The following is a 70,137-nucleotide window of genomic DNA, read 5'->3' as shown; positions in this document are numbered from 1 at the left end:
GGCTGGGGAGTTAACACTAATTGTAGGAGAAGGAGCAGCTTGAGACTGAGTCATTTAAAATCCAAAGATCAACTTCTCCTTTATGCTAATCCCAAAAAAGGTCAAAAGGAACTAGAAAGTCATAGTATTTCTTAAAGTTGGGGAATTCAAATGAACTGGGGGATGTGCTTTTTTCCTAGAAATTCCCATGTCCATCTCTCCATTTTGGTTTTTATTCTTTAAGAAACTTAAAATGTCTTATCTAGTCTTCTGCCTTTTTTAGGAAGGAAATTCATCTAGCCCGGGATATCACAATAGAACAGAGGTCAAACTGGGATATCTCTTATGTCATCAAAACAACTGGGCTTTTGAGAATAGCTGACGTGAATCTAAACTTATCTACACCAATGGGAAGTGAATAGACCTGGGGTATGTCTCTTGCCAACTGTTATTCAGTGAATTGGGCCTCAATTATTTTATCTATAAAGTGGAACTTAACCTCCTCTGCTCTCTCTCCTCTCTCTCTGAACTACTTGATAAAATATGATAGCTTGGACGCTCTTGAAAGAGAGACCAGGGCGGTTCAAATCCTCGTGTTAAGTATTCTATTTTCACCTGAGTGATCTTTGTCATCAGGACATTTTTGATATAGTCTCACCTGGGACCAGGGAGGGTGACATCTGAAAAAGACAGAAGGGACAATAGACTGACATGGTATTGAGAAGGTCTGGGAGCAAAGGGTCATGGTGAGTCTCGAATGCCTCCATGATGCTGGGCGGGCAGGAGATTCTGAGATCAAGCATTGGCACAGCTAAGACGAGACTTGAGTACTTGTAGCTGGCACCAGTTTCAAGCCGTCACTCCTTCTCTTTCTAGAAAGCCCCATAGCATTGGAAGATGGAAACTGGGGGTGATGGGCGGGGAAGATTTTAATGATAGTGTTGGTGTCATGCTATAAGTTGCAAAACTCAGGGTTTGTCAACACCCTTTGGTTAACACAGGGGCTCAGCTCTTCAAATGTAGTTCAATTTCTCCATCAGTTGTGGGCACTTCTCAGATAATTGTTTGCTAGTTCATTGAGATTGTTCTTAAGAAATTATTTCTGTAGTTAGTGCGTGGCCAGGAGTTGGTATCGCCACAGGCCTCCTTGCAAGGACAGATATACCTGTGAACTGTGGGCTGACTGTTACTCTCCCATAGAGCAGAAGGTGCTGATGCTATTTTACAATAGCTCTGACCACGCAGATGTGATATAAATTATGATGCCACAAGCTGTCCTACCATAAATAGCCCTCACCTCTGCACTGTAAGGTCTATTTCTAGGATGGCTTCCTCAATCACATGTCTGGCACCTGGGCTGGGCTGGTTGATAGGGTTGGCTTGGACTGTCAACAGGAGCTGTCTACATGTGGCCCTTCCAGGCTGGCAGTCTCAGGGCTCTGAGATGACTGTTCCTGGTGAACTAGATGGAAGGTGTGTGGCCCTCCACAACCTAGCCACAGAAGTCACATTGCATCTTCTCCACTGTAATGGAAGAAGTCACAAGCCTGGCCAGATTCAAGGAGAGGGGAACTAGATCCCACCTCTCATGAGCGGAATGTCAGAGAAATTGTGGCTATGTTTTAAAACCTCTATGATATCATTTTATCTGTAAATATTTGTATTAGTTTCTTATTGCTGCTGTAACAAATTACCACAAACTCAGTCACTTGAAACAACACATTTATGTTTGTATCGTTCTGGAGGTCAGAAGTCCTGAAATGGGTCTCAAAGGGTTAAAACCAAGGTGTCTGCAGGGCTTCGTTCATTTTTGAGGGCTCAATGGGAGAATCCATTTTCTTGTCTTTTTGGCTTCTAGAAGCTGCCCACATTTCTTGGATGTAGCCACCAATGGCTGCTCAAGTCTTCCTCCCGTTGTGTCACTCTGACACTGACCTTCCCGCCTCCCATATTATAAGGATCCCTGGGATTACATTGGGCCCACTCAGATAATCCAGAGTAATCTCCCCAATTTAGAGTCAATGGATAGCACTCTTGATTCCTCCAGACTGTATAACATAACATGTTCATAGCTTCCAGGGATTAAGACATGGACAACTTTGTGGGAAGGGGAGGGTGACATTATTTTTACCTACCTGACTATTTCAGTCTGTATCTTTAAAAATAAGGATTAAAAAACCCACAGTCAACAATACCATTGTTTATTTGTGGTGTGTATATCCTCTTCATTGAAATATTCCTTCATACCTCTTGCCCATTTTCTGATTGGACTGTTGGTTTGTTTACTGTTGAGTTTTGAGAGTTCTTTACATATTCCAGATACAAGTCCTTTGCCAAATCTGTGGTTTGTGGATATTTTCTCTCATTCTGTAGTTTGTCTTTCACCTTGTTGACAGGGTCTTTGGAAGAGCAAAAAGTATAAAGTTTCAAGGGAGTCCAGTTTATCAAAATTTCCTTTTATGGGTTGTACTTTTGGTGTCCAATCTAAAAACTCTTTGCCTAGTCTTAGATCCTGAAAATTTCTATTTTTTTCCCTAAAAGCTTTATAGCTTTATGTTTTACATTTAGGTCCATGATCCATTTTGAGTTAATTTTTTGCATAAGGTGTTAGGTTGACGTCAATGTCATGTTTTTTGGTCTATGGATGTTCAGTTGCTGCTGCACCATTTGTTAAAAGGCTATACTTCCTCCATTATTTCTTCCATAAATGTTTGACGGAGCTTGCTTATAGAGCCAGCTACGTATGAAGGTTTTCTTTTCCCAAAGGATTTTAATTAATGATTTAATTCATTAATAGAAATAGGACCATTCATAGTTTCCATATCTTCTTGTTAAATAGTCTTCTTGTATCAGTCAATTATTATTTCTGAGAAGGGAGAATAGGGACTATATTCCAAAGGAACAGCAAAGTTTAGTAAGCATGTGCCAGCCTGAGCTGGGGAAGTGTCTTGGGTTTGGATTCTGAGGGTGCTTGATCAAGCAAACTGGAGCACAAGACTGGATAAGGGGGAGCTTATTGACTTGGGAGTACTCTTTCTAGGTATAGGTTATAACTACCTGACAAGGATCCCAGGGGTTGGTAAAAATTTGCTGCCAGGAAAGTTCCAGATGCCTGGAGAAAGCAATGGATCATGCTGAGTGAAGTTAAAATACCTGACTTGCCATGACAGATGGAGGAGAAAGGGATAAAGAGGTTCATGGAAGTGAGCATGCTGGAATGGATATATTGGGTGAGGCTGGAAGACCCACCAGATAATGTTCCATGGGAAATCCCGGAGAACGTACTATTTACCAAAGCCACCAGGATTCACCGGTGGAAGGGGCACCAGCATCTCTAAAAAGTTCACTGGTATCTCTCCTCTGTAGGCTCGGGCTGATGGTAAGAGTGGCTGGCATTAACTTTGTCCATTGATAGCAACAGGGATGATGTCTTCACTCTTGGAATCTTCAAAATCATACCTTTCAGCAGTTTTGTAAACATGTTAGCCATTTATCTCTCCAGATACATCCGCTGTCTTCTCTTTCTCTTCTCATTTTGGGTTCCAGTTAACCAGATGACAGATACCTTTTTATATTCCCTCTTTTGTATTTTCTATTCTTCTGTTTCTCCGTGCTTCATTTTGATTATGTTTTAACTTTACCAACATTTCTTTTTTTTTTTTTTTAAGATTTTATTTATTTATTTGACAGAGATAGAGACAGCCAGCGAGAGAGGGAACACAAGCAGGGGGAGTGGGAGAGGAAGAAGCAGGCTCATAGTGGAGGAGCCTGATGTGGGGCTCAATCCCGTAATGCCGGGATCACGCCCTGAGCCGAAGGCAGACGCTTAACCGCTGTGCCACCCAGGTGCCCCTACCAACATTTCTTCTGTTGTGTTTAATATGCTCTGAATTTTTTATTTCAGTTATTGCATTTTTCAGTTCTGGAATTTATTTTTCACTTTTACAAATCTGCAGTGATACTCATTACAGCTTTTAGTGCCTTGCCAAAAAGTTCAGGCTTTGTTTGTCAAGCATTTGTTGCATCAACAACTGAGATCATGTTTTTAAAAATTTCAGAGTTTGAGATTTTCTAGACCATGCCCCCTGTCTGTTCCGAGACTGGTTCACTTCTAATTTACTTTTACTTCTATGGCATCAACCCAAACATGGGATGGTTTCCTAAGGTCTCTTCCCTGGGACCCTCAGCCCTGGACTCTGTTTTCCTCCAGCCCATTCAGGCTGTGTAAGCTTCAGATTATGTCCCCACCAGCCTCTTCTGAATTGCAAACATCTTTAGTCTAGAAGAAGTCTCTAACACCAGGCTTACATCCATGGATTTCTGTCTTTTCTGGGATCTTAGACAAACAAGTCCTTACTCGTTGCTTGCCTAGTGTAGACTCTCTTGTATTAGGGATTCGTGCTTTTCTGGTGAATCTGTTTCTGATGGAACATGGGCACATTGAGAGACTGTTTCCTAGTGGTTTTTAGGAGTGTGGGACTTGCTCTGGTCTTCAGGTTTAACTCCAACATGCCTAGCTGTGTGACCTCGGGCGAGTTTCTTAACTGTACTGAGACTCTGTTTCCTCATATGTCAAAGGGAGATAAGCAGTATAGACAACACAATGATATTTTGAAGACTAGACAATGCATGTAAATTCCTTGGTACAGGCTGTGGCTATAGTAAATCCTCAAAAACTGTTAGCCTTTATTCTTAAAAAGCTGAACTCATGAAAATACATAAACATGCATGATAGAATGCCTTGTTTGTTGTTCATTTCAGTGGATTTCCCTGATGCATATAAATTTGCGTTTGTTTCGAATACTTTGCTTATTCTTCAGCCTATGAGGACTGTATCACCAGCATAAAGCCTGGTATCATTGGAATGACACTCATCCATTTTCTCTTGTCATCCCTTCCTACTCAGATGCTCCTAATCATTCTCTCTTATTCTTTCCAGCCAATGAAACTGCTTTGTCAGGGAAACCAAACCAAACCAAAGAATAGACAAAACTCCAAGATTCACTTAAGAGAACAAAAAGAGTCTTTATTATTCTGACATGCATCACAGAGTAAAGGTCTCATAAAAACTCAATATGCATCTGTTGATGGATTTGGCCCAATGTCTACCCAGAGATAGGAACACAGTAATTCACTAACACCTTCAATATGGCAACCACTGTATGATTGACTGGGAAGGGATTTAGGGATAAGAGGGTGTCATATGATTGTTCAGAAAAAATATCAAATAATAAAACAGTTTGTAATATTAAAATAGCTTAACTAAATTAGTTTCCAGAATGTGGTTAGGAGAAGAGAGAGGGAATTTCTGGAGTTATAGAGACAGTTCTCTGGTTCGGGTCCCTGCTGCTCAATCTACCCATACCTCTAATGGGTTCCTGCTGGACCGCTTGGATTCTCTCCAGGTCCCTGATGTATTCCTGGACCCAGGCACTGCTGGGATTGGCACAGAAATACTGGCCCTGTTTGGTGACAAAGCTGTGGAGAAGGCAGAAGTATTATATAGAGAATGAGTAATGATATTCTTGACCACTTCTGGCCCCTTCATCTTCATCCCTTTGGGCAGCTTAGCGCTGGACCACCTTATCAAGGCATCATTGCCCAAACCTCACGACTCCTAGTTCTTTCCTGAGTGATTTATGGAGATAACCTTAGGTCACCTCCTTTCTGCTGTCTCTTTCTTCCTTCTCTTCCCTTTACTTCTGGGTGCGTCCTCCCAGGCTCCCTGCGTGCGCATCCCATGTTGGGAAATAGCTCAGTGGTCTCTCTCTGTGTCCTGGATGCACAAAAGACCCCCAGAAGGCCAGGCCTTCTCAGGACAGCTCCTTATCCATCAGTTGGAGCACCCCTGCTCTGACTCCTGCAGACACTCCCAACCCCCATGTCCTGTGTTTCCCCAGGGTTGAGCAGGAAGAATGGCACCTGACACCATGTTTGGGCACTAGCTGCTGGTCTTAAAATAGGCAACCACAAGGTTGTGGGGGATCTGCAGGGACATGTAGGCGAAGCAGCAGGGGGATGTGGTGTAAACTTACTTGCGAGGGAACAAGAACAACAGAAGTTAGAGCACAGGTGAGCCCGAGAGGGTCTGGAAGAAGTAGAGAGAGAGATAGCATAGCTCAGAGTTGAGGCTTAGGAGGAAAGGAAGCTGGAAATAATTATGGCTTTTTTGTTTATTTGTTTGTTTCTCATTAATTTCCCTAGTCTTATCTCTGCTTTTGACTATTTTGGGTTCTGTCTTACTCCACAAGGAATCAGCCCATAGAGAGTCTACTCCCTTTTCCTAACTTCCTTTGGGGGAAATTTTTTTTCGAATCCATTAAATCATACAGATATTGAGTGAAAGTAGGAACAATTTTATAATTCTTTTAAAACTTATCGGCAGCAATAGGATCTAAATAGACCAAGATTCTACTGCATATTAATAACCCAATAAGCTAGGCTTTAGTGATCTCGTCTGAAAAGTAGGATCAAACCTCTCCTAACTCCCATTCTGCAGCCCAGATCAATAAGCTCCTTTTGAACCTTTTGAAGAAAACAACTGTGTCATTTTGAAAGCCCACTCGAGGCTCTCTAATTTCACATGGGGGTTCTCAGACCACAGCACTAGGAAGATGGGGACTGACTTCTGGCCCGTGTGGGGAGCAACTGTTGAAGGCAAATGGACAATAAGACTCACCTTGTGCATAAGAGCTGAGGGCCTGTGGTGCAGAGGAGGGTAAAGCCAGCAGCCACAAGGCCCCTCATAGCGCTGGACAGGTGGACAAGTGTGGGCAGAGCTGAGATAGGTCTTGGGAACTCACTAGTGCTGGACTCTGAGGATCTGAGCTATCTCTCTTCCTTTTTATAGGCAGCCTTATGGCTATGGGAACACAGAAATTAGAGGTGCCTAAGCAAGAAATTAAGTATGGCATCGTCATGTGAGTTGTACAACCCAGGGTTGCCCATAGTTATGAGAAATTTAGGGTGCACATCAGAAAGGTTCAATTGCTAATTTGACTGGGGTGCTTGAAAGGAAGTCATTTCCCCAGATGGGTGACAAGCCTCCTTCCATAAAACAGAGTGTTCTGATGGACTTCCACAGTAATTCTGACCGTATACCTGTGACAGGGGTAATAATGTCCTTCAGTCTCAAGCAGTAGAAGCCAAGTTTATTCTCCATGCATACATATACATATACACAACTACATCTTTTTTTTTTAAAGATTTTATTTATTTATTCAACAGAGATAGAGACAGCCAGCGAGAGAGGGAACACAAGCAGGGGGAGTGGGAGAGGAAGAAGCAGGCTCATAGCAGAAGAGCCTGATGTGGGGCTCAATCCCATAAAGCCGGGATCATGCCCTGAGCTGAAGGCGACGCTCAACCGCTGTGCCACCCAGGCGCCCCCACAACTACATCTTAAGGAAAGAACAGAATTGGAAAGCCTGGAGGCAAAAGAATGGTAAAAATAAGGATTAGCTTTCCAGGAATTGGTCTATTTATCAGATATTCATCATAGACCTACAGTGAGTCCAGATTTAATCCTGGATGAAGGTCAGCAGCCTTACAGATGTCCATACTCTTTCAACCAGAGGCAACTTCTCAGAATCTATCCTATGGAAATGAACTCACAAATGGGCAAAACTTTAGGGGCAATGTTATTTGGCGCAGCTTATCTGTAACCAAATAATTGACCCCAAACTACAGTCTACAGTGATGGAATTAATAAAGTTAATCCATGGATGGATCCTTAAACACATAGAATGACATGAAAATACTTGATTTTTACTATTAACTATTAAAAGGATAGATGCAAAATGTCAGAGTTTTATTTCAAAAATCCTGGGAAGAAAAAAAATTCAGAAAGAAAGAAAACCCTCTGCCTGTACCTATCTGCTCCTCAGCCCCATGTCCTGTGGGTCGTCTCTCCTCCACATGACCTGCTTCTCTCTGAGAGGGAGGAATGCTTCTGATGTCACACAAGGAGAGGGAGGCTGGCTGCCGGTGTCATCATGATTATCAACAAATCTGGGACAGATCTGGGGGGAAAGAAGAGAGACAGCAGGAGCAGTGTGGTGTCTACCCTCAGTGTGAAGGAGCAGCAAACAAGTGTCTGAAAAAAGCCAAGCCAACTTCTTCCATACTGTGAGGGGCCTGGGGGGAAGTTGACGGAGATGTTGTTGCCCAGAGCTGCAGAGTAAGGCACAAAAGGAACCAGGGGAGCCAACCATTGCTTGTTTATCTTGAATTTTTGTTTTGAATCTGTCTTATTCTCAGTCTCTAGCTCCCTCTTGAGGAAGTCTGGCTATCGGAACCGTGGGCCCTCCTACTTCTTTTGGGGAAACTTCGTCTGGCCTACAGAGATATTTCCGAGAAGACTTCATCTTCCAAGTCACCCAAAGGATGGAGCTCCTTGGGAGAACTGAGGGAAATTTGCCATTTGGCTCATCCTAGGAACCAAATAGACCTGGCATCTGCATCTTGTTAGAGACTGAGTTAGACCTCAATTTTTCCAGCAGTAAATGGGTCCTAGTCTTCCTCTGCCTCTCAAATTCTGAGACTAGGATAGATAAAACTCTTTGGGAAACAACCTAGAACATTTGAAACCTTCTGTGAAGTTCTTTGCTTGCATTTAGGGACTTTCTAGCTATAGGATGTAAGTGATATGGTTTAGGCATCTATCCAGAGCACTGGGACACAACCCTAACAGCAAGAAAGGATAAGGGTTGAGAGTCTTTGGTGTGGACAAGACCATGAGCTGAGGGCCATGTGAAGAGATGGTCAACAGGGCAGCTGTGGAGACCTTAACAATGTTGGGCGCGGAGGAGTGTGGGCAAAGCCAAGTCAGGACTGGGTACCTACTGCTGCCTATATCCTTCTGGGGTCCAAGCCATGTCCTTGTCCCTTTATAGGCAACTCTGGAGCATGGGGAGCCAGCGGCTGGGGATGGCCAGGGGAGAAGCTGTTACATGGTGTCATGCTATGAGACACATATGTTGGGGTACCTGGGGTCGCACATGGAGGTTCAGGTTATGCAAGAACAGTTCAGTTGCTTACTTGTTGGGACTGATAGTGTGAGAACATTTTGGACAGTGACGAGAGGTGAGATGATGTCTGTGTCCGAGCTCTAAGGGCATGGAGAGATCTGCAGATTGACGATTCCTCCCACAGAGCAGATCTATGCTCTGCTACAGCTCTTCTGACCACATAGGCTGACATCTGCGGTGACACTTCAGCATCCTGGGCACACGAGTCACACTTAAACCACACCCTAGGCGAAAAGGACCATGACATCATGTTGACTAGTGTTTCTAAGGAAATGATTAACCAGTGAGGGGGAAACCGGGAGTTGTCATCAGGGGACCAGGCTTAGTTGATTCCTTCTACCAAAGCAGATCTGTCTGTGAACCGCACCGTTCTCTTTCCCATCCACAAAGCAGGCACGTCTAATGTCCTTTGCTGGTGTTTCGGCTGCACAGATGTGATCTATATAATGATGCCACTGAGTCTTGAGTAGCCCAGGCTATGTTTGATCTGGACCCAGATGGACAGAATGGAATTGGGGAACCCCAGGCCCCAAGCACAACAAGAGCGACAAAATCAGCTTTTTTTTTTTTTTAAGATTTTATTTTATTTTATTCGACAGAGATAGAGACAGCCAGCGAGAGAGGGAACACAAGCTGGGGAGTGGGAGAGGAAGAAGCAGGCTCATAGCGGAGGAGCCTGATGTGGGGCTCGATCCCATAACGCCGGGATCACGCCCTGAGCCGAAGGCAGACGCCTAACCGCTGTGCCACCCAGGCGCCCCAGACAAAATCAGCTTTTTAATCGCTGTTTCATTCACCAAACATTCACAAGTCTCTATCATATGCCATCACCGAGTTTGACAGTAGGGAATAAAACACACATTGTATATGGGGTATCTATATAGGTCAGGAGCCTCAAGTGTCCCTCCTTTTTGGCCCTGAAAGTCAACCGCTAGGAAAATATCCAATAGAAATAACCTCACTTATGGAGAATGTTTTATGGATGTAGATGTTTAGTACAGTTTATTTATAATTAAAATACACTACAAATAAATAGACTACTATAAATAATACCCTATACTATAAATATAAATATACTATAAATAAAATACACTATAATTAAAAACTAAATACAAAACTAGAACCAGTTCAAATGTTCCAGAGTAATGATCTATAATCAATGATCTATAATCATTGAGCTGTAATAACACATGATCATATTGATGCACTAGGCTCATGGCTGAGTCAATCAGGCCGCTCTTAAAAATACTGGAATGATCTGGAAAAGTCTTACAATATTAAATATAAATAATAAAAATACAAAATTACATTCATATTATGATTATAATAATGCCCCTGACCCGCCCCCTCTCCGCCCCAGACATACAGTAAAAAGGAGGAGGAAAGCCAATAAGCAAACAGAACTATCATAAGCCTAGAAAAATAATGCACTTGAAAGAAATAAACCAAAATGTTAATAGTGGTTCGATTTGGGTTATAACATTTTTCCTACCTTCCAGGAAAGAAATTTTCCTCAAATTATGCCTCAGAAGTCATATGTGCCACAGTGAGATGGAAAGAGTGTAGAAGCAAACCACCCACACCCTTACTGGGACCTGCCCCACTGCTTACCTAGCTTTCAGAAATAAACTAAGTCTTAATCTTTTCTATTTTATATATTTTTTATTTTTTTATTTTTATTTTTTTTTAAAAGATTTTATTTATTTATTTATTTGACAGAGAGAGCCAGCGAGAGAGGGAACACAAGCAGGGGGAGTGGGAGAGGAAGAAGCAGGCTCCTAGCGGAGGAGCCTGATGTGGGGCTCGATCCCAGAACGCTGGGATCACGCCCTGAGCCAAAGGCAGACACTTAACGACTGTGCCACCCAGGTGCCCCAATTTTATATATTTTTTAAATTAGCTTTTGCTGGGGTGCCTGGCTGGCTCAGTCAGAAGACCATGCGTCTTTTGATTTCGGGGTCATGAGTTCAAACTCCATGTTGGGTGTAGAGATTACTTAAAAATAAAATCTTTAAAATAAAATTAGCTTTTGCTACTTTTGGAGGGTGATCTACAGTTCACATTACAAATGAAGTTTAAAAAAAAACCCAATTTGAGTTAAAAACACCAGTAATGTTGCTTTTTCTCTACTCTTATGAGACTCCCTTATAAGCCTGTGGAGAAGACTTTGTGAAGACCTGATGCCTGAGCAGCAGCAGCCATTTTGTAACCATGAAGCGACCACCCCTCCCCAAGAAAAGCCAACAAAATGTTGGGGGAAGGGGAAAGATTTTAAGAAAAGAGTCTCTGATGATGTCATTGAGCTGCCAGACAAACCCTGGAAATGCCACCTTATTGTAAAATAAGGACACAGGAAATGTTCTAGGGTTTTTGAGGAACAAGGACTTCCTTTGAACATTTCTTCACTTTCTCAGTTTTTAAGGGCTAATTATTATTATAAGAGGTGAATATACCATAATTGATTTAATTGTATTAATTTTAATTAATTTTGGCTTTTTGCTTTAAAAAACTACCTATTTCTTTTTGAAAAAAATTATTATTATTCGGGGCGCCTGGGTGGCACAGCGGTTAAGCGTCTGCCTTCGGCTCAGGGCGTGATCCCGGCATTATGGGATCGAGCCCCACGTCAGGCTCCTCCGCTATGAGCCTGCTTCTTCCTCTCCCGCTCCTCCTGCTTGTGTTCCCTCTCTCACTGGCTGTCTCTATCTCTGTCAAATAAATAAATAAAATCTTTTTAAAAAATATTATTTATTTATTTATTTATTTATTTATTTATTTATTTATTTATTTATTTTTTAAGTAGGCTCCATGCCCAGCGTGGAGCCCAACACAGGGCTAGAACTCATGGCCCTGAAATCATGACCTGACCTGAGATCAAGTCCAAAGCTTGACCGACTGAGCCTCCCAGACACCCTGTAGGTCCTTTTTGAATTGTTACAAACAAGCTGTGACAAACACCATTATGCATACAACTTTCTTCATCTCTCTTTCTATCCATAGGACAGATCCCTGGCAGAGTACTTTGCTGGTCAAATGATAACAACAGTTTAAGGCTCATCATTCACATTAGCCCCCTGCCCCATTAGCCCAATTAACCCAGGGACCAGCTGTTTTGTGGGGGTCTCAGCCCTTTGATAGTGATGCTATGAGCTTGAGATGCTGGGCTATGTAGCTAGTGCTGGTGTTGAGCCCCCCAGACATTTCCCCGGCTGGAGCCAATGTTGTGACCCATCAGCCGTTTGTGGTTCTTATTATGACTGTGAGGCTCGCACCTCAGCAGCAACCATCAGGGAAATTTTAAAACACAAGGTTTATTACTCACAGGGGTACTCGGCATGCCTGAGGGCTTCCCGGTGAAGTTACTGGTAAAGAGACAGGGAGAGCATAGACCTGGGGTTCTGCCTTTATTGGGGTTAAGGGTGGGGGGCCTGGGGCTTTGTGGATTCACCATTGGTAAATGTAAAACCTAAGATCAGGAATTAGAGCGCGGGAAGGGAAAAGCAGGGTCACTCAAGTGACCAGCTGTATGGGTTACTCGGACCTTTCTCAAAGGGGAAATGTATGGGCGGGGCAGCCTGGCTCTTTATCTAGCAGCCTCACTGGCAATATGTCTTTGAAACGGATGCTTCGGCAATCCGAAGCTGACATTACAATCAGAAGAGCTCCTTGCCAGGCCCTGACACTCCCCTGCGTACCACTGAGATTCGTGCCTGTTTGATGATGGAGCCGAAGTCTGAAAGGCCAGCCTTGATCTTGCCCCTTGAGGAGCGGAGGCTTCCCCTCGTTCTGCTGTCTCCATCCGGGGTGTGTTCTGGCTTGGGTGATCCCCTTCAGACTCCACGGCATTATCATCTGTGTCCCCTCGATGCCGTCTGAACAGCTGGGCACATAGCAGAAGGCTCTGTGGCAGAAATGCTTATCTCCGGATCTGGTCTTGTGAGAAGGCACTTGCTCCCCGGGTCACACCAGCATCTCACCTCCTCTCACTATAGAAACCATTTCCCCCTCGAGGAGGCAACCGAACCATGGTTGCAAATAGCCTGAACTTTTGTGGCGACCCAGAGCTCTCCCACCTTATGCAACTCACAGCACGACACCAACACCGATGATTTTAAATATCCCCCCTTGGTTTCCTCGACTTTCTATCTTCTAATACCCCGAGGCTGCCTATATAGAAAAGACATGGTTTAGACTCCAGAAGGAGGCAGCAGGTCTCGGGTCCCAGCTCCACTTGGCCACCGCTTGAGCTCACACCCTCTGCTGCCCAACGCCATGGAGGTCCCCGCGGCTGCCCTGGCCGTCCTGCTTCTCACCGCGGCACTCTGTTCCCAGACCTACTCTTCCTCTTGTGAGTCTGTCCTCCCTGCCTCCTTTTGCCCCTGTCCTCCCACTCTCTGGCCACGGCTTGGACCCCGGGGCCAAAGTCTTGTGCCTGGGCCCCTCTGGGTGGAGAACTTCAGAGAGATTTCCGAGACTGTTTCCTGAGGAGGAGTTTCTTTCCCATAATGTTTTAGCCATTCTGTTGTCCAGCTCTGGAAGGGGGTGGGAGGAAGTCCCATTCTAAGGATGGAAAAACGGATGCCCAACTGGGATTTTGACAAGAGGAAGAATCTGTGTCCAACTGGCTCTCGGGGATGTAGTCTTTGCTCTCCTCATGAATTCCAGATGGAACTGCCCAGGGAGAGACAGAAAGGGAGTAGTTTGTTTAGAAAGCTAAATTCCTGGTGGAGAGACACAGAGACCCCAAACCAAGACAGACAGAGAATGACAAACACGGAAAGAGAGACACAGAAATAAAAATGTCAAGGAAAAGAAGAAATGCCAGCTTCCTTCTGGATGTCTTTAAAGCCCCCACATCCCCACACCTGCGCAGGACTGCCTCCTTCCAGTTCTTCCTGACCCTCAGGGAATGGCTGACTCGCCCTATCTTCTGAATAGTGACTTAGGATCTTTCTGTCCTGTTTCTCTCAGTTGGTGCTGACACCCCGACTTCCTGCTGCTTCTTCTATATCTCCCGGCAGATTCCTCAGAAATTTGTGGTCGACTATTACGAGACCAGCAGCCAGTGTTCCAAGCCCGGTGTCATGTGAGGCCCAGTCTTCCTGGGGAAGGAGATGGGAGGGCTGGGATGAGGCCGCCCCTTGGAGGACTCAGCCTTCTGAGACCCATCGGAGCACAGGACACCAGGGGAGGCCACTGCCGTGTTTTCTGAGCTGGTCTGGGTTCCTGTGGGGAGTCCTGAAGGAACTGCCCCTGCTGTTGAGATGACAACAGGAAGTTGGCTTTCTGAGTGGACCCCCGTACGAGACCCAGAGGAGGTCAGGAACCCCAACATGAGGGTACATTAGATGAGCATGTGAACAGACCCTGAGAGGTCTGAGGCAGAGAAGGATGGAGGGGTCACAGTGGGCCCAGGATTCCCCTGCTAGATTCCTCAGCATGTAATCCTTCCATGCCTCTCCACAGCTTCCAAACCAAAAGAGGCCGGCAGATCTGTGCTGACCCCAGGGAGGCCTGGGTCCAGGAGTACATCAGCGACCTGGAGCTGAATGCCTGAGTGGCCTGGAAGCTACCAGGAAGGTGTCATGGCTGTGTGCAGACTGGGGAGCAGGCACCTGAGCTGGGGCAATGACCTTGGAACTCTGGAGGGCACCTCCTTTATGGGTCCCCCCCCCCACCCTCAGCCACGCTCTGCAGCCCTCTTTAACTTTGATTTTAGTTTATGTATCTTATTTAACTTTTGTGATTTATTTCCATTGTTGAATTGTGTGATGTAATAAATATTTTCTCTGACTTCTCACGACATGCTCTTCACCAGCCCCCCTTTCAGTTCTCCTCACATTCAGTGTGGGGATCCATCAGCAGTATTAGCTCTCTCTCTTGCAGTCGTATCGTATATGTCAGACAACAAATGCTCATGGGACGCTTTTGCCCAGCACTGCATTTCAAAATACGGAAGGCGCTTATATAAAAGGTAAACCAGACTTTTCCTTGCAATGACTCCATCGATTTTGTTTGCCCAACTGATCAGAACCACAGGCTGGGAGGGACACTGGGGGAAGAGCAGAGACGTGTGAGGAGGGGAAGAAACCGCCAGAAAGGGACGGAGTGTTAGCAGAGGGGTGCCAGACACTCACTGGGGATACTTTTCTAGAAAGTCAAAACTGGCGCATTGTTTATCACCCAGTCATAGCTGATACGATCTAGGACATTTTTCTACTTAAATGAGTCCCCAGATGATGCATACTGTGATGCATGTTTGCGTACCAAGTTCATTTTCATAAGTGAGGCTTTCCTCAGAATGATGGCTAACACTTGTTGAACCCTTAGCCAATGCTGGTGTTTGGGGGCTTCTGTTAGTGACGGTCTAGCGAACCTGCCTGCAGTCTCACAAGGACTCCCTGTCTGCCAGCTGGCTGAGAGCCCTGGTCCGCTTCTCAGGTGTTCTGTGCTCTGCTTTCTGGGAGAACGTTCTCCATAGCCATATCTGAGGAGAGGCTTGGAGGCTGCAGTGGCCAGCGTTAGTAAATAAAAATACAGAATGAATGCATGATTTTTTCGTGTGAGTATGTAAGTATAGGCACTATTTGGAATATACTTTAAAAAAATCATTTGGTGTGTGTCTGAAATTCAAATTTAACTGGGAATCTTGTATTTTATCTGGGAATCCCACTTCGGGGGAATACTTTTATAGAGGCTGGCTATTTCCGGTTGGAGTGGGTGCCTAAGGATTTGCTTTTCAACCTTGAATGCACGTTAGAATCGCTTGGGAAAGTTTTTAGAAATTCCAGTGCCAGGACCTCACCTGCCAAGTTTTGAATTTAGTTCAGGTTTAGTTAGGTGGGGACTGGGCGTCAGTAATTTTGAAACTCGCAGGGTGATGTAACGCACAGGCAGTTTGAAAACCACTGTTGGGTGTAGTCCTAGGCTGTTTTGGCCAGCCTTGGCGTTTCAGAGGCAATGCAGCTCCATTCTCATTTTTCAAGGCTTCTGATCTGTTTTTGGTCACTTCCAAAAGCAGAAAATCTGTCACCTAATGTCACTTCTAGAAGTGGGTTCAGAACACCTCTCTTGCAGTGCTGGAGCTCTGGTCGCGCTGATCATCCCTTTCACAGCCATACCTCCTCCCCCAGGCCACTGACTGCTGTCCCTACAGTGCCCTCTGCTGCTGAAACGACGCCATGGTGCAGGGGTCCCTGGGATCAGCTCCTTGCCCCTGGCTGCACCCCAGCTGTGATGCAAGAGCATGATTTCTCATTTTGTCCACAGATAAATACTTAAAAGGGGGGGCGGTGTCTGCGGAGAGGGTGGATCCGGCCCTTTCTGGACCCCACTTTTTCATCCTTCCTCATCTCCCGTCTTCCTATTTCTGCTCATACTAACATCACCTTGCCTTGGAGAGTTCTGCTTTTCCGGTCTGCAAGCTCCAGGTCACTGGTATGCAAACCAGCTTGGTGTGCAGGCAGCACTCAAAAAAAAAAGGGCTTCTCTTAAGGAAAGTTTTTCCCCCTCTCTGTTATCAGACGAGCCAATTTCAAAGTGAGCTAATCTTTTTCTTAATGGGCCTTACTGATTTATGCAAGAATTAGTCAGTCTCCAACATCCTGAATTTTCCTTTTTGATGCAACCTTGCTAGGCAGATGGCCATACTAAGAATACAGAACAGGCCAGGGAGGAAACCAGCTGTTATACTAGGAGGAGGTGTCCTCACTGACTGATCTCAGCTTCTGCCCTCAGCCAGTTCCACTTTGTGGGGTGTGCTACTTACAATCTGTATCAGTTAGGGATACTTTGAGTTATAGTACCAGAAAAGAGGACTCAAGCTGACTTAAGGGATAAAGGGAAACTGTTAGCCCACGTAACTGAAGCTTCAAGAAGTAGATTAGCTTCAAGCAAAGCTTGATCCAAAGCCTTGGATCTTTGGTCCTCAAGTTTGATGGTAAACCATGGTTCCTTCTGAATTTCTGATTTCCCTTCAATTTGAGAGCTTCATCCTAAGATATCCCACTGTAAAATGAGTCAGTTCGCTAGTAGACACTTTCAGGTTTTACAGGTTACCCCCTGGAGACCCTTTCATTGGGCTTCAAGAGGAGGAGAGGTAATGACCTTACCTCCATAAAGCTGGAGCCCACTAGGCTGGCCTCTCTCCTTCCTCTCTCTCTCTCTCTCTCTCTTTCTCCTTACTTTCCCCTGAGAGTTAGCAACTAATATTGTTCATCAGGGTGCTATGTAGGCAGAGGACCTGAGAGAGAGACAGAGAATAAGACAGAGAGACATAGAGAGAGAGAGAGAGAGGAGGAAAGGGGACAGGAGAGAGAAAGGGGTGTTGGAAGGCAGCTGTGTTCCCACCACATGGACTGAGTTTCCCACTGAGTTCCTAGATATATGATAGCTGGGTTGAAGAGTATGTACATTTAAAATTTTGATAGGAACTGTGTTATTGCTCTTTATAAACCCTATCAAAATTCCACTTTTTGATACTAAAAAATAGTTTTAAATAAAAGGAAGTATGCCTTATCAAAAAATTACTGAGCATTTGCATTTCTCATCAGTATGTTGAATTTCTCCCTCTTGAATTTTACAACAAAGACCCTGGGGCTAAGTCTACCTTTCTTCTACTTAAAAACATGACCTAGGCCAGAAGTCAGCAAATTTTTCTATAAAGGGTCAGATAGTAAATGTGTTTGGCTTTGTAGCCATACAGTCCCAGTTGCAACTATCAGCTCAGCCACAGTCACAGGAAAGCAGCCAGGACACTATGTGATAGAAGAAAACTTTATTTACAGAGACTGCGTCATAATGGATTTGTTCTGAGGACTGTAGCTTGCTAACCCTGAGCTAGGTAATCGGTCTGATAAATAACTTGGCGCTCACGACAGAAGTCTTGTTGCATATATTGGCTGATTATTTATTTCCTTCTCTAATGTTAGCCATGCTTTTGTGGAGCATGGATTTTAGGAAACTCATATCCAGGTAACATGTCTATTGCTATATGCACCTTGTTAAGAAACGAGTGGTAAATCTCATTGACAAAGTCACTGGGGAAGGTCTTCTGTCTGCATGTCAATCACTTGAGGGTTTGGTAAAAGTCTGGGTCTCCAGATCCAAACCCCAAAAATTCTATTGCCAGCATTTGAAGCAATCATCCCTGGTGGTTCTGGGATGCTCTGAGAAACGCTGGGGTAGGTTTGCATCTTCGTTATATTATTTATTGGCTGCTTGACTGTGGGCAAGTTGTTTCACCTCTCTGAGCCAACACTTCCTCTTCTGTCAAATGGAGACCTTGGTGAAATTGTTAGGATTGAAAGGACAATGCATAATTTTCAGGAACGTTTGACTCATGAGAAAAATAAACTTAAATGCGTGCATATATATGAAGAATGACTATACCTAGTGCTTATACATTATATGCTAGGTACATGATATTTTATCATCATTGTTTTCTATGATAATGTTTTGTTTTTAAATTTCAGGAATGTGTAGATACAGGTATTACTGTCATTTCCTTTCCGCTGACTTCCCCTCTTCAGATTTTCTTACTCTTTGCCCCCCCCATCATTTTTCCATCTTGACTTCGTCACAAAACAAAACCCATAGAATCACCCAAAAGACTGGTTTGCTTTAGAGAATTTCCATTATTTCATGCAGCTAAACACAGAAGTGGTAAATAACACTCTATAAATATTTGTTGGTTGATGGTTTTGAAACAGTTTCCCCTAGAAAATGCTAAACATAAGCACTCACCTACACACTTGAGTATGTGTCAACCACTGTGTGATTGGAGGGCGCTGGGGCGTGGTGAAAAGAGGGTTGTAGGATCTCTACAGGCAGTCGAGAATGCATGGAAGCACATTACAAAGATGAGTCTAAATCAGTTTAAATTTACACCCAGAAGAGGCCCAGAGTGTAGTTGCTTGACAACCAGCACATAGTGCAGGAAGCTTCGGGATTTGCAGCAACATTCCCTGGGCTCAGGTCCCTGCTCCCTCATCTGCCCACAGAGGTACTTAGTTTCTTGTTGCTTCCAGGTCACTCAGGGATTCAGCTCCATGGTCAATGATGTGCTTGGCTCCAGGACTCGGTGGAGCTGGCACAGACCTCCTGACCTCTTTGGTTGGGAAGCTGTGAAGAGGGCCAGAATTATAAAAATTGGGGAATCAACAGGAGAATTCCTGGTTCCACGTTGCTCCCATTGACCCTCTCTGCCTTGGGAAGCTCAGAGTCTGCCTACTTCCTCAGGGCTGTTTCCCCAACCTCAGATTCCTAGACCTTTCCTCAGTGACTGAGGGAGTCTCCCCTCTGCCTGGGGTAGCTCTCCCCTGGATCCCAGGACCCAGGCAGGTGAGACAACACCCCCATGGCCTCTCCTTGTGACCTGCCACTGGATAGGACCTCGAAGCTCTGGGTTTCCTAGAATGGCTCTCACCCACCTGCGATGCCTTTCCAGGCTGTTTCCTACTCAAAGTCCTGCCGGCTCCATTCTTGTATGTCCTGCCTCTCCCCAGAGCTGGACAAGAGGACCAGCTCTATGTGGCTTTGGCTGCTGGTCTCATAATAGCCATCGACCATGTTGCTAGGGATCTGCCAGGGGACATAGAAAAAGCAGATCCTCTACTCTGAGGAAAGGGGCAGCCTGAGCCAGAGTCATTTTTCATCACAATAAGTGAGTCAGCTCCTTCTGCCCAATGATAAAGTCAGAAGAAAGAAGATGGAGATAGCACTCATTGTTCAATAGTAAGAATCTTCTAGCTCTTTATTTTTTTCAGAGCTTTTGTCTTGTTCTTTCGTTTGGGACGTGTGCCTCTGTCTCCTCACTTTGCTTGACTCTGTGTTTCTACATATTGAATGAAACAGCTACCTCTCCCAGTTTTGAGGGAGAACCTTAGAGTTCAATTTCACCCCAGCTCTACGTATCTCTTGAACCATTGTGCTTGTCCAAGCAGCCTGTTTTATTTTTGATAGCTCCCGGTTGTCGAGGGTGTGCCCAGCTCTGTCAGTGTCCTGAGGGAGAAGATCTCAGTCAGAACCCACCCTGGGTTCAGGCTGGTGGGAAGCCAGGGCCAGGAAACAGGCCTTCTGTGGAGAGAGGGGCTGTCATGTCAGCCGCTGTTTGTGTAGTGCCTGGGGGGGTAGCCTGCTCTCCCTGATTGGTAGTCTCTGATGTTACAGTCCCATGGGACACAGAAATGCATCACAAAACCTGGAGCACCAGACGTGTAGAAAAGCTCCCCTCCCGGACATACTGCTGCTGGGGAGCGAGGCACAGGGAGAGCACAAAAAAGGCCCTCCATCCGGGAGAGAATCCCGACAGGCCCTGCAGTCTGGGCACTTCACCAGGTTTCCTTGTTCGCTCAGCACTTTGGGTCTCGTGGACTCGAGCCCTGTTGGTTTTCAAACCCAGGTGTTTGGGGGCTCATCTCTCAGGGGCAGTTCTTAACAGTTGGGGTGCCTGATGTGGGGTAGGTTCCCTTGGCTCCTCAGGGAGAAGCTCCAGACTGAGCATCGCAGTGTCAGGGTGGGTGGGGGGGTGGGGAGGAGTTACTGTGAGACCGCTGCTCCGTCTCTCCAGCCCACCTCCATGGGACTCTCTTCTCATTTGCTCATGTGAAATGGCTGGCTCGTTTTCTGGTCTTTTTCAGAGGAAATTGCCCCCCCCCCCCCCATGTAGCTGTAGACACCGTGTATCTGTGGGAGGAGGCGAGTTCAGGATGTTCCTATGGGGCCATCTTGGATGGACCACCTCCTCTGTCTCATGTCTTTGCTCCAGTCTTAAGTGTGGTGTCCGTTTCCTTCTGCAGGGAATGCAGCTAATGGAACAGTCTGGTGCTCGTTCCAGGTCTATTGGGGGGAAAGAAGAGATTTTTCCAGCAAGAGACTGTCTCTGTAAATCACCTATAATTTGGCACTGGGGTGTGTTTGTTTCTCAGTTGATCACTGGGAAGCAATTGAAGCTGGATTCTGCCCTTTGTTGAAAACCTACCCAGTGTCCCCCTTCCCAAAATAGACAAGTCCCCATCCTGTCCTCCAGGTACATAGACTAGAATGCTAAAACTCCTTTGGAAAGAATAGCCGGCTTAACAGGTAGTGCAGGACATTTTGAAAACCCCTTGGGAAGCTCTCTATTTCACTTGGGTACCCATAGGACTTTGGTGTTGTGGTCTGACCCCACAGAGAGAGGGACAACAACAGAAAATGGCAGCCAGAGACTCATGAAAGGCAGCCTGGGAACAGAGAGCCATGGTGAGGAGGATAGTGGGGGCCCAAGTGGGTGGGCCAGAGTGAGACTCGCTCTTGCCAGCCTTCTTCTGGGGTCCCCTATTCTTTTTCAGGTAAGCTCTGGGCCTTGGGGAGATGGAAACTTAGGGTGACGAGAGAGGAAGTTTTTAAGCACAGTGGCGCCCTGTTGACTTGTAAATACAGGAGGGGTCTTGGGTAACCACAGGCACAGGGTATTTGCAAGAATGGTTCAAGTGCTCAATTGACTAGGGCTGTTTCTGGGGAAGTGGTTTCCACAGCAAGCGGAGGTGAGATGCTGGTGTCATCCCGGGACCACACTTAGCTGGGTCCTTCTCATTAGAGCTCTGTAGTCATAGTTTCCCCCAGCAGAGCAGAAACTTCCGTGTGATTCCAGAGCTGTTCTTACTAATAGACGTGACATGCAATGATGCCATGAGTCCTGATCGGCCCACCCAGTTTACATCGCACCCAGGTGGACAGAGCTGTGCTAGCAAAGTGTGGTCTTCAGGAGTGATTGAACATGCAGGCACCCTTTCAGACACCGCTCATTCTAGAGAGGTTCACCAAGGGCCCAAAACGTACAAGGCAGACAGCATAAAGACATGTTGGATATGGGCACTAATGTGCGTAAAGAACTTTAAAATGACCTTTGCCTTTGACCTTGATAATCCATGGCTAGGAATCTATTTCCTATGTAGATGAATTCAAATATGGAAAAAAAAAATTTTATACATTAGCCCTTTTGGTCTCCAGCATATTGATAGCAATTTAAACTTAGACCCAGGGGGTGGGGGAATGGGATAGGCCGGTGATGGGTAGTAAGGAGGGCACATATTGCATGGTGCACTGGGTGTTATACACAACTAATGAGTCATCGAGCCTTACATCGAAAACCAGGGATGTACTGTATGGTGACTAACATAATATAATAAAAAATCATTATAAAAAAATAAATAAATAAACTTAGACCCAATTTAAATCACTTACAGTGTGAAAATAATGAGAAAAGTTATGGTACCTTCACTCAATTTGCTGTTGGGGGGGCTTTACAAATAATGTAATATCATGGGAAATGCTTATGTTATGATAAGTTAAAAAAAAAACCCAAAATGCAGATTGCGTTATCTCAATCAGGACCCACTCATGGTGTTGGGATGTGGTCAATTTCATATGATATTACTTTTTTGCAAATGCTGTTCCCAGAAAGGAAGGGGAATAGAAGTAAGTGTGAGGTGTCCTCTGTCATCTACATCTTTGTCCATCCAATATTAAAGGACTCTCCTCTTTTCTTCACTGCGGGCAAGCTCAGTAATGTTGGCTCATTGTTCTGGGAGTTCACTCATTTCCCCATCCCCAGTCTTCTGCTTCAGGGTCGGCGAGGCTCATGGTAGGACAGCTTCTACCCCACTTAGTATGTCCCGGGGTGAACATGCAGCCTTAGTTTCTGGTGGTCGATTTGGCACATGAAGAGCTTCGTGTCTCTTTAGCCTCAGATTTGAGCAATAGTCATTTATAAGGCAACAGGAAGTATACAAGTCAGCGGGCTCTTAAAAATAAAGTAATTCGGGAAGATGGAAGACTAACAGTTTCTAACCCAGAGAGCAAAGGAGACGAAGCATTTATCACCTACAAAGAGTTGGTGCCTTTCAGATGGTAGGAGAAGAGTCCACTGGGAAAGGACAAGCATATTACAGCAAACATGTGTTTTTGCTGACCAGCATCCCTCCTGATACCAGAAACCCACATTTCCCTTGGGAAGCCTCTCTTCCCCATAATCCTCAGGCTCTAAGATTCTCTGACATTCATGCACGTCACAGATCCAGGTATGTGCCTTGATTGGCTTAAGCAAATCCATGGAACGCATCCCCCTAGCCCCAGTGATTGGCTAGGAATTGGGTTTCTGACTTAAGGGTCAGTCAAATCTGGAAGAACCTAGTGATTTTCTTCAATGGCGACACAGGCTCTCTGCTCTGCAGACGATGAGCAAGGATTCATGTGACTCTGGAAGGCAGCCATCCTGGGACTCTGACGTGGATGGAGGTCAGAGAGGAAAACAGGACCTGGGGGCTGCCATGGGGCTGCCCCATGCCACCTTGCCTGGAGCCAGTACCCTTCAGTCTTGGGGCCACAAGGCTCATTTATTCAAGCCTCTTTGAATTGAGTTGGTTTATTGCTCCCTCCTTCCCCCTTCAAATACCAGCATCCCGAGAAACGCAGAGACCAGTGTCTGGGCAGAGATAGAGGGTCTGTGAACAGTAACAGCCCCCAACTGGAGTGTGGGATCTGCTGAAGAAGTATGAGGAAATTTGCCAAGGACCTCGTTAAGTGGAAGTGGTGTTTAAACTTTGTGTGCATCAGAATTACCAGGAGCCTTGTGAAAACAGGTGGCTGGGCTCCACCCGCTAAAGGGAGGAGAAGGGGGTCTTAGGATTTGCATTTTTAATATGTTCCCAGGTGACATTCAGGCTGTCTGGGCGCCGCCTTTTCAGAACCACCATTACATGGCATTGCTGCTGGTTGAACTGAGCCCTATCGTCTGTTGCTGCTAAGGCCCTGTGCCAAGCACTAAGTCTGCAACGTTGAGGAATTTGATAGGGAGGAGTCTAAATATTGGAATATAATAGCTACTTCTAGCATCCATTAGCGAGGTCCTCTAGGAGAGTTTAGACTACTTGGAAATGGCCTTANNNGGAAGAGGAAAAAAAATCATCTTTGCTAAGAAAGGCTTTTCCAACCTGCCAACCCACAGCCAGACGTCTGGAGTCTCTAAGGGCCGTAAATGCAGAATTTTCTACTTGAAGCAAAAGTTAGTGCACACAGAGGCAGGGAGGTGAGAAACGGCACAGGAGAGAAAGCTGGGGTCTAACTGCACCCCTCACTCGCCCTCCCCACCTTGTCCTATGAAATGTTTATCTCCCTGACTTAACGAGGACAGTCAGCTCTGTGTGAAGGTGCAGGGAGGACGTGGCTTGGGGCGCGGTGTCAGTTATTCGTCACTTCCCCACATTGCCCCACCTTTGCAGGGGCGACATGGAGGCAGAGGTCTGTCACCAGCGGGCTGGGAGGCAGGGGTGTAAGGGTGGCTGCAGGACTGAGGCCTGTGCTGGGAAGCTTGCATTCTCACCCCTCAGTTGGCATGCAAAATATACGACTGGACAAGCTCTCTGCTCTCTGCCTTTAGATAACCCATAGACTTGATCACAAGCAGAGAGACCAGAAACCTCCTCTCGTTAGAAGGGTGTTACATTGCCAAAGAAACCACAAGACCAGCCAGAAATGGCCGTTAATTGCTCAACACCTAAGGCAAAGCCCGGGCTCCTAGCTTACACGGATAGGAGCAGGCAGCCCCCAGAGAAGGGCTTCTCCCCCATGCATATCACAGACTAGTCGAGGGGGGACATTCCCCAGGGAGGTCAACCAGAGAGGCTGACGGAGGATCTCAGTACAACTTGGACTCCGCAATGCCCCATAAGCTGATTAGCAATGCTATTCCCATGCTCCCTTTTCCAGCACAGGGGTCCTCATTCTATTTATGCTGTTCACAATGCTTGTGTTTAGGGGAAGCTGGACCTGGTTAAGCATCTCCTTTGGCTTGGGTCGCTGGACCTTGAGAAATCATTCAGGGTAAATAAGCAGATTTTGGTTGGCTCAAGATGCTGGACACCAAAAGAGAAGAAATGGTGACAGTTTTGCTGCTTCTTTGGGGACAAGGGCTATTCCTCCCACTCTCCTGATAGTGCCTACACACTTATCATGGGTGTGGGGGGTAACGGTGTTCGGGGAATGGGGCTCCTCATAGTGGAGGGGATGGTAAAATGCTGCCTGAGAGGAGCTCTGTGTGTGTGTGTGTGTGTGTGTGTGTGTGTGTGTGTGTGTGTGTGAGATATGAAAGTCTTGGGCAAATGACTTGCTTGTTGCATTGCCCGCCCTCTATAAAATCCATGCGTCAAGACTGCTATGACTGGCCACGATGAGCTCTATCCTCTCTGTCAACTCAGAATCACCAGAGAGTTATTCCAATGCATGGAATATCATCCATCAAAGGAGAGGGTCAAATCAGAGAGGCAAGGTAAGCAATGCATCCTTGTTGAAAAAGAAATAAAAGAGAAGTGCAGAAAATAAAAAGAAGAAGTGTCCATTACTAAAAAATAAATAATAATCTTCGTTTCCTCTAAGAAACCACAGTTAGCTACTTGAGATGTATCTTTCCAAATATTTGCCCTCATAAATAGATATGTATTTATGGCTTTTAAAAGTAAGGCAAAAGTAAACTTGTTCTTTACATACAGTTCTGTAACGTGCACATAGAGTAGATATGCCTAGACTAGATGTAAACACATTCACCTTTTGCACGTACCACCATGCACGCTTTCCGTAGATACGGGTGTGTGTTATTCTTTTAGCTGATTGCAGAATTTTCCATTGACGGGCATCTCAAACCTCTATTGACTTAATCTTTTGCTGTTGGTTGTTTCCATTAGTTTGCTGTTTACAAACCGTGCTGCCAAGAATATCCTTGTGCCTCCATATTCCTGTCCTTTAGTAGTGTTTCTACAAAATACATTCCTAGAAATGGAATCCGGGTGAATGGTATCTAGGTCAAATACTATGTGCCTTTTCATGTTTGCTTCATAGTGTAGCATTTAATTGTACTCTAAAGAGTTTGATCACTACAATTCTAAACCAATTTTGGATGCAAAAATTAGATGACTCTGAACAAAACGAAATAATCATGGCTCACAAAAATTAACACATGTTTGGATTTTGCACCAGTCTTTTGAATTTATCTCCTGTGGAAAGGGCTCTGGCTCAGCGTACCTTTCTTATAGTTAACACTATGAGTGAGCAACCCATCTATTAAATAGCTCAGCATTCACAGTTAACCTAGAAACAGGCTTATAGCAGAAACCTACACACCCCACATGTGGGCTGGCTGTCTTTTCCTCCTCTAACGTTAGCCATTTACTTTGTGGAGTATGACTTCTACAGAAATAGTGTACGATATCCCGTTACTCTATGCAGCCATACGCTGTGTTTGGAAAAGAACGGTGAATCGTGCTATTTCCGTAGTTCTCAGCTGTTAACGTGCAGGGGGAACACCTGGTGAAGTTTGTAGAACTATCAATTCCCAGGTCCACACCTGAAGATTCTGATATGAGTGTCTTTTTTTTTTAGAAGATTTTATTTATTTATTTGAGAGAGAGTGAGTGAGAGAGAGCAGGAGTAGGGGCAGGAGCAGAGGGAAAGGAAGCGGACTGCCTCTGAGTGGAGATCCTGACGCAGGGCTCGATCCCAGGACCCTGAGATCATGACCTGAGCTGAAGGCAGACACTTAACCGACTGAGCCACCCAGGTGACCCTCTGATATGAGTGTCTTAAACAGTCATTGCTTATTATTTAAGGACAGGTAGATGGTGTTTTGGGACACAACTTTGCTAGTGTTTAAGAGTGAGTCTGGAGTTTTATCAAAGTCTAGTTGTACCATTTACTTGCTGTGTGCTCTTGGCCGAGTTGCTTAACCTCTCTGAGCCTGGCTGGATACTCTTGTATCACATGAAGATATTAATAGTATTTAAACTGTATTGTTTCATTGTGAGGATCAACTGGACCCTGCTTAAAAAGCACTCAGCCTGGAGTAGATCTCCAATATGTTAGTAATTGTTATTAAGAAAGCCTGATTTATGATCAATATGCAGTATGAATACTCTTCTTAATAATACCCACTGGCATAGTGAATTTTCCTGGACGTGTATATCATGATTTGATTTATGAAACATTCAGAATTTCAGTGATCTGGAAATCCCAATTTCCCTCCATCTCACATCTGCCTGTTTTTTGCCTACTATTCCTTTCAACTGGCGATTCTGACTTTCCGGACAAACGAAACCACACTCAGTGCCAGTTTCCGTTTCAAAAGACCATCTTTATTATTTCTCGGGGCCGAACACAGCACTGAACAGGAACATCCGATACACACATGTCAGTCTGGCGGTGTGGGTGCCACTCCTGCCTAGAATACACCAGGACAGTCACGCAGTCGTCACCAATCACAGCGCAAGTGAAGGGAGCAGGGCAGGGTGGTGAGGAAGGTATCTTGGGGTCTCTCGGAGCGAACGGTCCCAGAATATGACATTGAAAATAAATAATAAAAATTAAATAGTATAAATAAGTTGAAACTTAAGTTAGAAAGAGTCCCAGAGTGCGGCTGTTTGGCGACAGCCAGCCCGCAGGAGAGGTAGCTGTGGTGGTCCCAGGGGTGTTTCCAAAGCTCGGATCTCTGCTCCCCAGGCAGCCCACTGAGGTCACTGGGTTCTCAAAGCTTCCAGGCCACTCAGGCATTCAGCTCCAGGTCGGTCACGTACTCCTGGACCCAGGCCTCACTGGGGTCGGCACAGGCCTGGCGGCCTTTTCTGGTCTGGAAGCTGTGGAGAGGGGTGGAAGGATTATACACTGAGGAATCCAGCAAGAGAATTCTGGGCCCACTGTGGCCCCTACCCCACTCTGTCCTGGGCAGCTCAAAGCATGCCCACGGTCTCAGGGACCCTCTGCCCATCTGTCTAGAGAGCTGCTCTCACTGGTTCAGCCCCACCCCCACTCCCCAGGGGATCCTGCTGCCACTTCCTTTCTCCCTCCCTTCCCTCTGGGCTGGGCCAACCCTCCTTGACTTTGCAAGCCCCCCGGCCAGGTCAGATCACACCTCAGAGACCTGGGTCCCACATTCCTGATAGGCCCCAGAGGGCTGCGCCCTTCCAGGATGGCGCCCCTGGCCAGTCTATGCCCTTGGGTGCTGCCCCCACTGCAGACCGTCCCTGTCTCCCCCAGAGGAGGGCAGGAAGACTGGCACTTACATAACACCAGGCTTGGAGCATTGGCTGCTGGTCTCAAAATAGTCGACTATGAACTTGCGTGGAATCGGCTTGGAGACGTAGGAGAAGCAGCAGGCGGTTGGGGTGTCAGCACCAACTGTGGAGGAATAGAGAGAATGGGCTTGAGTCACAGTTCAGAAGGAAAAGGATCCCCGAGAGGGTGAGGCAGACTCGGAGGGAAACAGCTTTGCTCGGGGTGTGGGCTGGGGGATGGGGTCACTGGAAGGCGCTGGGCATCTTTGCCTAGAAATACGCCTGTCTCTGTTCTGGCTTCTGTCTGTGTCCTTCCTTCTGCTTGCCTCTTTGTCGTGGGCTTTCTTGATGTGATCCAAACATCCAAGCAGACTGCTCTTTTCTCATCTGTCTCTGGAAATTTTGCCTGGTTTAAGAAGTCATGCCCCAGCAAAAGAGAAACCTTGGACATCTCTCTTATGACATCCAAGGGACGGAGCACTGGAGGCACCTCGGGTGGGTGAGGGGAAGAACGACCCCACTGGGAGGTCACCGCGCTTGGATCCTGCCTCTTGCAAACTCATTTGTTTAGGGTCCCTATTTTGCCATCTGTAAAATGGGACGCCAACTCCCCTACCTCCTCCTGGCTCTCAGATCCGGGGACTGGGGTAGCTAAGACTCCTTCATAAAGATGAAAGTAAAAGGAGGAGAAAGGCCATGATGTTTTTGAGCCCTTTGAGAAGCTCCCCATTTTCTCTTGGGGGCTCCCAAGGCCATGAGACAGAAGTAGCTGTGGTCTGACTGCGGGGAAAGAGTGGGGACCGCTGTGGCAACAACAGAGACTCACATGGTGCAGAGAAGACCTGGCTGTAGAGGGCCATGGTGCAGAGGAGGACGGCGAGCACAGCCCCGGGGACCTTCATGATGCTGAGCAGTGCACGGCGTGTGGGCTCGTTTGTCCGCAGAGATGGGCCTGGGCGCTCGCGGCTGCCTGCGTCCTTCTGGAGGGTGAGCAGATCTCCCCTGCTCTTTATAGGCAGCCTTGGTGGAAGGGGAAATGGAATCCGGGGGCGTGGAGGGAAATTTTTAAGCACAGTGGTGTTGTCACGCTGAGTGTTGCACAACTCAGGGTCCTAGAGGACCACAGGGGTTCAGGATATCCAAGAATAGCTTCTCTGAGCTCGAAGTTTCAGCCTGAAACTCATGACTTGTTCTGGTTTCTTGTGAGGAAATGGTTTCCCCCGTGAGAGGGAGAAGAGGGCTAAGTGTTGACCCGAGGCTATTCTTAGCCGGGCCCTTCCCATAAGAACTGGTCTATACATGAACTCGCCAGCCCGGTCCTTCCCGCAGGGCTGCGACTTCTGTGCTCCCTCTGCTGTTCCAACCGCAGGGACAGGCAAGGTGACAGGCTGCAGAGGGTGCCACACACCTGCCTTGGATGCAAGGAGCCGAACTGGGAAATTCTTGCTGGGGGACTTGGAAGCATGAGGTCACATCTCCATTGTTCATCCTGTCGTCAGGCAGTCACCAGGTGACTAGGGGCTCAGGGTTAACACTAGATGAAGATCAGAAAATACATTAGATGTGGGTGTTCATATGTCAGGAGCCTAAAAATATTTATACCCCGTAACCTAGAATATGCATTTCTAGGAAGAAGTTCTAAAGAAAAAACCCAAACACGGAGGCATCTTTACACGAAAGGTATCTAACTCAGCATCATTTATGATTCTAAAATAAGAAAACCTAGGGGCTCCTGGGTGGCACAGCAGTTAAGCGTCTGCCTTCAGCTCAGGGCGTGATCCCGGCGTTACGGGATCAAGCCCCACATCGGGCTCCTTCGCTGGGAGCCTGCTTCTTCCTCTCCCACTCCCCCTGCTTGTGTTCCCTCTCTCGCTGGCTGTCTCTATCTCTGTCGAATAAATAAATAAAATCTTTAAAAAAAAAAGAAAACCTAAATTCTCCTCTGTTAGGGAAGGATAAAGTGAATGCTACATTGTTCTAGCATAAATACATTCATAACATCGGTTATAAAAAAGTAAGATGAAAAATTGTGCAAGATGAAGAATTTTACAAATATATGTATATACCCACACAGGTACGACAATTACTGTAACCATGTATATGGGATTATATGTCAACACTGGGCATGGAAATAATAAAAAGCATTGGGAATAAATGTCCCAAAGGATCAATAATAGCTGTATTTGCGTCTATGGTCTACGGGTGACTAAGTTTTTTGTTTTACCTTTTTTCAGATATTTTCTTCATTTTTTTTTAAAGGTGAGAATGCGTTACCCTCCTGGTCAACCTACCAATTTACAAATACATTTTGTTTTAAAACATTTGCAACGTTACCATTGTTATCAATTGTCTAACTTGAAAGAAATTTTTGATATACTAAGGTTTCTATCCAACGGCCTTTGTTAACAAAGTTTTGATTCCCATTTCCCTGAACTCTTTTAAGGAACCTGTGTGATATTTACATAAATAATGACAAATTCAAAGCCGTTTTCTTATTCTTTTCAATTCATAATTTCAGTGGTGTGAAAGGGTCTCCTTTTCAGCCAGATCTACATGTTTTTTCTTCTCTATCTTTTATTATTTTATTATTACATAGTTAATACACCTAATTCACTTTTGGCCTTTGTCCTCTCGATGCCCTCATTCTGATGGGGCAGGTAGAGTATATAAACAGGTGAAAAATTAATGGAGGCTCACAGCACCAGGAGGACAGAGACATGACCTCCCTCATTTGGGGAAGGCTTCACAGAAGGGATGGAACTTTGCTTGGGTCTTGAAAGGTACACAGGATTCGAACACATATAAATGGGGGAAGGTTAGTAGAGGTCCAGCTAGTGCGGTTGCAGGGGTGGACCCTCCAGTTCAGAGGGAGGAGCGAGTAGTTCAGTGTGGCTGCTCCGTGGTGGAGCAAACAGGGACGAGGAAACTAAATTGGGGTCAAACCAGGAGGGTTTTGAAGTCCCCAGAAGGGGCTAGAACAATGGTGGAAATAAGATACAAGCAAAGCGAGATTACACCTTAGGAATTCTATCCTCCCTGTGTCTGTAGGGTTCCTGCTCTTAAAATGCATGGGCTCTCAGGATGCTTGGGTGGCTCAGTGGGTTAAGTGTCTGCCTTCGGCTCAGGTCATGATCCCAGGGTCCTGGGATCAAGCCCCGCTTCTGGGAGCCTGCTTCTCTCTCTGCCTGCAGCTCCCCCTGCTTGTGCACACTCTGTCTCTCTCTCTGACAAATAAATAAATAAAATCTTAAACAAACAAACAAACAAACCCACGTGGGCTCTTTTCGTCCCATCCCTAGGATTGCTAATGCTGGTCCTGAGAGAGGCAAAGGCAAGATCAAGGACAATGGCAGGTTACCCTGGGCTTCAGCATCTAAGTGTCTTCCCTTTTTACTGTCAATTCCAAAAAAGGAGTCTATCGCTTGTTTCAGTGGAAACTCTAGATCACAGACAGTGCCTCCTCCACCCGCCCCCTCTTCCCCAGCCCTCAGCTGATACCCCGAGCTGTACTCCCTCCGTTCACTTCTTGGGGAACCCCCTTCACACTTGTGATTCAGTTTCTGAGAGTTGGATGCTATGAGTTGGGAGGGCAGAAGAAGGAACTGGAAACTGCTGAATCAACCCCTTTGCTGATAATAGACCTTATTATCCATCTCTATAATTACAGCACATGCCACACTGCATGGTAATTAGTTATTTATGCAATTTCCTGTCCAAAAATTTAGACCATGTCCTGTTCCAAATTTTTAACCAAATTCGTATCGTGTGTTATTGGTTAATTTAAACCAAATACTAGCACATGATGATTATAACATGATTTATTGTCTGACATTGTATCTACTCCTTACATTTTTGTTCTTTTTAATAAAGGTGCTTTACCGAATATAAAATTTTATCTTAGTGCTTATATATTTGTAAGCCTTTCCATATCAACCCCTGAATCAGAAAATAGCCCTTTGTCATATGTGCTTTTACTGGATCGGAAAATAACATACTTGTATAAAAAGTACGTGCTTAATGTGCATATGTTGAATGAGTAATATAAGGGGGCCTTTGGATGGTTGAGTTGATTAAGTGGGTCTTAGAAATTTCCTAGCTGGTAAATTGATGTTCCCAGGCAAAATGACTTTCCCGGGATCGCACAGATGGCACTGGTCCGTTTTATGTTTCACTCTCTGTTATTTGGCACGTTCTCTCCAACGATAACCACAATGCCTGACACATAGTAGAGCTTAATAAATATTTGGTGAATGAATGAATAAATCACTGATTTGACTAACCGTGTGTGTTATGCCCAAAGTCCCACTATGGAGCTGACATACTAACAGGAAGGAAAGAATCAGGAAGAGCCCGGTGTCAAGGTCTTGATCTTTGGTGGAGCACCCAAAATCTCTTAGATGGTGATGACAGAAAGTAGCTAACAGTCCGCATGGCAGATCTTTCAGTTTGGAGGGGCTTAATTTGTGTCCTCGCTTCCTGGCTCGTTCCAGCCTCTTTGAGGTCCCGCCCCGGTCCAACAGGGCATCGCAGCCATGAGCGCCGGGAATTTTGGCTGAAAAATTCATGTTCTGCAACTTCACTGCCTTGTCCTGCTCTGCTCACCTCCTCACTGCTTCCCATACCCTGGCCCTGCTGGATTGGTGTCCTCCCAGTTTCTGGCTCTGCGGTTCCACTTCTTTGGGCATCGGTCCCATCTCACTCCGTTCAGCAGCAGGGCTCCACAGACAGGCTCCCTGGTGATGACAACCTGTCCGACCCAGCCTTGTTCCCTTTTTTCAGGTGTGGCCCCACCTTTAAGGTAGGCCGACACTATATCCCAGATGCCCCTTTCTAGCAGCCTAGAGAGAAAATGTCTCACCGATGCAGCCCCTTCTTTCTACAGCCAGGGCCTTTGTGATCTTGGATTCTTCTTGTCATTCTCCTCTGGCCATACTGGATATGCAATAGATCAGGGAATACCTTTGATGTTGAATTGGATCCATCCCTGTGCCCCTGCTCCCCTTTCTATGTTCTCCACTCAGTAAAAAGCATCTCCACCTACGAGGCTTCCAAGCCAGAAACCTGGGAATCACCCTTGACTCCTCCCTCCCCCCATCTGCATCTATTGTAGATTTGAAATGAAGTGTATCTACTTCTCACTGTTCCCACGGCCACTGTCCTAGGTCGGGCCCTCATCATCTCTTGCCATGACATCTGTGAAAGAGCATCCTCTCAACTGTTTTTCCTTCCAGTTTTGCTCTCTTCAATCTGTCCCATCGCATGGCATCCAAAGTGATTTTGCCAAGGCTCGAATCAGTCTCTATCTCTCGCTGTTGAAAATATTTCAAATACCCTGCATGGTTTCCAGCATGAAATGGAAGCTTCTCCTCTGTGACCTGACCCCTGCCTCCCTCCTTGGTCTATTTCTTGCCACTTTCAGACTTCCTGGAAACTTCGACTCAGCCCTCTGAACGACTTGTAATTCCTTAAAAGTGCAGACCGCTCCTCTGCTTTCTATGAATAAGGTGTCCGCTCACCCTGCTGGGAGATCACAGGGCAGAGTGGATTCCTATGTGCACGGGTACGTCCCATGATAGCTGCGGAGATGAACATTTAGAACAAATGAGGAAAGCCACCTTTTAAGTAATCTCCTCAATTTTCTAAGGAAAAGGGAAACCCATGGATTCCACTGTTCAAAGACATGCAGAATGCAAAACCGAAAGACATTTTACATCATCATAACAGAACTTTGGCTTTTAAGTTTTTAACATAAATTTATAGGAAGCAAATTTCCCTTTTCTGATTTACTTGTGCTCTGGAGCCAGACCTCCTTGGTGTCATCTCCAAATCTAACACGTAATAGCTGGGTATTCTTCTGTAGATTACTTACCTCTCTGTGCGTCAGTTTCCTCGTATGTGAAAAGGGATAATAGTATCTGTCTCAGAGGACCCCCAGGAGGATAAAGTACATCAGCATCTATGAAAGGCTTTGAATATTACTGGCTCCTGTAAGCGCTACGTTATTGTTAGTTACTGTTGTCGTTATTACTGCAATATTCCAGTTACTCTATTTCGTGTGTTAAAAAAGCACAGGTCTCTTGTTCTTCGCCTGATTAACCCCAGGCCCATACTCTTTGCCAGGCTGATCGTTCTTCAGATCTCAGCTAAATTTATAATAGAGAAAAGTTAGAACAACCCGAATGGGCTGACCTAAGTAACAGTGAAATACCATGTATGCCGATTGTAACTTGTGTTTTTAATGACATGGAAGAATATAAAGTAACAAAAGTAAGATATACTCATTCAAGAAAGGATAGTAAGTGACAATAGTAAAATACAAAACCATGTACAGAATGCTGGGTGATTTTTATTTTCTTCTTTTTGTTTTCCCATATTTTCTAATTTTTGTACAGTGGTGATGTATATTTTCTATGAAAAAAATCCACAAAACTCAGGCATTACCTTTTTTGACATTTCACCACCACCTTCCAAAGCGTGTATCCCCCGTGCCTGGAACAGTGCCCAGAATATAGCAGACACTCAGTCAAGTTTTATTGAATTATGTTTCTCCTCTCGTTGGATATTCTCTGTGACCAAACTAGAAAGACCTTGAAACAGGTATAAAAGCACTGTAAAAGGAAGAAAGATGCTTCCTAAAGAAGAGCAAAAGTTTTCCAAACACTGGTGAGGCTTTAACCTTCTCTCAGGAATTTAACATCGCTAAAGTCACTGACCTCCACCCTTGACCACGAAGAGCCAGCTGTGGTGGGTGAAAAAGACCCACTTCCTCTTTAAGAAGAGTGAGGCTGCTGGCTTGTGGGCGGAGTGTGATTGTCTCTGACGAACTGCTTCCATCACCTCCCTTTCCTACAGACCCCATCCTGAACCCCACACTTTGGATAATGTTCTACTTGTTTCTTCAATCTACAATCCAGTTTCTGCTCCCATTTCTCCCATGACTTGGCTACCACATTGGCAAGACCAAAGGATTTACCCATATTGGTTTATTTTCTTGGCAAAGTGACTGTCCAGTTAGCTCACCTTGGCTGTCCAGTCTCAACATTTGCTCCCAAGGACTTCTCTAGTTTTGGGCATTCCACATCCTAGAGGCCATTCTCTTGGCCCTGACACCCAATGGTCTCCCCAATGCTCATGCATCTCAGTACTTTCCTTCTAGGGGGGCACAGAATGTCAGGATTGACTGCTTCTGTTTCCTGCTCCTTAGCAGCTTTATAATCTCTTTGGAAGGTCTGGTACCTTCTGAGGCTTCCTTTGTGTACAATCTCAGAGGGTCACACCTGTATAGGAAGTGTGGTTATCTCTGACCCAAGAGCTGGAAGACTTTGGTTATTGACACACATCCTGTGTGACCTTGATTAAGTCTTTGAACTTCTCTGAGTTTGTATTCCTAATCTGTACAATGGCAAAACAGATTGGGATCAAATAAAACCGTGGGTGAGGATATGCCAGGGGAAATCAAAAGTACCAGGACTTTGCAAGGTCCTGTTTCTGCTGTGGCTGGTGGTCTTGCTTGCAGCCCTGGGAAGCTGGTAGGACAAAATAAGAAAAGAGATGTGAAAGTGCCCAAATGGAATTATGAGCAGAGTGCTAGTCAAGGGTAAAGGGGAAACCTCTATGTCACCACGAGTGAGGGGAAGTGAAGGGTTTCCCTGCTTAGGAGTGAGAAGGGGGCCACGGGGATCCGTGGGACCATGGTTGACTCTTGCTGCCACTTCTCACAACCCTAAGCTGGAAAGAGTTGAGTCTAGAATAGTATCCTTGATGATAAAACTGTTGGGTATGTGGGTGGAGGGCAGAAGAAGAAGAGAATGACCCCATCAAGCCTGGGGAATCACATTTTGGATAGAGTTTTTCAAAATGATCAGTTTATTCTTACTTCATTTAGCTAAATGAAGTTCACATCCTGAGTCCATGTTACCTGTCATATCCCCTCCCATTGAAACTGGTAGTTTGGGCTGCCTCTGGACACCTATTAAGGAAGTGTTTATTGAACACCTACTGTGTTCACAGAGATAAGCATAACAAGGTTTCTACATTAAGGAGCTCCCTTTTTCGTGAAGGAGACAATCAAATAGATATATTACAGGGTGTATGATGGAGGGAGCTCTGGGGCGAGCTGTAGGAGCATAAAGGGAGATACAGAATTCAGTTGGAAGAGAGGTCAGGGAAGGTTCTCTAAAGAAGAGCACTTTTTTTTTGTTGTGTATTCGAGAGGGATTCGTTCTCATTCTCTATTGACTATTACTTAGAAATAGCCTCAGTGTATAAATCTCACAGGCCATTGATTCAGCTTAGCATTGTGATACAAACCTTTGTACTTCTGGTGTGGAATTTCACTGGTGTGAACACAGCATTATTGTTGGGACCTGAATGAACAGAACATTTTGCCTCCATGAGCCAAAGATCAAACCAAGGCTAGGAGGCCAAAGTCAACAGTCACACTCATTGTGTGGCTCAATGCAGACTAATTACCCATTCTTATCTATCACCAGTGTCCTGTTGTTCCAGAGCAGACACCTTTGTAATCCCTCCACAGCTTGAAGATCAGCACACCCCACTCATTTAGACAGAGGACTCCATGTCAAGTGGTCCTTCTCAGTGCACAGTGGGGTTTAGACTTGACTGGGGACCATTCATTGCCAGCCAAGGGATGGTCTTCTCCATGCTTTGGGCTCTCTGACATTTTGTTTCTACCTCTGATGTGACACTTACCTTATTCCATCTCATGGCGTTACTTCTGTCATTGGCAACACCATCACTAGACTAAGAACTCTTCGAGGGCAGGTTTGGGGATTCATTTAGCTCTGTCTGCCCTGACAAACAGCAGATGACTTATTCAGTTGACTTGAATGGAAATGCCATGAATAACGAAGTCTGTAGATTTGAGGGGGAACATAAGACACATCCTCCTTCCCTTAAAGCAGGGTGCTTGATGCACGCACATGAAACTCCATCAACCAGAAGAGGCCATGAGAGACACTAGCATATGTGATACAAGGGATAGCAGAAACTTAGAGCTGGAGATGGAGGTCTTGGTAAAGATTGGAACATTTGAAACAAGACTTGCACAAAGAAAAGGGCAAGGACAGGAGGGAGGAGAGAAGTAGAGTTCGTGTGTGTGTAGGTGGTGGTGGTTGGGAGATGAGGTAGACTGACATTGAACTTTATTTAGCCCTGAAGTACTCCAAAATGCTGCCCTGATTCCTCCTAGCCCACATTTCTATAGCACCCAGGAGGGCTGGCTCTCCCCTTTCCCTCTTCATTCTTCTTTCTCAGGGCAGAGGCAGGTAGTCATGTGAGGCTGGGGGTGAGCAGATGGGTCAACATGGGTGAGCTGATGGTGGATAGAGATCTTGATCCAACCACTCTAATTGCCCCCACGAGTCCCACTCCATGCACTACTGTATTCCTGGGCTTTGTAAACTTTAGGCGGTCACCTGCAGGTCAACAGCAGCTGCCCCACCAGGCAGGGATTTCCATGAATGCCAGGAATTCCCTACGGATGGGTGGGGACACCCATGTGCTTAGGTTACACACACATTGTATCCGTAACATGGATAAGCTCTTTGGTAGGTATATCCAATCCCATTTTTACATGAGAGGAACATTCTTTACTTGGGTCTTCCAAACTTGATTCTTCCTGAACTTTTTCTCCTTTACTATTATCAGTCAAGTAAACATACTGAAATCTTTATTTCTTTTTCTGTTCCCTTCTTGTTCTAAGACAGACTGACCCAAACTCTTCTCCTGATTTCAACCCTAATAAGGTAGGTCTTTGTGTGTGGCATTGGCCCTAGTGGTTAATGTTTTCTCTCTTTGTGGTCACATTCTATATTTGTACTGGAAGCAACGGGGTGGAAGCAAATGGATTTTAGAATCAGAGGAATCTCAGTTCAGATCTTGGCACTGCCACTTAACAGCCGTGTGGCCTGGAGATAGTGGATCCTGCGATGTGATCCTCTTTGCCCCAGGGGAATGATCATAGTCCTGCTCAGGGCTATGGGAGGGTTAGATGTCATGTGTATGTGGCAGCTTGCCCAGTGCCTGGCCCATCGTAAATCCCCAATACGTAGAGGTTGTAAATGATCCTGAGCTGCCCCGCTGGGTCCTTCTGCACATTCAATGCTGGGCTCTCTCTTTATGCCCAAGGAAACGTACAGGGCACGAAGGTCATTCAGCTCAGCAGAAGGTGTCCCAGGAATGGGACATGGAGTCCTGGCCGCCCCCTCCTACTTAAGGCCAGGCTTGCAGCAGCCCTGGCAAGACTGACGTGAAGCCTCCAGTTTCTGGAGGTGCCAACCCCCAAGAACAGCACGGTTCTCGTCTAGAAGCCTCTCTGCAGGTGTGAACGTTTCATCCTTCCTCTTGGGGTTGCGATTCTCTCCACAGTCTTGATCACTGCCTTGGTGTACCACTTCCCTCTATGGCGCAGCCCACTTCTCCACTCCCCCCTCCCTGCCCCATGATGACATCGTCCTGGGGAAGAGAAGCTGTGAAGGGCTGCTCACTGTCATCTAGCTTGTTTCCTTACTGACACCATGACATCATCTCTACCCTGGAAATTCCATTTGCCCCCTTGTGCCTCCAACTCTGTCCGAGGCCTCAGAGTTCCTATAAAGAGGGGTTCCCAAATCAGTTTCAGCACAGAACACAGTCGGGTTCTGAAGCTTCTGGGCTCTGCGGTCTCAGCTCCAGGAAAGCCTCTCCTCTGCCGAAACCATGAAGCTCTGTGCGACCGTCCTTTCTCTCCTCGTGCTAGTGGCTGCCTTCTACTCCCCAGCGCTCTCAGCACCAAGTAAGTCCATTCTTCCAGAAGCTACTTCTACAGCCATGGTGTGGGCAGTGCTGACTTCTCTAACTGGGGCTTATCTAATGGTGGCACCTAGGGATTGGACAAAAGGGAGACAGGAAGATTTCCAAGTAGCTGTTAAATGTAGAATCTGGTAGACAGTCAGTAATAGTCAAGTTCCTGTTTTCTTAAGAAACGGCAACCAGTAGACTCATTAAACAAGTTCCTGTCTCTTTCTGTGCCTTGGTTTCCCCATCTATAAAATGAATGGAGTTAGACACATGCCCTGAGACTCAGTCCAGCTCCAACCTTCTAGAATTCTTTCATGACTTTCACGACTTTCATTCTTTCATGACTTTCTCTCACGGGTTTCTATTCAGAATAATACTCCTACTTAGGGTGAGTGGGATTGGATACATGGGACCATATTTTGGGATCTGGTAGTTCTACAGAGATGGCCACTGAGTGTCTGTGATTGAAGCCAAAATTAACAGGCCATTGTAGAGCTTCTGTCTCACCCCCTGCCTTTCTTTCCAGTGGGCTCAGACCCTCCCACCGCCTGCTGCTTCTCTTACACCCTTCGGAAGCTCCCTCGCAACTTTGTGACCGACTACTTCGAGACCAGCAGCCTCTGCTCCCAGCCAGCCGTGGTGTGAGTATCAACCCGGGGGGCTGCTCTAGGAGGCAAGGGTGGGGGCAGGATTAAAAAGGGGGCCTATTAGGGGAATGTGGAATCAAGCAGTAGGGAGGCAGTTCTCAGGGCTGAAGCCCTCCCAGAAGTCAGTGAGGATCAAGTCTTGAAGTCACCTGTGAGTCCGGAGGGGGCTGAGTGGGAGCCGAGGGAGAGGAAGGGGGTTCCTGGGGGAGGAAGTTAGCCGGAAGCCAGGAAACCAGGGAAAGTAGTAAAGATGACAGGAGATGTGGGCTGATTTCTTAAACCATTCTTAGAAAAACACACAGAAAAGTCACTGCTAGGGGCAATAGAGAATGAGTGGGGTGACGTATCCTCAAAACTCATTTGTTCCTAATCTGGGCAACCCAGGAGGTAGAGCTAAATGCAAAGTAGAAGTTACCAGGAGTCCAGTTCTAGCACCACCCCAGAGAGGGTTTCCCCATCTATTGGAGCGGTCCAACGTGAACCGTGGTCAAGAAGAGGAAGATACCTACCACAGGCAAGATCCCACGGGAGTCTAATGTGTCCATTCCTTGTCCCACAGATTCCAAACCAAAAGGGGCAGACAAGTGTGTGCTAACCCCAGTGAGGCCTGGGTCCAGGAATACATGGATGACCTGGAACTGAACTGAGCCGCTCCTCCAGGTGCAGGAGGCGGTCTCCAGGGAAGGTCACTGAGCCCGACGCTTCTCACGAGACGCACCTTCTCCACACTCGCGACTCTTCTCAGTAGCCCGTTCCTTCTCTTAATTTAATCCTATTACGTCCTGTGTAATTGTATTTGGAGTTATTTCTATTATTTGTTTTGCCAAAGGACACTTGTCCCCCATGGGGATGGTCGACCGTCACTGTTTCTCTGCTATTGTAGATGTATGGATAATGCAACTGATTCCATGTGTTTTCAAAATAAAACTTCTTAAAAATTGTAGACAATTTCTTTGCATTTTAATTTGACTGGGGGTGAAGGGAATTGCCTCGTATTATGATTGGGCCAAAAAACGACTGTTTCCAAACACAATAAGAACGAGCAATTATTGAGTGCTTCATAGGGCTAATATGTCACTTAACACTTTCAGTGGGATTTTAACACCCTTATAAAGCAGGGACTGGTGGTCTCAACTTTACAGATGAGGAAACAGAGGCACAGAGATCACATGACTTGCTAAGGCTTGTCGGTCTGCTGGGGAGCATTACAAAAGGATGATCCGAAAGATAGCTGTGCTGCTGAGCGTTGGCATGTCAGCGTTCCGTAGGGAAGTTGTAAAGAGCAGCAGTACAATGCAGAGGGAGGAAGGAGTTCAGAGTCAGAAAAGCGGGCCTGCCTAACTTATTATCAGCATACTGCCCTACTGGACCTCAGTTCTCACACCTGGAAAGTGGGGGCTTCAAAGGGCATCTGTAAGGTGACGTGTCCATTACCCATCATGGGGCCTGACATCTGGAAGATTCTTTCCTTCTCTGAGCCTCAGCGTTCTCTCTCACGTAAAATGGGCAGACTGTCTATCCTCCTGGGCTCATCGTGTGGATTAGGATGGTTAGTGAATCAGCTCTAAAAGCCGGAGCAAATGTGAAACATTATCATGAGGACAGAAGAATGAATGTCAGATCTGGTTCTAGATGGTTGTGGGAGTAACCTGGAGCCACAGCTCATCTTAATTCTTCACTCAGAACTTCCTCTTACAGGGGTGCCTGGGTGACTCCGTTGGTTGGACAGCTGACTCTTGATCTCAGGATCTTGATCTCCGGTTTGTGAGTTCAGGCCCCGTGTTGGGCTCCACACTAGGTGTGGAGCCTACTTAAAAACTTTTTTTTTTCTTACATGGGTCAGAGAGAACACGGGCCTGAAATAGAATTATATGTAAAAATAAACCTTGATCCATGGGACGTAGAATTTTAGTCTATTAAAATTTTGGGGACCTTTTCAGACCATCTGGTCCAACTCATTTCATGGAAACTGAGAGCCAGGGACTGAGAAGTGACTTACTAAAGGCCACTCAGCAAGTGTGTGACAGAGGAATCTAGCCAATGCCAAATCCCAAGTTAGTCCCTTTTCTGTGCTCCACATGACATGACTCTGGTCCCTGAAAGGATGACCCACGTGTGAGTAGGATGAAGAGGGGGCTACCCTGAAAATCGTTTGAGTGTTCTCAGTCCAGTGCAGAAGCAGAGCTGGGACCATGTACCTCTCTGGGGCCAGCAGGCAATTCCCTTCCTTGCCCTGCACTTAGCCACCCCCATCGTCCCAGAGCCAGACTGGCTTGGCTTTTGCTTTTCATCTGCCTACATCTGAGCTGTCCAATGTATTAGTCACTAGCCACAAGTGGCTATTTAAATTTTTATTAAATTTAATGAAAATTTAATAAAATTTAAAAAATTAATAAAGTCTGCAAATGCATCTGAAAAGGAATTATAATTGGCTCAAGGGTGGTTCTCAAACAAGGCCTAAGAGGCATATGTGCCTATAGGTGCTAGCCAGGTAATAGTAGTTAGTTAACCAGGGTCACCTGTTAAAGCCTAGGCACCCAGTGATGAGGCTGGAAACCTGACGCGACAGGGTTCCATCAGCCAACATTGGGTCCCAGACTACTGTGGCCTTGCAGCATTAGGGAGCCAGTGTGGCCCAGTTCTGTTTTATCTGTTGTTGTTGTTGTTGTTTGGGGAAAATCCAGAAACACAGAGGCTTGTATGAATTCTCCAAATTTTGGATATTTATAACCCATTGTATTTGCATTAAAAGAAAAGGGTATTTCCATCCATGAAATACCAGTTTACAAGTCTGACCTAAAGTTACATTATTCTCATAGATTTGCATCCTTGTGCTCATCCTCTGGTGGTAGAAAAAGCAGTGGAGTTAGAGCTTGTTTGAAGTTCATTGCACTTAACCTGCAGACTGTCTTACTTTTCCACTGAGAATACTGTGGGTGCAGCAACAGATCTCAACTGTCCTCGATTGGGGACATGCCACGGTTGCAAAAAGGGGTCAACCACTGACTAGAGTGGAATTAATTGATTGAACTTCTGTAGATTCCAACCTGGGGGTCACAAGGTGATGTGGAAGCAAAATTTAGGGACTGGAAGGAGGCAGTATCAAGTCAGGAGAACCCACCAGTTGGTGCTAATAGATACGAGAAGCTTGTACATTTAGGATAAAGAATGTTACAAACTGGCTGCCAGATCAGAATGGCCTCTTCCCTCTGCTTCCATGTTCCACACCCACACATGCAGATTCTTGGTTTCTTTGTCCCCTCATCTGGATCCTCCTCCAGACTGATAAACCCTAAAGGTTTTTCACCCCTCTACTCCCCACCATTCACTTCCCCAATGAGACATTTCTTCTCTCTTTCATATTTCAGGCTGATAAAGCACTCCATCCATTGAAAAGAGCCCCAAGATTGTAAGCCAGAAAATCTCCCCCAAACATAAGAACTAGGAAGATCAGTAGGGGAAGAAAGGGATAAAGAAAGGAGGGGTAATCAGAGGGGGAATGAAGCATGAGAGACTATGCACTATGAGAAACAAACTGAGGGCTTCAGAGGGGAGGGGGTGGGGGAATGGGATAGGCTGGTGATGGGTAGTAAGGAGGGCACGTATTGCTTGGTGCACTGGGTGTTGTACGCAACTAATGAATCATCGAACTTTACATCAGAAACCAGGGATGTATTGTATGGTGACTAACATAATATAATAAAAAAATATTATTATAAAAAAAGTAAATAAATAAAAATAAAATTTAAAATTCATTTCCTTAGTTGCACTAGTCACAGTTCAAGTGCTCATTAGCTACGTGTGCTTCGTGGCTGCCATGTTGGACAGTGCAGATATAAAGCATTTCTATCATCGTGGAAAGTTCCATTGGATGGCACTGTCCTAAAGGCACAGGGCCTGAAGTAGTGAAGGGAGAGGGGTTGGAAGTAGGCTGGAAGGTAGGGTGTGGTCTTTGGTGAAAGATACACATACTCTATTCTGAGGGAAGGGATTGGGAGAGAAAATGGGTAATCCCCAGGCCTGAGACAAGGTATAGACCACTGTGGGAGGCTGAATAATGGCCCCCAAGATGTCCACATGCTAATCCCCAGAACCTGTGAAGATTGCCTTATACGGCAAAAAGGACTTTGCAGACATGATCAAGTAAAGATCTTGAGGTGGAGAGATTCTCCTGGATTATCTGACTGAACCTTAAATGTAGTCATAATATTCTTATAGAGGGGGAAAAGGGAGATTTGACTACAGAGAGAAGAAGGCCATATGACAACTGATGCTACACTGTGGGCTTTGAAGATGGAGGAAGAGCCCATGAGCCAAGGAATGCAAGAATACCATTCTAGCAGTTGGAAAAAGCAAGGAAATGGCTTTCACCCTAGAGCCTCCAGGTGGAGTGCAGCCCTGTTGATACCTTTGATTTCAGCTTAGTGAAACAGATTTGGATTTCCGAGCTCTAGAACTTTAAGAGGACAAATGAGTGTCGTTTTAGGGCACGAAGTTTATATTCATTTGTTATAGCAGCAATAGAAAACTAATACAATCACCAACTGAAGAGTCACCCCCTCCTCAGTGTGGAAGGGAATGGAACATTCTAGAAGGTTAGACCAACTTCCTTAAAGGAGGAACCCAGAGTGAAGTGGACACATTCCAAGGCAATGTGCTATAATGAAGTGAGGCATCTCAAGAGGAGGGTCTGCTCCGGCAGTTAAGTATGAAGGCTGAGGCTTCACCAAGGGTACAAACCCACCAGCTAGGGTAAGAGGAAGCCTGACTCTTCTTGAGACATCATGGCCTTCTGGGGTGGGGTGTGTCTTGGATTCCTACCTGGAGGAGTCCATCCTCTCATTTGTCAAATGAACCCCAGAGCAGAGCCACAATTTGTCTCTGGTTTTACCATTAGAGAGGGCCGAGTTAGGGCCAGAATCTGGGTCTCCTCGCTCACATGGAGCCTTTTCCCCCCACAACTCCCTGCTGCTGCGCAAATTGGAAGGGAGGAATTCAGCTCTTCAGAGGCCAGAGCTCCAGCGAAGGCTGCAGGAGACCTGAATACCCTCGTGAAGAAGCGCATCCGCCAGGAATTCCCAGCGATAGGGTGGAATCCTCTCTGTGGGGCAATGTGGGACTTCACCTGTTGCACAATAAGAGACTTGTTCTTCCTTTCCCCTTTCTTCACAAAACTTCCTTTTCTGAGCCTGAGGCCAGGGAGTTGGTATCTGACTTTCCACTTATTTCACCAGGTTTCCGGCTGGAGACCAGACCAGAAGAGATTGAAGCAGGACAGGAGGTGAGAGCCACAGTTTGTGGAGTAACACACAGTCCCGTGTGTTTCTCTTGCACTGTCTGCATCCCCCATTTCCGTCTCCAGATGGGGGGCAGGGGGAGTCTGTTTCTTCATGTTCTGGTTCATGCAAGTTCTATGTTCTCTCTCCACCCCACTCCAACCCAGATCTCCTGTCACGCTCCCACGACATAGGCATTTTCCTCCGAGGAGGCCAGGAGCCGACCCAGCAGGAACAGTGACCGAGGACATAAACTGAGCCACAGATGGTGGAAGAAACCACAGTTCTTCCCGATGGCTGAACCCAGAGGCCACATAGTGGTTCTGAGCTGCTTTCCACACACACTTTTCACAGACCTGAGGGCCTCGTCCTCTCTTTTCCAGTTCTTTCCCCCTGTCCTCCCTTCTAAAAGCCTCTCCTCTTGGGTTCCCATTGAGTCCAGGCAGACAAGAAAATGGAAAAAGATGTAGGAATTGAGAGACAAATTTGTGAATGCATTTTTCTACATTTTAAATAGTTTCATTGTTAGATACATGAAAATTGTGTGAAATACATACATTCAGAAGAAAAGAGAAAATCACATTTTTTTTTTAGGGGAAGACAGGCTTGATCTCAACAGGATGGTCTGGGGACTCCCCTCTTCTTCTTCTTTTTCTTTTTTTTTTAAGATTTTATTAAGGAGGGCACATATTGCATGGAGCACTGGGTGTTATACGCAAACAGTGAATCATGGAACACTACATCAAAAACTAAGGATGTACTGTATGGTAACTAACATAACATAATAAAAAATTATTAAAAAAAGATTTTATTTATTTATTTTAGAGAAAGAAAGAACAGGGGGAGGAGCAGAGGAGAGGGAGAGAGAAAATCCCAAGCAGATTCCACACTGAGCACAGAGGCTGACACGGGGCTCGATCTCATGACCAAAATCAAGAGTCGGATGCTTAACCGACTGAGGCATCCAGTTTCCCCTGGGGACTCCCTTCTTCTAGCAAAACAGTCCCAATGGGGAGAACAGCACAGTGGCAGGGAAATCTTTTCTCTGGGCCGGATTAGCTCCCTCTGAATCTCAGGGCCTTGTGTCTCTGGCTCCCCAAGGAGACCTTAGTTATTTACAGTGACTTCTGATCCATTGCCTCACGAGTCCTCTCTTCCCTCTGCTCGAGGCTGGAAGGAGAGGGGCGCCAGAGTTTCCCAAGCTCCTCCCCCTTCCAGGCACTATACTGCCGACTTCATGTGCAGTCTTCTTCAATCCTGGTAAAAACTCAGGTAGATATTATTCCCATTTTAAAGATGAGGAAACTGAGGTCTGAGAGGTCAAGAGGTGGAGCCTCAGTGTGGGGGTTTGATCGTCTCATCTGGGAGCTCTGCAGGTCAATGCGATTTTTGTGAGCTCTTCTTTTCTATAACCTTGCTGCACATGTCTACCTGGAATCATGAAACTTCTTCCTTACATCTTGCCTTTCTAGATCTCCTCCATTCGGGAGGTTGAAGAGCTTACCTTCTTCGCCCCTTTTAGTTCTTAGAAGAGCAAGTCCTTGAATCTTCCAGCCCGACTGTGAAGGAGACTGCTGTATCCACGACTCAGCCTGAAGTCGGGGATTCAAGTCCGCAGCCAGCGGGTGGGATTCGTGACAGACGAGCCCCCACTCAGTCGTCTGATATCACGCACTCAATTACCTTAACATTAATATTTTTTTGACTGGGTAACGACAGACATTGTATAAAATGCAGAAGGGTATCCAACAACAAAAAGGCAGAGAGAGAGAGAGAGAGAGAGAGAGAGAATCCTAAGCAGACTCCACGCCCAGCCCAGAGTCGATGGAGGGCTCGATCCCATGCCCCCACGATCATGACCTGAGCCGAAAGCAAGAGCTGGATGCTTACCCGACTAAGCCACCCAGGTGCCCTCGCACACCCAGATTTACAAAGGTTTTGCCAGCTGGACAACTTTAATTCTGACAGAAAATACTTCCTTGAGCTTCGAAAATGCTACCTTCTCTCCCCTTAATTCCCTATACAAAAGGTTGCTAGAAACATCCTGGTAAATTTCGTAAGCCTGCCTAGTGCCCATGGTGCTTGTAAATTTCAAAGTCACAGACTTTAAGGTACAAAAATGTAACTTTATTTTCCCCATAATTGAACCCAACCCTCCAGTGTCTGTTTCTTTTGGTGGTAGAAGATTTAATGTGGCCACAAGCTATGCATGATTACTTCCCGGTGTTTTTTTTCCAGTTGAGAATCTGCCATGAGCCATATTCTTCCCATTCTCTCCTCCCATTCTTCCCCAGATCCACTGTCGTTCTGGAGCGTGGTGCGGTTAGACTCATCACACAGGAGGGCGCAGGAATCTTGCTCCTTTTTGTCCCTCGGTCTCTGCTGGCATCTGCAGAAGTGCGTGTCAGCCCTCTGGCCACTGGGCGTCAGACCCTCTGCTGGCTCCCTTGTGCTGCCATGGCCTCTGCGGTCAGGTCCATGACTCTGTCCTTTCTGTCTCACTCTAAGCTCCTCTGAGCCCGCAGGACTTGGGACTTCTTGGAAAGGCTGGGCTCCTTCTTGGACTGTGCCTCCCTCCTGCTCCCTGACCCTAGAGCCCAGCCTCTTCCTGGGCAGCGCTGGGCCCTGTTAGGTTCATTCTCAGATGGCTAACTTTTGGGCTCATGCCTTTCACTTTATTCTGCTAATAGTGTCTATCTTGTTTGCTCTCCCAGTATGTGGGAAACTAGCTCTTCAATCATGAACTTTAAAAATACATCTATCATTTATGATAGGAACCCAGTTTCCTTTGGGGTTTGTCCTTGCAAACACCGCCCCCCCTCACACAAACCCCTTTCTCTCAGAAAGCCCAGATCTTGAAATGGAAACTGTGCTTTCAGAACTATTATGGCAATTAGAGTTTTAAGAGAAACCCAGCGAGGAACTCAATGGGCTTGTCTCTCTAAGGTGTGTCCACTCTCCTCTGAAGGCAGGGAGTCTAGGTTATAATTCACTGCTTGCCCCACAGGGAAATGGGAGGGAATACAAGGAAGCGAGGAAGGGAGGGAAGACACCTTGTTAATTCCTCACAATAGTATATGTGTTATACACTTAAAGTAATGTGGACGGACAAACAGGCCCGCCCTGTGTTAAAGAGACTTCCTTGGCCGGATCTGTGCCATCTGACTTAAAATGTCATCATCTCGGACCTAGCCAAGTCTCGTGCTCTGTGACAAAATGTCTTGCTGTTCACTGTCACAGGACAAAGCTGCACCATGAGCAAGGTCTGGGGCTGGTGGGCTGAGCGTGCAGTTAGGTGTTGGAAGGATTTGGCAGGGATGAGAAATGACTCTTTGGGATATGAAATTCCAGCCAGTTTAGGAGTCTAGACACAGAAGCTGCTGTACCCTAAGGTCTCACACGTCATCCCAAAACCCACGCACACACAGACACACACACACACACACACACACACACACACACCCCAAGGAATAAAACTCTGATGGCTACAGGTATGAAGGATGGTTTTGCAGACTGAGGACATCTGAGAATTCCCAATGTCTAGACTCAGGCTTCTCCTTTAATTTTTTATGTATGTCTGACAGGTGCTGCAGGCACCTGGCCCTTTCAGGTGGTGATGTGTCATGAGGCCTTGCCAAATCCCCAGATCTGTGATCGTCACTAGAGCAGTAGAAAGCAGCTTTTCATAGGGACATTGTTTTGTTTTTCACAAAGAAATCAGGTTTCATCAGGCAGGTGCTGTGTTTCTCATGTGCGTGAAAGACATCTGGAGAACTTTCCTGGACCCCACCAATGGAGATTCCACAGCAGTGGGTCTGAGGTGGGCTTGGGGTGTTTGCAGGGCATGGACTTCCTATGAGTCTCAGACCCTTCATCTGTGACATGGGGATGCCAATGGAATGACCCCACAGGCTTGAGAGGCTTTGGTGAGACGGGTGACAGGACGGGTATGAAGAGTGAGCACAGGGCCTGACATACAGTCGTGCATAACCAAGGCCAAGTACTCCCGTCATGATGGAAGAGGCCCTCCTTAGCGACCTCACAGCTGCCGGTACCGACGGGCGTGCTTGTGCCGAACTGGCCCAGGCCATCATTACCCTTTGCTTCTTACTGGAAACTCGAAGCAGTCAACACCAGATTATATTGTCTTGTGTAATTTCCATTCATTAAATCTCTCCATGTAACTGTGGTGGGACCTCCCTGCTCCACGTTCCCAACTGGCATGCGTGCAGTGGGGCGTACGGGAACACACAGCTTGCAATAGCCCATCAGACATTTAACTTGCGGGGGCGCCTGGGTGGCTCCATAGGTTAAGCATCCGACTCTTGATTTCGGCTCGGGTCATGACCTCAGGGTCATGAGATCGAGCCCCATGTTGGGCTCTGCGCTCAGTGGGGAATCTGCTTGAGATCCTCTCTCTCCCTCTCCCCCCGTGCACATGCTTTCTCTCTCTCTCTCAAATAAATAAACAAAAAAAAAATCTTAAAAAAAAAATTTAACGTGAGGAAGCAAGATTACAAATGTTTTGGGTCAGTTTAGGAGGAATCGATGTCCCTTTCACCGTGGGAGGAAGTGGAAGTTGTATAGTCTTTCGGAGGACAATCTGGCAATATCTTCCAATGCTACAGTAGAGACATCTTGGTATTTCCAGGTTTAGGCATCTAATCTGGGGGAAATACTGACATATATAAACAAAGAAGTATATACAAAGTATACAATGCGTGTACACAGCAAATTGTTTATAATAACCGGGGAAAGAAACCCAACCCCACCAAAAACCACCCAAATGTGCAACAATTGAGTCTTGGTTAAATAAATTATGAACCATTCATTAATGGAATTTTAGATAGTAGTTATTTTAGGAAAGGAAAAAAAGATACCCGGAAAGCTCTCTAAGGCATCATGTAGAGTGAATAAAGCAAAATAATACGTATAACTTTATTTCTGCAAAAAAATGATCTATTTGTATATACACATATGTGTGTATATAAAAGCATAGAAAAAGACCTTAGGAAGATACACAACAAACTGCTAACGTTTGAGTACCTCCTGGAAGGTTACTCTGGATAGTTCTATATCTGAATTATTGATCACAAGAGTTCATGCATGTGTTTGTTCCGTAAAAATGAACTTTCAAAGATGGTGTTGGTAGGCGATAAGAGTCATGTCTGGGTCCCTTTTAGAGGAGGAAAAGAGAGCTCTCCCCTTGCCAACAGCATCCTGGAGGCTTCTGCTGCAAGTTCTTTGGGGCTGCCCGGCCTGGCTCTGTGCCCTCACCCAGGCCACGCTACTCAGCAGTCTGGGACAGGCCAGCCACAGCGGGGCTGGATCTGGACTTGCCTTTTCTGTGCTCTGTGCCACCCGGGTTCATTGATCTGTGCCCTGCACTGAGCTGCCCTGTCCTCGCCGGGTTGCCTAGTCCCTCCTCCAGACTGAAGAGTCATTCCTGGTCCTTGTGCCCACTGTGCCTCCAAAGCGTCTGAGAAGCTGGGTGTGAGCTAACTACCTGGGTTAGTCGGAGCCCTCCTCTCCTGGGCTTGCTTAGTATTTCTGTGCTTGCAGGGTAGCTTGTCTAGGGCTCCCCAGAGGCGGTCCCGAGGTGCCTGCCCCAGCTCTGACCACCAAGGACAAAGTAGGATTTGTCTTCGCTCTCACGGTCATTGGGGTCTTACCCCTATGCCCTTCCTTTGAGATTCTGTAACTGGGATAGGAAAGAGGGTGGGCCTTTTACTCAGGCCCCTGTGAACACCTCGGACTCTCCTGTAGTCAGCTCGCCTTGCTCACCTGCACAGTCCTCTCTCCAGGAACCTCTGCTTCTGGAGCAGGGGAGGTTGGAGACCACCAACCATCAGGACGGGTCCTGTCTCTCAACCCTCAAGGGCCTGGCCATCTGGGATCTTTGAACGTTGATTTCCTCGGAGGAGTGACTTCACAGCCACCTGTCACTACCTTTGGGTCAGGGAGTGGCCCATATTTCATCCCTGCTCAGGGATCTCAGCCCTAGAAATTCAGTCATCTCTCCTGGAAGGAAGCACTTACCCATATCTGATCCCCAGGGGCCCCCATGGGCCCTGACAAATAATACCTCCTGCCCTCACAGTTCAAGGTCTCACTCTGATATTCTTTTTTTTTTTTAAATGATTTTTTATTATATTATGTTAGTCACCATACAGTACATCCCCGGTTTCCGATGTAAGGCTCAATGATTCATTAGTTGTGTATAACACCCAGTGCACCATGCAATACGTGCCCTCCTTACTACCCATCACCAGCCTATCCCATTCCCCCACCCCCCTCCCCTCTGAAGTCTTCAGTTTGTTTCTCATAGTCCATAGTCTCTCATGTTTCATTCCCCCTTCTGATTACCCCCCCTTTCTTTATCCCTTTCTTCCCCTACCGATCATCCTAGTTCTTATGTTCCATAGATGAGAGAAATCATATGATAGTTGTCTTTCTCTGCTTGACTTATTTCACTTAGCATTATCTCCTCCAGTGCCGTCCATGTTGTAGCAAATGTTGAGAACTCGTTCTTTCTGATAGCTGAGTAATACTCCATTGTATATATGGACCACAACTTCTTAATCCAGTCATCTGTTGAAGGGCATCTCGGCTCCTTCCACAATTTAGCTATTGTGGACATTGCTTCTATGAACATTGGGGTGCATATGGCCCTTCTCTTCACTACGTCTGTATCTTTGGGGTAAATACCCAGTAGTGCAATGGCTGGATCATAGGGTAGCTCAATTTTTAACTTTTTGAGGGACCTCCACACTGTTTCCCAGAGTGGCTGTACCAACTTGCATTCCCACCAACAATGTAGGAGATGCTACTCTATATGGAAAACCCAAAAGAAGCCACTCCCAAACTATTAGAAGTTATAGAGCAATTCAGTAACGTGGCAGGATACAAAATAAATGCTCAGAAATCAGTTGCATTTCTATACACGAATAACGAGACCGAAGAAAGAGAAATTAGGGAATCCATCCCATTTACAATAGCACCAAAAACCATACGTTACCTTGGAATTAACTTACCCAGAGACGTAAAGGACCTATATTCTAGAAACTATAAATCACTCTTGAAAGACATTGAGGAAGACATAAAAAGATGGAAAGATATTCCATGCTCATGGATCGGAAGAATTAACATAGTTAAAATGTCCATGCTACCCAGAGCAATCTACACTTTCAATGTTATCCCGATCACTCTGATATTCTAAATTTCGCAATTGTTTTCTTTGGCCACAGCTCCCGAGGACACCGGGAAACCCAGGCCAGGTTGTGCTAGAACAATGAACAAAGGGCTAAAAGGTGTCCCTAAGCTTTCCTGTTTGGCATTTGCATCTCTAAGAAACCACTCCCTAACTGGAAGGGAAACCCATTGTGAACCCGAATGAAGGAACTAGAGCATCTGGGGGACACTCCCTAGAGAGCTTACTTTTTCACAGGCCGTCTTGCTCCACTGCCTCCCGCCCCACCCTCCATTCTGCTGGTGCTGACGCTGCGCTGTTTGCGGTATAAATTAGGGCTGAGCTCCCTGAGTGCCTCACATCAAAGGCACATGAAGACAGGTGCGGTCTTTGTTCTGGCGGCTTTCATCACCGTGGGGATGGAGCTGGCCTGTGCTTGGAGACCTCCTTTCAGAGGTGAGGGTGCTGAAGGGATCCCACCTGGGAGCAGAGATGACACAGAGCCCCGCTTCCGACCCGGGGATGGTTTGGCACAGAAGCTATAGAATGGAGATTCGGCATTCATCAGCCCTGTTTCCTTTGACCTACAGGAACAAACACCCTGCGTTTCTCATTCTTCTTATCACATTGGGTTGGGTCTGATTAGAAGTGGGGACTTCTCTCTAGTTGGAAGATGTGCCCTGGGTGGGGACTCCAATGAGGAATAGCTCTGGGATGAACACGGGGTAGGCGTGAGGGAGGAAGGTGGCTGTCTGTGATCAGAGATTTTCTAATGAGGTGGGAAAAAAGAGGGTTATGACGGTGCAGGTTTCTTGCCTGCTGGGACTATCAGCCTTTGGAGCAGGGAGAACATTCGCCCTCCGGCCAGGCTATAAAATGGGGACCTAAGAGTGAGCGTGTACCCACTCAGGTTGAAAGGGGGCATCAGGAGCACGAAGGAGGAACCGGAAGAGGTGGGATCCCACCAGCCATGAGAGCTTCAGACCTCCAGCGTCAGTTCGCTGTCTTAGTAACTATTCCAGACCCCACAGAAACCACTGTATGTTGCAGGGCAAGAAAGACCCGGAGTCTGCCCAGAGGTGCCCAAAGGGGTCTTCGGGATTTGTGCTGAAATGTGCTCGGGAGATCAATCGTGTCCCAGGGGGATGAAATGCTGCAGCAATGGATGTGGTCATGTCTGCCAGTATGCTGTCCCCCCGGTGAGTATGAATCAGTCAAGAGCTGTCCAAGGGGATGGACAGCTGCCCAGTGGACTTTGCTGGGCAGACAGATGCTCACTTGTCCACGGCACACAGACGTCTGGGTAGCTCCAAAAGAAATGGGCTGGAAGCAAATGGCAGAACCCCTGGCTGCATTATCTAAGGCTCTCTCCTAGAAGAGAAGCCCTATCGCAGGACAGCCCTGAGGGGCTCAAGTGGGACCAGTCACCATGACTCTACAATCACAGGTCAATATTAACCAAGGGTTCCTCACCCTCCATCCCCTCCCCTGCCAAAGAGGCTTAACTCTTGGGAGGTGATCTTGGGAGGAGGGAAAGGAAAGGGGACCCCAATTTGTTGAGTATCTCCTGTGTCAGGCAGGACTTGTGCTGGAGTTGAGATAAAAAGGTAAGCACAACCCGGTCAGGGAGACAGATCTATATAAAGGATTGTAACCCAGTGTGACTAGCGCTTTGTACAGATTTTCTACTAAGTTCCATGGGAGCAAAAGGAGGAGTTATTGGCTTTGCCTGGGGAGTTGGACAAGTTGTCAGACAGTGGAGAACATCTACAGGAGAGCTTCAAGGATGAGTGAAGTTTGCCAGAGGAAGGAAGGGCAGTTCAGATGATGGGAAAAGTGTGAGCCCTCTGCTGGGGATGGGAAGGTGATGTGGTGGGTAGAAATTGCAGCATCTCGGGGCTGGGGGCGGGGGTAGAGGGGGGTCATCTGAGCCAGAGCCTAAAGAGGAATGAGCAGCCTGCTGAAGAGTTTGGAAAACTGGTCGTAGTTGCTAAGCAGAGGACACGTGATGATCGAATTTGTATTTTAGAAGCGTAGCTCTGCTGGCCGTGTGCAAGATGGACAGGACGTTTATTAAGCATGCCTGGATACCAGCCCCAGAAGATTTCTCGTGAATCCATGAATCTGACGCTTGGCATTAACAAGACTCTTCCACAAGCCATTCCTGGCTATTCCCTATCCCTGGAATTGCAGCCCTGGAAGGAGAATATCTAATGTGGTGGAGTGACTGCTTTCTAAAGAGCTCGTGTCCAAAATAAACTGTGTCTGTGGCATCATTCAGGCTGCATTATTCTTCCTTTCTGGGCTTTGTGGTGGACTCCCTGTGGGTTAGCAGGACCTGAAGTGTGCACGGGCCACGAGGCCATGAATACAAGGCACACAGAGCACCCACAGACCAGGGGAAGGTACTCCCAGCCAGTTCACCTTTCCTCCTTCCGTGTCAATGACTTCAGACGGAGCAGATGGCACAAGAGTATTTTCTGCAGCGTCCTGTGAATATGAATTTGGCCAAGCATAAAACTTAATGACCCGGTAGCACAGAGCAGGCCTGTAGGAGCAGCCCCTGTTAGGGCAAGACTCAGAAGGAGCAGGGGCAGGAGCAAGTGTGGAAAGACTCCATCCTAAGGCAACGCACTGATATCTAGCAGGACTGGATGCCTAAAGCCGGGGGAGTGACCCTGACCCTTGAGATGTGGGACTTTGAGTGGCGTGAGCTGGGAAGTGCCGGCCCCTCCCTGGAGTGATAAAGAGTAAGGATGCAGTTAGGAGGTGGCCTCTGGGGCTGGAGCCTTTGATTTGGATGCTACCTAAGCAGAGGAGAAACCTGGGTCTCCCAGAGAAGCCCTGACAAAAACGGTGCTTTGAGCTGACCGCTCCGTCCCGCAGAGTCTACTTCCTTCCACCTGGATCCCCAGCGCGGCCGGCTGGGGTTTCCCATATCTGCTTGTCTCTGTCTCCCCTGCTCTTGCTTCCATGCAGTACATCTTCTAACTAATGAGCCCGTGCGTCGGAATGAGGGGTATTAGCACCGCCGTCTTCTTTTACTGGTTGCCCGTCCCTGTCCCAAACGCCTCCATGCTCCGGTTTCACTTGGTCATTTATGGGCATTCGTGAGCAGACCCTTAAAATATTCCTAACGGTCTCACCTCTTATCTGTCATTCTGAATGCCAAGGTATGACCCTCCCTGCAAAGATACTTGAGAAGAGTCTCCTACAACTTCCACATACGTGTCCAGATAGTCCTGAAGACCCTAGAAAGCTCTTTCTGTTCTTTTGTGAACTTCTCATTTTTCTCATCTGCATTCAACCCCTTCTTATATTTAGGGGATACTCCATTTTCTCCCAAGGGAAACTGGTAAGAGCTAGACACTCCCTCTACTTCCGGGAAGGTAGGGCTTGGAATTAGGATGCTTTCTGACCATGTGGATTTATAGGGAGTGACGCGACTTAGGGATCGTTGGAAACAATTCACAACAGCAGAGGTGTCAGCGACAGCATCCTAACCAGACTGTTGCTGCGACGTGTGCTTGGCTATGTTGTTGTCACTAGCCTTATTTTAGCCCCTGATACTTTCCTGAGCCTGGTTGACCCGTCTTCCCTGCTGTTTCTGTGAACTGTATGATACTATCTTTCCAAAATCCCTGCTCTCTCGAGTTGGTCAGAATTCGTTCTTTGGCTTGCATTCGCAAGCACTAATTTGCGTGCAAATTGGTGTCAGGCGTGGACCCAGGCCAAACACGCGTAGGGAAATGGCAACAGTGTGGGTTTCCTGAACAGGTCTCGTTAGAAGCCGACGGCAACTAGAATCATGAGGATTCTAGCATGGAAACTGGCATGCAGGTCTTCAGTAAGGAGGTAATAGTCTGAGCTAGATTTTGACAGAGAGCAGGATTTAACAAGAGCAAAGAAGAACGAGTCACACAGAGGGAGCAGCGGGACATGGCCCCAGATGTGCCAAAGTGATGGGGGTTTAGAGCACAGGGGTGAGCGGAGACTTGCTGCGGGCGGTAGCAGGGAGAAATCCATAAAAGCAGGAGCACACAGAGTGAGTGGGGCTCTGTGGTCGGTGTTTAAGCAGGAGAAGTGTCATGATAAATCTGTTTTATGTCAGCAGCAGTGATGGTCACGTATATGGAAAGGTGTCTGGCCAACCCCCTCCCCCTGGAAGATTCCTCACACGTCCTCCAGGTCACAGAAGAACAGGCTCTTCCACAAGCCTTTCCTGGCTCTTCTTCATCTTTGGAAGCTCGACCCTGGGAGAAATGCTATATTCCATTTACTCAAGTTCTGCAGTTTCCAGGGCATAAAGCTTTATACAGAAAATCTTTTTTTTTTTTAAAGATTTTATTTATTTATTTATTCGACAGAGATAGAGACAGCCAGCGAGAGAGGGAACACAAGCAGGGGGAGTGGGAGAGGAAGAAGCAGGCTCACAGCGGAGGAGCCTGACGTGGGGCTCGATCCCGGAACGCCGGGATCACGCCCTGAGCCGAAGGCAGACGCTTAACTGCTGTGCCACCCAGGCGCCCCTATACAGAAAATCTTTATCTTAAAACCCCTAATCCAGAAGAAGGATACTATTGTGCTGGCATGATCCAATCTGAATTTTTCACTATTTGACGTTTCTAAGGGGTCCTCTCTGGACTAGTGGCATCATAAGTAGCATAAAATACAAAGGTACAAGCACGTAGTGCCCCGAATATAATTCTGAGGACTCTCAAGGGACAACGTGAGGGGTCTCTCTCACGTTCCTTCCTCTGTCCTTCATGGCATCTGGGTATTACTCCAGAGTCTCTAAGTGTGAGCGGGTCCACAAGTGTTTGCCCTGAGGCAAACTGTTGCCATTAGAACTCTTGGCTCAGTCTCCACGGGGAAGGAGGGAGATGCAGGGTAGACTTGGTGAGCACCCAGCCTGGGCTCAGGGACTGACTGCAGAGACTGAATGAAGGGAAACACTCCTGAATCAAATGTGGGCCTTCCAAAGAAGCCCTGGCAAAAACAAGAGTCTGAGTCAACTACACAATGACTCTAGAACCTGGATGTGATCCCCCCGTTTACTTCTTTTTTTTTTAAAGATTTTATTTTATTTTATTCGACAGAGATAGAGACAGCCAGCGAGAGAGGGAACACAAGCAGGGGGAGTGGGAGAGGAAGAAGCAGGCTCCTAGCGGAGGAGCCTGATGTGGGGCTCGATCCCATGACGCCGGGATCACGCCCTGAGCCGAAGGCAGACGCTTAACCGCTGTGCCACCCAGGCNCCCCCGCCCCCGTTTACTTCTGACAAGGATTCTGACTGGTCCTGCTGGGACTTGGCGTCTCCTCCTGTGGCCCTCCTCCTGACTCTAGCTGTTGCCGCACAGACTGGATTTTCACATTCTGTCCAGGCTTCCAGGGCATCTGACAACGAATAGCTCTTGGTCTGGACTTGCTGTGCCTGACTGAGCAGTCCGCAGGGATTCAGCCACGGCCAAGGCCATGGGAAAGTCTCAGGGAAGGAGGAGAGGCAGACAAAGGAAATGATATCTGAAAGCAAGTTTGGAGCTTTTTCTCCAAAAACACATTTTGAAACTCTTTATTCAAAATATCTTTATTTTTAAATTCCCGAAATATTGAGAGATAATGACAAGCTTGATTTTTTAATTTTTTTTTCAGATAGTCTAGATCAGGGATCCGTCACCTCCAGCCCACAGGGCAAGCCTAGCCCCCATCTGGTTCTATATACAGCGCATGAGCTAAGACTGGTCTTTACCCTCGACATGAATGATATTTAGTGACACGTGAAATTACTTGGAATTCGAATCTTAGTGTCTGTAAAGTTTGGGCTGGGGTAGTGAATGGTGAGGTGACTATGACAAGGGTTAGTTCACAAAGTTTGTTTGCACAGATTTCCCAGATTTTCCAGTCTCTGAAGATGGGGATGTCTTCCTTTCTCCTGGCATAGGGAAGGCACCTTTCCTACGGGAATTTCATCTCCTGCTCTCAGGAAGTAAAAGGCGGATCAGAGTACATATTCTGTCTTGATAATCTCCCTTCTGATGTAAATGGCGTTGGACCTCTCTAGGTTGTATTTGTGGTTTAAGAAAGAACGTAAATGGGGGAGCCTGGGTGGCGCAGTCGTTAAGCGTCTGCCTTCGGCTCAGGGCGTGATCCTGGTGCTCTGGGATCGAGCCCCACATCAGGCTCCTCTGCTAGGGGCCTGCTTCTTCCTCTCCCACTCCCCCTGCTTGTGCTCCCTCTCTCGCTGGCTGTCTCTGTCAACTAAATAAATAAAATCTTAAAAAAAAAAAAAAGAAAGAACGTAAATGCATGAATTTAAACATAAGGATTTATAATGAAAAGTAATTTCCTCCCCATCCCTGGCTTTCAAGCTCTTCCACCCTGTTCCCTCTCCAGAGGGGCCACTATTAGAATTTCTTGGGATTCCCTCTAGAGAAAGCCTCTCTCTCTTTCTCTCTGTACCCAATAATATTCTGAAAATATTTTAATTTAATGCTGGATTATACTACCCCAACCCAAACCCCATTGTCTTGTCAGTTCTAGACAAATTTATTATTTCTTGGTCTAAATGGTATACAATGTCCTTTTCTGGTCACTTTGGACCTTCATTCTCTTGTGAAGGCTCTCATTTACATGTAAACATTTGAGGAGAGTTTGTATGCTTTTCTCCTGTGAATCTGTCTTATTCTGTTTAATTCATAGGCCCAGCCAGAGACCCACAAGGATAGAGGAGACTATTTCCTCCCCTGACTGCCCCATATCCAGCCTCCCCTCTCCTCGGCCATGGTCAGGGTTGACGTGACCTAAGCTTCATGGCCGTACACCCCACAAAGTCAGCCTCCCAAGATAAGAATAGTCCCACCAACAGCTATCGGGAGACAACACAAGTCCACAGGTGAGAGCCGAGTGAACAAGGTCATAAAGACCATAATGTAATTGTGAAATATGGACTTTTAATTCATTTTATGTATGTCTTATAACAGCTGGCAATAGGGGAAGAAAATCATCTGATCTAGGCATGGTTTCCCTTGCCCCCTACATAGAATAGCGAGAGACAGATTCACCAGAAAGAAGTGTTGACCGGTGGTCTCTCGGGTGGTAGGACCTGAAGTGAAGAACTCCAACGGGCGAATGGCGTTAAGGAATGTGGGAGGCAGCGTTGGGAACGCCAGCTGCCCTTACCCTGGCCCCCTGCAACAGGACACGTGTACCCGAGCCCTGGTGGGGACGAGCAGTAGAGGAGAAGGCAAGGCAGGTGGGGTGCAAGAAGCAGCACGCCCTGAGACGTTAGACAGAGCCAGAGTATCTCCTGCCCGCCCTGCAACTGAGTTCTCAGTAACTACGACAAAGTGGAGCCGTGTCCGAGCCCTGATCTGTGAACTGGAGGCGCTCAGGACGAGGCCACGGTCGGGTGGGCACCGTGAGGTGAAGCCCACGATGTCTGGTGTGGGTAAGGGGCTCCCTAGAGATGAGTTCTGCAAACCCTACTCCGTGCTCTGTCGTTTGCTCACGTGGCGGCCCTGGATCTTCAGCGGCCTTGTCTGCTGAACGCGGAAGGTTGTTGCTGTGGGTGCAAAGAGCTCGTTTGGGAAGGCGGCCCACACAGGTGTGTGTTATCCTCGGCCACCTGCCTGAGGCCTCGGCTTCCAGAGACGCGCTCGGGCCCAGCTCTGCAGGCGTGAGGGAGGTCAGCCTCCTTCGGCCCTGCCTCACCTTCACAGAACCAAGGCTTTAAACAGCAGCACGGACGGGGTGTCTTCTCTAAGCATGGAACTAGAGTTTCCCCGAGACCCGAGAGATCACAGGTAACAGCTGCCCCTTCACCTCGGAAGGACGGAAGTGAGAACAGAGAAAGCAGAGGCTTAGTGTTTCGTGTTGTTTTTTCCTCACAGTCCTGTGGCCCCACGGGCCCAGGCATAATCTATAAGGACTGGGGACAAATCTAGGTTATGGTCTCCAGGCCAGATAGACCGCCATCCCCTCCGGCAACCATAACCTATTTTTATTGTGCTGAATTCTCCTCCAGTCCCTTCTCTCCCTCGGGGTGAGCCTGTCCCGGGCCGCTCCTCACTGTCTCGAGGCTAGATGACACACAGTGGAGGCCCCGACTGCCCGGTCTGACAAGCCCCGGCCATGCTTTCCTGGGAGTTAGTCTACATGAATCAGGTGGGAGAACCTGCTAGCAAGTCTGGGGTGGCCATGTCAGAAACAGGTGGGAGAGATGGAGGAACTTGCTCTCTACCTGTCCTCTCTACTCAATATTTCATAGGACTTCTGAGCCTGGGAAGTGAGAGGCAGTCTCTCCACTGCTATCCAAACATGGTGTGACCATGGGAAGACTAATGGAAACAAGGCACCATGTGGCACTTGGGTGGATTTCTAGCTTTGGAATTACCTGGAGAGAGTGCTTGGTTGCCCAGGGCGGCATGCCCGCAAGGACACTGACAATGACGGCAGTGATAGGCCTCTGGGCTCAAGTGGCTTTTCAGAGACCAGAGCACAGAGGCCATATGGGAAGGCCATGAGTGGGCTGGTTGGGGAGCACATGCGGACAGCTCGGGGACTGCCGGAAATATGTGGGCAAGACTAGGGAGACGGGGTGGGGGGTAAATGGGTGTGAAATAGGGGCAGCGAGGCAGCCAGATATGGGTCTAAATAAGATATGACCACTTTTCTCTCTCCAGGACAGGTAAGTCTTGGAACCTTGAACTTAAAGATATGTGGCCCATTAGGAGTAGCAGAGGAAAAGAGAGACCTTTTAGAAAAAGTGTGGTTGGTCACTGTCGGGGCTGGAGGCAATATGGATAGAACCCAGATGTGTTCCTGGAATCCTTTTCAGAAGAGCACAGGTCGAGATAGAAGTTGATGGAAGGCCAGAGCAACTCCCCACAGCAGTCCCCTGGTGTCCAGCTTCCTCCACTGAAGGGCTGCCTCCTTGACATTAGCGGAATGATCCAGATGGAGACCTCTGATCGACCTGATGTTTTTGCCCTCCTGGGAGTTGGAAATGTGGAACGGAGAGACGCAGACACTGGACAGTATTGAGTTGAGTCCCATTAGCGCAGCCCCCTTGAGAGGACTTTCAGAGTTAAAATACGTGTGACTTATTCACTCCACCGACAAGGCTGTGCATGAAGGCTTAGCAGACTCTGCGGTCACCCGGCTTTGGGGAGCCATGTAAATTAGGGGAAGACAGTTACCACTCACCGCACACAGGCCTGTAAGCAAAGTACCATCTCACTTCACACGCACTTCCAGCTTTACATTATCTTTATAAACTTTACAGACTTTATAAACTTGCTTCATTTTTTGGTCTCAAAGTGCCCTCTCAGTTTGGAGGATATTTACTGTCTCTTCTCCACCTTCTAACAACTTATTTCTTGTGTTTTTGATTTTAGCCATTCTGGCAGGTCCGAGGTAATAATCCCATTGCGGTGGTAATTTGCACTTCCCTGAGGATGAGCGATGAGCGTCTTTTCTTGTGTTTGTTGGCCAAATCTGTGTGTTTTCTTTGGAAAACTGTCTACTTAGGTCCTCTGCCTGTTTTTTTAATTGGATGATTTCGGGTTATTTTTGGTGTTGAGTTGTATAAGTTCTTTATGTATTTTGGATATTAATCCCATATCAGATCTATCATTTGCAAATATCTTCTCCCATTCAGTAGGTTGCCTTTTTGGTTTTTGATGGTTTTCTTCACCATGCAGAAGCTTTTTATTCTGGTGTAGTTCTAATAGTTTAATTTTGCTCCCCCCCCCACCACAACCGGATGAGACATGTTTAGAAAAATATTTCTATTACCAATGTCAAAGAAATTACTGCCTGTGTTTTCTTCTAGGAATTTTATGGTTTCGGGTCTCTCATTGAAGTCTTTAATCCATGTTGAGTTTATTTTTGGGTATGGTGTAAGAAAGTGGTCTGATTTCATTCTTTTGCATGTAGCTGACCAGTTTTCCCAATACCATTTATTGAAGAGACTGTCTTTTTTCCATTGTACAGTCCAGCCTTTTTTTTGTCACCGAATTGGCCATAAAATCATGGGTTTATTTCTGGACTCTATTCCATTGATCTATGTGTATATTTTTGTGCCAGTATCATACTGTGTTGATTACTAGTGCTCTGTAAGTATATTTTGAAATCTGGGATTGTGATACCGCCAGCACTTTTTAATTGGCTAAAGCTTTTCACCAACTCTGGGGTGGCTGCCTCTGCCCACAACCTATGCGTGTCACCTCCTAACCACCCGTCACTCCCCAATTCCGTGTCGGAAGAGGGTTGACTCCACCTAACAGAGCAGAAATGTGGGTGTTACAGGGTCACAGGATTCTGAGGCTCTGATTCCGGTCTGGCTGGGGAGGCCTGACTCTGTCCTCTCACCTTGTGTCCATACATCCTTCAGAAAAGAAAGTCATCTAAAAAACCCACGGTGGAAAAGAGTTTTTTTTCAAGTACTCCTTATCCTGTGATTATTTGATTTGCCTGTTTGGAATGCCAAGTTTCTGAGCATGTTCATGACAGAACATTCCATATCACAGGCGCAAATTGTAGGGAAGGGGTAGCTTTGGGCTTCCTTGGGCTGCTCCCCTTGCTCTGGCTCTGGCTACTGGGAAGGTATCATCTGGGAGGCCACATCTTGCAAAGTTTGTTTTTTTAAATCCCAAATGAGCCCTTGACTTTGAGGGGGGAAAAATCACAGATCCTGAAAGGGCTTTTCTCTCAGTAGAATGAATCAAAAGCCTTATTCTCTTAGAAGCCATAACCACTCATTGCAAAGTGATTGAGAAAATGAAAAACAATGTCCATAGAATGAATAAACCAATAAAAACCTGTCCACCACTGTACTTAATAGCTCCCCCCAGTTTACAGAAGATTGGCTTATTGCCAGCCTCTTTCTTCCCACCCCCAAATAATCGTTTCACTAAACCTCCATGTGTAAGGCGTATGTGGGGCACGAGCTGTTGGGAGAGGTGTGTGGAGATCATGAGTGGCCCAGGTTGGGAGCCCTGGACACAGAATTGGAAAACACATCTCATTTCAGGATAACTTTCTCGGTGAGATAGACACTCTGAGCACAGACCCCACAGAACGTGTGAGAAAGTCCACATTTGTGTTTTAGTCTGAGACTGTTTACGCAGAGCTCCGCTTGTAAGGACAAATAGGACCTCTAATTAATCAGCTCTTGGGTTTGGTTATCTTCTACTGAAAAAGTACCCTCCAAATGTGCAAAGGTAGGCTAAGAACCAAGGCTTCATCCCTAATTATGTAAGTACATTCATTATGATAAGGGGAATGGTGGGTGAGCCAACCTGGGAGCTTGAAGGGGAAAATCCGCGTGTGGTGTGCTGTATTTATCAAATGCTGAAACGGGCCCTAATGCGAGATAGCTTAGACCTTCACTTTTGACACTCCCGAGGAATTCCTTGAGCATAATTCTCAAAGGTAGCAGGAAACTTTGTCAGATGACAGCAACCTGATGAGGAAATCGGCTGACAATGTTTCCAACTATGAGTCGATTTGCATCTTTATGTCTCCGAAGAGGCATCTGAAGCAGACGGAAAATTCGCCTTCCGTAGTGAGACAGATAAAGGAGCCAGACGACGATGTGGATATCAGAAGTTACTCAGTACCACTCGGACGTCCAGCCCAGCCCAGCCGCATTCTCTCATACTGGAAGGTTATAAACGGGGCCGGTTCTGCGTGTGGGGTGAACCCCACAGAATCAGGCACTATCTCTATGGCAGGCAGTAAACGCTTCTCCATTATGAGTTTCCGTTCATTGTATCCACACGGATGTTCTCTTTCCAAGCCTCCCTGTAGGTGAGGGAATTTTGCCGTCATGGTTTTGGGGGACAGAACAGGGATCTTCTCCTCTGATGAGGTATAGGTTTCTTTTGAGCCTTGACTCGAGAACGATCGTCTTGTATTATGCGGACACCACAGTCTGAAAGGGCAAGAAAGGCTACAGTAAAGGTGTGGACTGACCTGCAGGGTTGCTGTCCACCGAGAAATGAATGTAAGGAAACTGGAGATCTGCTTGTGGGTCAAGGAAGTCATCATCGCAGGCAAAAGGAACACCCACCCACCCTCTCCACGCAGCAGTCTGCAGAAGCCTTGCGGAAGAGCGGTTGGTAGCAAAGGCAGGAGAACTGGAATTGTCCTACCTAACAGAGGTCCTGGGAAGGAATAAAGAACTCTCCTCCTAGGAAGGGAGGCAGCTGCTTCCAACTGCTCAACTGAGACACACGACCATGTTCCTGGATTCCCAGGACACTGATTAAAATCCTTGAGATAGGTCCCTTCTGCCGTATTGACTGCTGGTGGCCACCAAGACATGTGCTTGCTGTTGGAATAAAAGCATGTACAAGGCAGGTTTGGCAAGACAGACCCATGTAAGGAATTATAACATAACCTGCCTGACGCTACGGCAGAGGTCTGTGCAAAGTTCTGCAGGAGCAGAAAGGGGAATTATGAGCTCGTGTCTGGGAAGTTGGGAAAATGTTTAGGTGGTGCGAAGTCCATGAGCTAGAAGCTGAGGGGTGAGGCGGAGGTCTCCAGGTAGACGAGGAGCCAGGTGCACTATCCAGGCAGCAGGACCAGTGTGCAATGACCTGGGGGGTGGGAAGAGCACGGCGGGAGGCAGGGTACTGGCATAGGGGGACTCAAGGAGGCTTTAACAGGAGCTCCAGGTCAATTCTAGAGGGCCTTCATTGCCATGCCAAGGAAGGTGCATAGGAATCCACCGGACATAGTCAAGCCAGCAAAGTGTGATGACCAAATTTGTATTTTTTAAAAAATTTATTTCATTTTTTAAAAAAATTTATTTGAGAGAGAGAGAGAGAGAGAAATAGCATCTCTGAGTGGAGGGAAGGGGCAGAGGGAGAGGAGAGAATCTTCAAGCAGATTCCCCACTAAGCGCAGAGCCCCACGCCCGGCTCGATCTCACGACCCTGAGATCATGACCTGAGCTGAAATCAAGAGTTGGATCCTTAACTGACTGAGCCACCCAGGCGCTCCCCAAATTTGTACTTTAGAACAGCATTTCTGGTGGCAGTGAGTGATTGATGAGATCCTGTCTCCCTTGGGCAATGACTCATTCCAGAAAATTATTCTGGAGTCTGAATAAGGGAAGGCTCAGCCACAGTCTTTTCCTGACTGGTCCTTTCTCTACATCTGAAACTACAGCACTAGATGGGAATAGACAATAAATGTTTAATTTCTGAGGATTTCAGGTAGCATTGCCTGGTGGTTCCTTTTATAGAATCTTTATTCTGGATACACTCTTGCTTCACCTTATCCATCCTGCGTCATTGTGACTAATTAAGGTGTGTGCCAGAGTTCCTATAATCAGCAGCATCTCAGCGAGGACATACTGAGTACCATGTGGGAGGGTTCTTCCTCCAGATGATGGAGATGCCAACAGGGCAAAGAAGACATTCTACCTTCCAGTCCCTTCTTACTGACAACTTCTAAGCCCTGCTACCTGCACTCACTTGGGTCTATTTTCTCAGCTAAGGGCAAAAAGAACCCTTCTCCCTGCACTGGTATTATCAATGCAGCTCCTTCTAGGGTGTGAGACTGTGGACTACCTTATGTAACTCACCTAGCCAAGTAAATCAGCAGACTCTGAGTAAAGCAGATATAATAATGTGGGTGGGTCTTATCTAATCAGTTGAAGGCCATAAAGAAAAAGACAGAGGTACCCTGAGAAACAAGGAATTCTGCCTTCAGATCGCCTTTTGGACTCAAGCTGCAACACCAATTCTCCTTTATGCCAGATTCTTTCCCCTTGAGCCCAAGAAGAAGAGAGCCTCTCAACTCCAACATGGGTGACTGTGGGGTCTACAGATCAGTAGGCCATATAATTACTTGGAGTTCTGTAGGGTCAATGCCCTGGAGGAGAAGTAGTCAAAAGGCCTTGGCAGAGATAGTTAAAAATAGTTTGAGAATTCAATTTCATTTAGAGTGACAAGGAAACAACATCCAGCTAGCCAGGCACTCATAAGGTATAACTTTGTATGGACACACAGCACTAAGTGCCTTAGCTAAGACCTGAAATTGTACCTCTCTACTACTCTCCCTCGGCTCTGGCGTCCCACTGCAGGGCACAGAATTGACTTCGAGTCGATGCTCTTCCACCAGGGAAACCCCAAGAGTGCCAGAGGCTTAGGGACTGACACCCAAACTGTGGGTCATGAGTCCTCCCTTGTTCTAGGGTTGGACGTTTTATAAGGTCGTGTCCAGAAAGCCACAGAGGTCAGTAGCGAATGACCTCCATCAGCTCACCAACTGGCATTTACATTTGCGACTTTCTGAAAACTTGAGAAGCAAACAGGGAACTTAAAGCAAGTTCTATAAGAATTTGGTGCTTGTGGCCTTTCAGATGCTGGTTTCAGAGCGGCTGGCATATCTCGGAAGTATAAGCCACGCAGAGCCCTTGGGGTAGAGGTTATCTCCAGCTAGTGACTGGAGCAGGCCAACCCCGGACTGATGGGTGGTTTGCAAAGCCGTGCAAGCTCAGGTATCTGCTGTCTCTCTTCTTTTCCCTGGGTCTGGCCGTCTAAGCGGGGAGCCCGGTGCCCTCAGATATTGGATATATTCTCCTTCCCTTTTCTACCACAATGACTAGAACAGCTGCACAACTTCAGTGTCCCAGACCCCACAGCCTGGACGGGGAGATGAAGGCACGTTCACATGTGCGCCTACTTTTCAGGGCTCCTGCACTGCCTAACTCCAGGGTCAGACGGGACGTCGTAGTCCATGGGAATAGCGCCCCCTGGTGCTGTGCCCTGGGCCAGCCCCACAGCACTGCATAGCTCCGCGCTTTGCTTGCTGATGGTCTTTCTGCTCGTTCCTCAGTGCCTCCTCTGCTTCCCCATCTTCCTAGATATTTCCACGGAGGTCTCTCCTTTGAACATGAATAAGCCTCTCGTGTTCTACTGTTCTGGTCTGACCCTTGCAAGGCCACTGGAGGGTGGGACTCACCAGCCACTCCTCCCCCCAGGGCTCTGTCTCCTGATTGCACTATTCTTCCTCAAAACATTGGACAGATACATAGTAGCAGATGTTCTACAAAATATCAAACCAGAGGAGACTACGGCAACGTCACACACCAGAGTCAGGAGTGGTAACGAATAGATAATGCAATGTGTACCCAGGACTGGGTCCTGCAACATGAACTTGGGAAAAACTTGTGAAAGTTTTAGTGGAAAAACTTGTGAAAGTCCAAGAAATTCTGTACTTTGGTTAATAGCACTTTTGTAATAGTAATTCTGTACTTTTGGTTAAAAGCAATATTGATTTGTTTTAGTTTTGACAAAACTACCATGGTTATATAGGAGTTAACACTCAAAGACCAGGTGAGAGGTATACAGGAATTCTCTGTACTATCCCTGCAGTACATTTGACAACTTCACTGAAATGGCCAAATTCCTTGCAAGACACAAACTCTCCGTGCCGGTTATTGATTTATTGCCTCTTGGCTCCGAATTCACCCTTTAAGGCTATTCCGTGAAAATAGATCTGGGCCCTTTAAGTATTTTTTTTCCTTTGCCAAGCAGCCCTGAAGCTTCATCAGTAGAGGGCGCTAGAGAGACATTTCAGGAAGGAGAGTTTTGCTTCCCGCAGCACTGGAGCTTTGGCAGAGCTCAGCTTCTGCAGGGCTGGCGGCTTCTCTAGCGCTCAGCTCCTGCTGTGCAGACAGACAGCAGCGAAGGCCAGCAGCTTCTGCGCCCGCCCCCTGGTTTTGTAGCAGAGGGCCTCCAGCCCCTGCCGTGCACCTGGTTCCTCCAGTGCTCAGCTCTTGCCGGGCTCGGCAACCGGTAGCATCCAGCAGCCGGAGTCTTCCCTTGAGACAACTTCGGAGTCTTCCCCCTGCAGTCCTCACCCTCAGCACAGAGCTCCAGGCGGTCGGTAAGTCCAGCGAAGACCAGCCCCACCCGTCTTAGAACAAGAGAGCCACGAAGTGGGAAATCTAGGGCTGGGCGTGTGCAGTATAAAAGAGGGGATGGAACTGAAAATGGGTAAACGTGGAGAACAGTCCACATCAGTAGATACAGGGCACGTTTTAACTGTCACCACCCATCCTCACACTGGTCTCTCTGTCCCTGCCTACCTTCTCCCACCTGCGCTCTTTGGGCCTTCACCTCCTGCCCCGACCCTGCGCCAACAGCTACTGCGTGTCTCCACGATCTCTCCACTCATTCTACCTACAAACAGATACATCTGCTCATTATTTTTTAGATTTTATTTAAATTCAAGTTAGTTAGCATAGAGTGTATTATTGGTTTCAGGGGTAGAATGTAGTGATTCATCAGGTGCATAGAACAGCGGGTGCGCATTCCATCAAGTGCGCTCCTTAATCCCCATCACCTGATACATCTTCTCATTCCTGAGAAAGCATTTTTCTGCACCCTGCTTCTGTCTTCTTCCGTCCTCACCACCAGTCACTCCTGAGCCCTTACAGGATGACTTCAGCCACCACCAGCAGCACCATTACAATCACCTCCCCCCACCACACACACACTGCCACCCTCCAGTGGCACCAGGACCTTCCTGGGGGACAATCTAATAATTTTCCGCAATTGTCGACTTCCTTGATATCTCTGCAGTATCTGACATTGTTCAGTATCCTTTCATTCCTACAACTCTGCTATGGCTTCTCCAACTCTGTGTCTGCTTTTCCTCTTCTCTGCCTTCTGCTTTCTCTTCTTCCTCCCTGTACTGTCTCAAACGTACGGGCTCACAGCCAAAGTTGATTTCTCTGGCTGCCTTGCTATACCCGGCCTCCCCCATGCAATCAATTACCAGACTTTGTCAACTCTTCTTTCCACATTTCCTTTACATCCTTTCCATACCCACTGCTACCAACCTGATGACATACCTAGGCCATTGCAATCCTCCCCTTATTCCCTCTTCCGGAAAATACGCGTTGTGCATTGAATTCCAGTCAGTTCTCTGCACGAATGGGGGATTGTTCTGCCTACAGCGCAGCTCCAATCAGGCCACTGTTTTCCTCAAAATGCAAATGTCTCATCTGACAACTTCCCTCCCCACTTCTGCCTCTAACCCTTGAAAACCTCATTTACGTGGATTATTTCCACCACAAATGTAATTGACAAACCCAGTTGTCCTGACTAGAGCAGAATTTCTCAAACTTTAGTACGACAAGGATCATCCGAGTTTCAGCCCAGTCTTGTTTGATAACGAAAGTATCTGTGCGGAGCAGTGCCCCAAAGACCAGGACCGTGGATCAGGAATCCAGGCATTGGCAATGGGAGTGGCCATGTCTGCTCACCAGCCCTTGAAAGAGGTGAGGGTAAGAGTCCTGCCCGATTTCCTCAGTCCAGAGGGAACACGTGCTTGGACCTCCTCGATCTTTCCAATAATGTGTTAAATAGTACTGAACTCTTGAGTATGAATTTGAAAGTTTTCATCATAAAATGTAAACAAAACCGGGTTCTTTGGAGCCCTCCACCACAATTCCCGTGGCATCCAGCCAGTCTCAACTCTTTTCAGTACAGGAACTGTTTTTTAAGAATAACTTTCGGGGCGCCTGGGTGGCTTAGTCAATTAAATGCCTGGCTCTTGATTTTGGCTCAGGACATGATCTCGGGGTCGTGAGATCCAGCAAGAGCTGCTCAGCACGGAGTCTGACTGAGATTCTCTCCCTCTCTCTCCCTCTGCTCCTCCCCCTGCTTGCACTCTCTCTCTTTCTCGCTCTCTCTAAATAATAAGTAAATAAAAAATAAATAAATAAATACAATCTTTAAAAAAAAAAAAGAATAACTTTCCTCACCCCCAAATACATATTTATGGTTGCGAAACAAGACTCTACAGCCAAAACGATATACGCAAATACATAAATGGCACCCACAACACCATCGCCCAGAGAAACATTATTGCTCATTTTTCAATGTATTTCTTTCCACACTTACTGTGTGAGTACAAACACTTTGCTCATTAAAATGTTTTGAATATTCCCTCGACATATTTTATTTTCAAACTTTCAATTATGGGAAATCCGAAGCACAAAGCAGACAGAACAGTCTTCTGTTCCCTAGTTTTGGGATAGTTTCCCTAGTTCTAGAATAGACCCCGTACCCCTCACCCAGCTTCAACCATTATCATCATGGGAGTATCCTCTCCTCT

The 70,137-nt window shown here is 46.7% G+C and overlaps 3 protein-coding genes and 1 long non-coding RNA gene across 8 annotated transcripts; 3 read left to right on the top strand and 1 right to left on the bottom strand.

The window, feature by feature from the left end:
* Nucleotides 1–12,997: 12,997 nt before the first annotated feature.
* On the top strand, nt 12,998–14,805 carry LOC103667298 (C-C motif chemokine 3-like). The gene is made up of 3 exons (XM_008695421.2): nt 12,998–13,356; nt 13,980–14,094; nt 14,475–14,805. The coding sequence occupies exons 1-3, from the start codon at nt 13,281–13,283 to the stop codon at nt 14,563–14,565; spliced, it is 282 nt and encodes a 93-aa protein (XP_008693643.1). The 5' UTR covers nt 12,998–13,280; the 3' UTR covers nt 14,566–14,805.
* Nucleotides 14,806–25,160: 10,355 nt separating this feature from the next.
* LOC103667295 (C-C motif chemokine 4) lies at nt 25,161–40,474 on the top strand. Of its 5 annotated transcripts, none has more exons than XM_040640975.1 (5): nt 25,205–25,314; nt 37,813–37,851; nt 38,721–38,879; nt 39,411–39,525; nt 40,091–40,474. In XM_040640975.1, exons 3-5 carry the CDS (start codon nt 38,804–38,806, stop codon nt 40,176–40,178), a joined length of 279 nt encoding a protein of 92 aa, XP_040496909.1. In that variant the 5' UTR covers nt 25,205–25,314; nt 37,813–37,851; nt 38,721–38,803; the 3' UTR covers nt 40,179–40,474. The 5 variants fall into 5 exon arrangements, with proteins under 5 accessions (XP_008693639.1, XP_040496907.1, XP_040496909.1 ...); XM_040640974.1 differs by having other exon boundaries at nt 25,210–25,314; nt 37,809–37,851; XM_008695417.2 differs by lacking the exon at nt 37,813–37,851 and having other exon boundaries at nt 25,161–25,314.
* Nucleotides 27,148–29,071, bottom strand: LOC103667297 (C-C motif chemokine 3). Its single transcript, XM_008695419.2, has 3 exons — nt 28,911–29,071; nt 28,094–28,208; nt 27,148–27,667 (listed from the first exon to the last, which is right to left on the bottom strand). Exons 1-3 carry the CDS (start codon nt 28,984–28,986, stop codon nt 27,577–27,579), a joined length of 282 nt encoding a protein of 93 aa, XP_008693641.2. The 5' UTR covers nt 28,987–29,071; the 3' UTR covers nt 27,148–27,576.
* Nucleotides 40,475–52,277: 11,803 nt separating the features above from the next.
* LOC103667304 lies at nt 52,278–54,272 on the top strand. The gene is made up of 3 exons (XR_569728.2): nt 52,278–52,452; nt 53,047–53,195; nt 54,026–54,272. It is a non-coding gene; the product is annotated as an uncharacterized LOC103667304 (long non-coding RNA).
* Nucleotides 54,273–70,137: the final 15,865 nt, after the last annotated feature.

This window comes from Ursus maritimus, unplaced genomic scaffold (genome assembly GCF_017311325.1).
Source record: "Ursus maritimus isolate PB19 unplaced genomic scaffold, ASM1731132v1 scaffold_24, whole genome shotgun sequence".
NCBI lineage: Eukaryota > Metazoa > Chordata > Mammalia > Carnivora > Ursidae > Ursus > Ursus maritimus.
The sequence above is the reverse complement of the archived record's forward strand: the minus strand, read 5'-3'. Positions and strand labels throughout refer to the sequence as shown.

What these genes read in the sequence shown, in the direction of transcription:
- LOC103667297 (XM_008695419.2), bottom strand. Translation starts at nt 28,986, where the DNA reads ATGAAGGTCCCCGGGGCTGTGCTCGCCGTCCTCCTCTGCACCATGGCC. An exon ending in CCAGGTCTTCTCTGCACCAT is followed by an intron (nt 28,209 to 28,910) that starts GTGAGTCTCTGT and finishes ATTCCTCCACAG; the next exon opens with TTGGTGCTGACACCCCAACC. An exon ending in TGCTCCAAGCCTGGTGTTAT is followed by an intron (nt 27,668 to 28,093) that starts GTAAGTGCCAGT and finishes CCCTCTCCACAG; the next exon opens with CTTCCAGACCAGAAAAGGCC.
- LOC103667295 (XM_040640973.1), top strand. Translation starts at nt 25,203, where the DNA reads ATGACTGGCCACGATGAGCTCTATCCTCTCTGTCAACTCAGAATCACC. An exon ending in GGTCAAATCAGAGAGGCAAG is followed by an intron (nt 25,315 to 39,410) that starts GTAAGCAATGCA and finishes CTTTCTTTCCAG; the next exon opens with TGGGCTCAGACCCTCCCACC. An exon ending in TGCTCCCAGCCAGCCGTGGT is followed by an intron (nt 39,526 to 40,090) that starts GTGAGTATCAAC and finishes CTTGTCCCACAG; the next exon opens with ATTCCAAACCAAAAGGGGCA.
- LOC103667298 (XM_008695421.2), top strand. Translation starts at nt 13,281, where the DNA reads ATGGAGGTCCCCGCGGCTGCCCTGGCCGTCCTGCTTCTCACCGCGGCA. An exon ending in CCAGACCTACTCTTCCTCTT is followed by an intron (nt 13,357 to 13,979) that starts GTGAGTCTGTCC and finishes TGTTTCTCTCAG; the next exon opens with TTGGTGCTGACACCCCGACT. An exon ending in TGTTCCAAGCCCGGTGTCAT is followed by an intron (nt 14,095 to 14,474) that starts GTGAGGCCCAGT and finishes GCCTCTCCACAG; the next exon opens with CTTCCAAACCAAAAGAGGCC.